We start from the raw sequence: 72,089 nt of genomic DNA, 5'->3' as shown, positions 1-72,089 counted from the left end.
TCTTTCTCTTCTAAAAGAATCTTGAGTAGTGAATATTCTCACAATTAAATTCACTTCTGTGAAAATGTAGCAGCAAAGAAACTACACCTAGATTTTCAGAGTGTTGCCTAGGGATTCTTATTTATTTATGATATGTTAGTCACCATACAATACATCATTAGTTTTTGATGTAGTGCTCCATGATTCATTGTTTGCATATAACACCCAGTGTTCCATGCAATACATGCTCTCCTTAAAATAATGCTAAGTGAAATAAGTCAAGCAGAGAAAGACAACTATCATATGATTTCACTCATTTATGGAACATAAGAAGTAAGAAGATAGGTAGGAGAAGAAAGGGATAAAGAAAGGGGGGTAATCAGAAGGGGGAATGAAGCATGAGAGACTATGGACTCTGGGAAACAAACTGAGGGCTTCAGAGGGGAGGGGGGTGGGGGAATGGGATAGGCTGGTGATGGGTAGTAAGGAGGGCATGTATTGCATGGTGCACTGGGTGTTACACGCAACTAATGAATCATGGAACTTTACATCAAAAATCAGGTCTGTACTGTATGGTGACTAACATAATATAATAAAAAATATTATTATTAAAAAATATATATGTATAAATATCAAAAAATACTTGCCCCCTTTAACACCCATCACTGGGCTAACCCATCCCCTGCCCCCCTTCCCTTTAAAACCCTCAGTTTGCCTAGGGAGTCTTTGGGGGTTCTTTTGTTTTTTGTTTTGTTTTGTTTTTGAAGTGACTGGTCCTGGAAAGGACAAGGATACTATTTATTTATTTATTTATTTATTTATTTATTTATTTATTTATTATAATAATATTTTATTATATTATGTTAGCCACCATACAGTACAGCATTAGTTTTTGATATAGTGTTCCATGATTCATTGTTTGCATATAACACCCAGTGTTCTATGCAATAGGTGCCCTCCTTAATACCCATCACTGGGCTAGCCTATCCCCCACCGCCCTCCCCTCTAAAACCCTCAGTTTTCCTAGGGATTCTTTGAAGCAATCTGATGATCTCCTCATCTCTTGGAAGGTTCCAAGAACTGCTGCATACTTAACAGTTTTGTGTTGACTCCTGGCACTGGCCAAAATGGAATAAATCCTCTACAGTCTATCCCCACAGATGACAGCTAGAAACTCTGAACGGACCACCGAAAGTAAAGACTCTCTATATGAGGACTCTGAGAAGTTGAAAATAGATTGTGAAATGAGGAGACAGATTAACACTTGCGTATTTACCCATATTGGGACTGATTTTTGTGGGATTCTTGTTCTTCTTCTCTTTCCTGGCATTGACTGGATGGAAGGAAGAACATTTCTCTGAACTGCACAGCAGGTATATACGGCAAAAGCCCCAACACAAACACCCACTTTCTAGCCAAAGGACCAGGAAAAGAGGCCTCTGTAAACATAAAGTGTGGGAGAAAATCCTTTTCGTTTTCCTTTTCTTCAACCAGAGGTGCCCTGAGGTCAGCCCCAGTCACAAAGCTGCAAAAGGGTGCCAACAGGGAAAGGGCAGACATGGCAGCAGGGGACATGGGCACCTTTGCCCCAAGAAAGAGTCCTTTCTTTTTGGCCAGCGGAACTAGGGAAAGGGGCCCCTGTTGTCCCCATGTGGGGGTGAAATCTCCTTTACTGTTCAATGTTGTTACTTTGACATGAAAACATGCATGGGGGCGGGTCAGGAGAGGGGATGACGAGCTGTGCCAGTGTGGGTGCTGCCATGGGAAGGAAAAGACAGGTGGGGACAGTGCAGCAATGGGAAGTCTACCCAGGCCACCATGGGGGCAATAATCATCGATGGGACTGCCATGATGATCAGGATTCAAGGCTGGATTAGTGCCCAATTACATCACCTCATTCATCCAGTTCAGTGTTCTGGGCAGTAGCGTTCAGCCTTGGCAGTAGGGTTAACTCTGGGTGAGTCTCTGGCTTTCAAGGCTTTCTTTTAAACTGTATAGGAAGGAACCAGAAACTTCTAATGGGGGCTGGATTTCCCTACAACCGGGGCAGTGCCCTCCTGTGTACTCTACCCGGTATTCCCTGTAGTGTGAGGATTGTCCACTCAGCATGGTGGGAACTATCGCTAGCCCTGTGTGCCCTGCAGGTATTACTCCATCTTCTCCTTGGGGAGGTTCTTTCCCTGACCTGCAAGCATTCACTGATCTGCACCCACCTGTAGACTCCAGCTGTGGGCCCTCTGTAGCTCTCTAGAGTATTGCCTCTGTGCAGCTCTCCCTTCAGCAGTACCCAGTCCTGGGAACTCCAGCCACCTTGACTTTCCCAACCTTCCAACCCTGTCTCCTCAGCTCAGGGAGACCAGTGGGCTGTCTGGGAAACTCCTCTTTGTGCTATGTCTGGAAATCTCCAGGGGGTGAAATGGGACCATCTTTGGAGTCCCCTACTTTGTTCTCTCTCTCTCTCTCTCTCTCTCTCTCTCAGTTTCCTCTGCTACTTATCATCAAATGTCTGAAAACCGTTGTTTTATACCACATTTATGGGCTTTTCTTATTTGAGATGGAAGAACAAATCCCATCCCTGCTACTCCATCTTTGCTTAAAACCCAAGTCAGAGGGGGAATTTATTAAACTAAAGATTCACTTTCTTCAATAGATACAGAACTATTAATTTTGTTTACTTTTATTTCCAGTGAGCTTCAGTAGTGTCCATCTTTCAATGAATTTACCATTTCATCTCGGCCGTCAGACTTGTTAACATTGGCCTTTGATGGATATTTACTTTACAGAATAATCTATGTAAGCCGGGTTTGGGTGGTGTTGGGTTGGAGGCTTCCACCTGAGTTTCTAGAGACAAGACTCTCGGCCTTTGTTGCACAACAAGGAGTGGGCCCCGCTAACGGGTGGTATGGGATGAGTGCCCCTCCATCACATCCCCATGGCAAGAAGTTAGGGGCTGAGGACCTCTGGCAGTGGATGCACGTCTCCTCTTTGTGTGTCCACTATTTTAGAAGTGGCCAACCAGGACTGCCAGGCATTGTCTAATGCCTTTGGATAAGAGCCTTCCTGATTCTTCAGAGCCCTACCCATCCTTGGTGATGCCTAAGTCCTCCCCTCTGCAGGAAGAACCTTGAATGCCCTTCCCCAATATCACCAGCCTCTCTCCACCATGCCCCAAATACCAGAAGCCAGATGCCCCTAGGCATTGTCACTTTGAAAATAAATACAGCCAAAGCCTTCAAAACTCTCAGTGTCAGCCACCTTACCTCTCTGCTATGACTGCTAAGCATTCCTTTCTTCACTGCGATGGGCAGAGGGACCCATTTCCATGGCCCCCAATCCAGCACAGTGCTGGGCTACTCTGGATGTCTAGGGTTTCAGGGAGGTGAAATTTCTGGTCCCAAGGGAGTCAGGCTGTACTAAGAGAAACTGAGACTAGAATGGGAGGAAGTGTTTTTAAAAAGGCAATCAAGTAAATACCTAGTAGTGCAATTGCTGGATCGTAGAGTAGTTCTGTTGTTAACATTTTGAGGAATCTCTGTACTGTTCTCCAGAGTGGCTGTACCAGTTTGCATTCCCACCAACAGTGTAAGTGTGTTCCCCTTTCTCTGCATCCTCGCCACCACCTGTTGTTTCTTGTGTTGTTAATTTTAACCATCCAGACAGGTGCGAGATGGTATTTCATCATGGTTTTGATTTGTATTTCCCTGAGAATGAGTGATGTTGAGCATCTTTTCACGTGTCCATTAGCCATCTAGATATCTTTTTGGAAAAGTGTCTATTCACATCTTCTTCCCATTTCTTAACTGGGTTATTTGGTTTTTGGATGTTGAGTTTGGTAGGTTCTTTGTTGATTTTTGATACTAACCCTTTATCAGATACGTCATTTGCAAATATCTTCTCCCATTCCATAGGTTTCCTTTTAGTTTTGTTGGTGGTTTCCTTCACTGTTCAGAAGCTTTTTATCTTGATGAAGTCCCAACAGTTCATTTTTGCTTCTGTTTCCCTTGCCTCTGGAGATGTGTCTAGTAAGAAGTTGCTCTGGCCAAGGTCAAAGAGGTTGCTACCTGTGTTCTCCTCTAGGATTTTTATGGTTTGCTGTCTCACATTAGGGTCTTTCATCCATTTTGAATTTATTATTTTTTGTGTGTATAGTGTAAGAAAGTGGTCCAGTTTCATTCTTCTGCATGTTGCTGTCCAGTTTTCCCAACACCATTTGTTGAAAAAACTGTCTTTTTTCCCATTGGATATTCTTTCCTGCTTTGTCAAAGATTAGTTGACCATAAAGTTGTGGGTCCATTTCTGGGTTCTCTATTCTGTTCCATTGATCTATGTGTCTGTTTTTGTGCCAGTACCATACTGTCTTGAGGACTACAGCTTTGTAATACAGCTTGAAATCCAGAATCATGATTCCTCCAGTTTTGTTTTTCTTTTTCAGAATTGCTTTGGCTATTGGGGGCCTTTTGTGGTTCTGTACAAATTTTAGGATTGTTTGTTCTAGCTCTGTGAAAAATACTGGTGGTATTTTGATGGGGATTGCATTAAATGTGTAGATTGCTTTGGGTAGTATAAACATTTTTTAAAGATTTTCATTATTTGAGAGAGAGATTGTGTGTGTGAGCTAGAGAGAAAAGGAGCAGGGGGAGAGAGGAAGAAGCAGACTCCCTGCTGAGCAGGGAGCCCAACATGGAGCTCCATCCTGGGACTCTGGGATCATGACCTGAGCCGAAGGCAGATGCTCAACCGACTGAGCCACCCAGGGACCCCGGGTAGTATAAACATTTTGACAATGTTTACTCTTCCAATCCATGAACATGGAATGCTTTTCCATTTCTTCATGTCCTCTTCAATTTCTTTCATAAATGTCTATAGTTTTCAGAGTATAGATCTTTTACTTCTTTAGATTCATTCCTAGGTATCATCATTTTTGGTGCAATTGCAAATGGGATCAATTCCTTGATTTCTTTTTCTGCTGCTTCATTATTGGTGTACAGAAATGCAACCAATTTCTGCACATTGATTTTATATCTGTGACTTCGCTGAATTCATGTTTGAGTTCTAGCAGTTTCTTTGGTGGAGTCTTTTGGGTTTCCTACATAGAGTATCATGTTGTCTGCAAATAGTGAAAGTTTGACTTTTTCCTTGCCACGTTGGGCGCATTTATTTCTTTTTGTTATCTGATTGTTGAGGCTAAGACCTCCAGTACCATGTTAAATGTAATGGTGAGAGTGGACATCCTTGTCTTATTCCTGACCATAATGGAGAGGCTCTCTGTTTTTCCCCATTGAGTATGTTAGCTGTGGGTTTCATATATGACCTTTATGATGTCATATCCCTACTTTGTTGAGGGTTTCTATCATGAAAGGATGCTGTATTTTGTCAGATGCTTTTTCTGCATCTATTGACAGGATCATATGGTTCTTATACTTTCTTTTATTAATATGGAATATCACATTGATTTGTGAATATTGAATCACCCCTGTATCCAAGGAATAAACCCCACTTGATCATATTGAGTAATTATTTTAATGTACTGTTGAATTCAATTTGCTAGTACTTTATGAGAATTTTTGCATCCATGTTCATCATGAATATTAGCCTGTAATTCTCCTTTTTAATTTATTTAAGATTTTATTTATTTATTTATTTATTTATTTATTTATTTATTTATTTGAGACAGAGAGAGAGAGGGTGAGAGAAAGAGAGCATGACCTGGGGGAGGAGCAGAGGGAGAGGGAGAAGCCAACTCCTCGCTGATGAAGGAAGCCCGACTTGGAGCTCAATCGCAGGACCTTGGGATCATGACCTGCAGATGCTTAACTGGCTGAGCCACCCAGGCGCCCCTGTAATTCTCCTTTCTAATGGGGTCATTGTCTGGTTTTGGAATCAAGGTAATGCTGGCCTCATAGGAGTTTGGACGTTTTCTTTCCATTTCTATTTTTTGGAACAATTTGAGAAGAATATGTATTAACTCTTTTTTAAATGTCTGGTAGTATTCCCCTGGAAAGCCATCTGGCTCTGGACTTTTGTTTGTTGGGAGATTTTTTTATTACTGATTCGATTTCTTTGCTGGTTATGGATCTGTTCAAATTTTCTATGTCTTCCTGATTCAGTTTTTGTAGTTGGTATATTTCTAGGAATTTGTCCATTTCTTCCAGATCACCCAGTTTGTTGGCATATAATTTTCCCTAATATTCTCTTATGATTATTTGTATTTCTGTGGTATTGATTGTGAACTCTCCTCTTTCATTCTCTATTTATTTGGGTCCTTTCTCTTTTCTTTTTGATAAGTCTTGATAAGGGCTTATCAATCTTATTGATTCTTTCAAAGGGCCAGCTCTTAGTTTCATTGATCTGTTCTGTTGTTTTGATGGCTTTCTATATCATTTACTTCTGCTCTAATCTTTATTATTTCCCTTCTCCTGCTGGCTTTAGGCTTTATTTGCTGTTCCTTTCTTAGTTCCTTTAAGTGTGAAGTTAGATTGCATATTTGAGACTTTTCTTGCTTCTTGAGGTAGCCCTGTATTGCAATATACTTCCCTCTTAGGACTGCCTTTGCTACATCCCAAAGGTTTTGGACTGCCATGTTTTCATTTTCATTTACTTCCATGTACTTTTTTAAATTCTTCTTTAACTTCCTGGTTAACCCATTCATTCTTTGATAGGATGTTCTTTAACCTCCATGAGTTTGTGGTCTTTATCAATTTTTTTCTTGTGGTTGACTTTCTTGTGGTTTTTTTTTTCTTGTGGTTTCATAGCATTTGGACTAAAATTATGCATGGTGTGATCTTGAGCTTTTCATACTTGTTGAAGGCTGATTTGTGAGCCAGTATGTCATCTATCCTGGAAAATATTCCATGTACACTTGAAAAGAATGTGTATTCTGCTGCTTTAGGGTGAAATGTTCTGAACATATCTGTTTAGTACATCTGGTCCACTGTGTCATTCAAAGCCATTGTTTCCTTGTTGATTTTCTGCTTAGATGATCTGCTGTAAGTGGGGTGTTAGTGTCCCCTACTATTATTGTATTATTGTCAATGAGTTTGTTTATATTTGTTATTAATTAATAACATATTCATATATTTGTGTGCTCCCAAGTTGGGGGCATACATACTTACAATTGTTAGATCTTGATGGATAGACCCCTTAATTATGCCACAGTGCCCCTGCATTTCTTGTTACAGTCTTTGTTTTAAAATCTGGTTTGTCTGATATAAGTATCCTACTCTGGATTTCTTTTGATATCTACTAGCATGATAGATGGTTCTCCATCCCCTCACTTTCAATCTACAGGTATCTTCAGGTCTAAAATGAGTCTCTTATGGCAACATATAGATGGGTCTTGTTTTTTATTCATTCCGATACCCTACATCTTTTGATTGGAGTATTTAGTCCATTTATATTCAGAGTGATTATTGAAAGATATGAATTTAGTGCCACTGTGTTATCAGTGAAGTTGGTGTTTCTGGTGATGTTCTCTGTTCCTTTCTAGTCTTTGCTGCTTTTGATCTTTTTTTTGGACTCAGAGAGTCCCCTTTAATATTTCTTGCAGGGCTGGTTTAATGGTCATGAGCACCTTTATTATTTTGTTTTTCTGTGAGTCTCTTTCTCTCTTTTTCTATTCTGAATGACAGCCTTGCTGGATAAAGTATGCTTTGCTGCATATTTTTCCCATTCAGCACATTGAATATATCCTGCCATTCTCTTCTGGCCTGCCAGATTTCTGTGGGCATATCTGTGGCAAATCTGATCTGTCTTTTCATGTAGGATAAGGACCTTTTTTTTCCCCCTTGCCACTTTCAGGATTCTTTCCTTGTCTGTGTATCTTGTGAATTTGACTATGATATGTCTTGGCAATGGCTGGCTTTTGTTGAATTTAATAGGAGTTCTCTGTGCTTTTTGGATTCCAATGTCTCTGTCCTTCCCCAGATTGGGGAAGTTTTCTCCCATAATTTGTTCAAATAAACCTTCTACCCCCTTTTCTCTCTCTTCATCTTCTGGGACTCCTATGATATGAATGTTATTATGTTTTAAGAAGTTGCTGAGTTCCCTAAGTCTACCTCTGTGATCCAATACCTTTCTTTCCCTCTTCTTTTCAGCTTCATTGTTTTCCATAATTTTATTTTCTATGTCACTGATTTACTCCTTTGCTTCATCTATCCTCATTGTTATGGCATCCAATTGGGTTTGCATCTCAGTTATAGCATTTTTAATTTCAGCCTGACTAGATTTTAGTTTCTTTATTTCTGCAGTAAGGGATTCTCTAGTGTCTTCTATGCTTTTCAAAGCCCAGATAGGATTCTTATAATTGTTGTTTTAAAATCTAATTCAGATATCTTACTTATATCTCTATTGAATAAGTCCTTGACCATTATTTCTACTTCTTCTTTTTTTGTGGGGCAAATTCCCATCTTGTTATATTGTCCAGAAAAAAAACAAACAAACCTAGATCCTAGGTGTGTTTTGGTCTGCTTGTTAAAAGAAGCTAGATCCAAAAAATAAAAGTTAATACATATATAAAAATAGTATTTTATATTGTATTATACAATATATATATATATAAAAATAAAAATTAAAAGATAAAAAGTAAGCTTGGTCCTATTTCCCCTAGAGCTGAAGCTTTGGAGCACTCTATGATCAGTACACTTGGCACATGTTGAGCGGTTTGTACTGGTCTCCTGGGGGAAAGGCCTTTTGTGCTGATTCTCAGGCCAACTTCCCCCGGTGCAAATGCACCTCCAGGATGCAGGGGGGGCAGAGGTTGGTGTAGCAGCTCTGGTCTCCGCCTGGTGGCGGTGTTCAGCTCACTGAGGTTGGTCAGTCCCGGTGGGCCGGCTGTAAAAATGGCTTGGTCCACTCTGCTCTCTTGTCTCTGGAGCCAGGAGATGGTGCCTGCCACTCTACAGAAAGCCCTCACAGTTGAGCAATCACCCCTCCTGTGTCCCCAGCTTCTGTCAGATCCCCGCCTTCACACTGTCTGTGTCTATGCTGTCTGCTTGCCAGGCAGTACAGCACTCCTGTGTTTTTGTTTTTGTTTTTTATTGTTATTATATTATGTTAGTCACCATACAGTACATCCCTAGTTTTTGATGTAACGTTCCATGATTCATTACTTGCGTATAACATGCAGTGCACCATGCAATACGTGCCCTCCTTACTACCCATCACCAGCCTATCCCATTCCCCCACCCCCCTCCCCTCTGAAGCCCTCAGTTTGTTTCCCAGAGTCCATAGTCTCTCATGGTTCATTCCCCCTTCTGTTTACTCCCTCCTTTCTTCTTCCCCTTCTTCTCCTACTGATCTTCCTACTTCTTATGTTCCATAAATGAGCACTTCTGTGTTTTATCTCAGGTATGGCTGTGTTTCAAAACTCTAAACTTCAGAGACCCTGGTGGCACAACCCCATGATGATCCTCTGGGGGAGGGTCTGCAGCACCGTGGCCAGTGATGGCTTGTCTCAGAAAACAGTCACGAGATGGCACAATGGTTCAGAGTTTATAGTAAATCATAGCACAAAGCCAGCGCTAATGTTTACTACCCTGTCTTTGTTCCTATGCTGGTCTGTGAGGCTGCTCAATGGTACCCACTGGGTCTTTTGCCCACTGAGAGGCTGTATGACCTCTACCAAATACACTCCAAGCAGGGGAACTGCTTCTCTCCCCATGCAACCCAGAGGATCCTCATACCACACTGCCTGCTCCCGGGACTCTGCCCTCCTTCCTTGCTGGAGCACCACTCAGCTTGCCACGCATGACCCTGGCAATGGCACTGACCTCGGAAACTTCAAACTCTGTGCCTCACTATTTATTTTAAAAAATTGTGATATTTAAACCCTCTCCTTTTCCCCAGTAAATGGTTTTGGGGAAAAGTATTACCTAGGCAATCCCCTGCACATGTTTTCACTCTTTTCGCCCTCTCTCTCTCTCCCCCTCCTCTCTCCGAGGTCAGGCCTCTCTCCCCCTGCAATGCCGGTGGCTCTTTTCTCCCCCAAATCAACTCTCCCCGGTTCCTATCTTCCACAGGGTGGTCATGGTTTCTGCTTGTAGAAATGCAGCTTTGCTCTCTCAGTCCTGTGATCAATTTATTGGGTGTTTAGAATGATTTGATAATTACCTAGCTGTATTCAAGGGAGGAGGCAAGCTTAGGGTCACCCTATTCCTCTACCATCTTAACTCCTATCCCAAACACTTCTATCTTAATGACAGAAGGTGCTAGTTGACAGACGCTTTCTACCACTGTAGTTTCACAAAGTATATGGCACTTCCCAAGTGCTTCCACACATTTATTTGCAAACACTTCTATCTTAATGAAAGAAGAAACTGGTTGAAAGATGCTTTCAACACAGTGTAATTTTACAGAGTTAAGTATATGGCAAATTAAATTCATTTCTTAACTCTTTCCTTATTATCCTTATCTGGAGAATATAAATTATTTGTCTTTCTATTCTGCTTATAATTATTGTGAGGACTGAAAGACTAATTAATTTAAACTCCCACCATTCACTGCCTACACATGGCATGCTTTCTACAAATGCTAGTTGTTTTTTATGACATATTCTCACTAGTATTTTCATGAATTATTGTTAAATATTAAGAATTAATGTCAATTCTTTTTAAGGGTATGTCATAAAGTAATTCATGCTCAAAAACACATTGTATGATACTGATCTTCTACAGTGGAAGGAAATGAAACACAAATTACTTAAACTTCACTTCAACTTTGCTGTTTTTATTTATATTTCTGCAGTGAAAGTTTGCTACTCTCCCTTATTGTTGTATTTGTTCATCTCAATTTTTATTCTAATATACAATTAAACTAAATAAAATATAAGGATGATTAAGTGTATGATGTCATTAAAACATTAGTACCACAGAATTATATGTTCATATTGCTTCTGTTAAGCAATCCATCATGCAACTCGTCTGCCATTAAACTCCTAGGTGTTGGCTCAGACATTCTCAGACTTTTGTAGGTATCCTCTCACTAAAGGAGACATTACCAGACTTCTACAAATCCCTGAGCCACATTTGAAACTCTGTTTGTATTTATTGTATGCCAGACCTTCCAGTAAGTGAAATAAATACAAGAATATTTAGCATTATGTATATGATTCTTGATAAAAAAAGAAATGTAGTATAAGTATACTTGCTGTTATAATATTTTAATGTACCATCTCTTTGAAACTTTTAAGATTGATTAACTTTAGAACCATTTTAAATGTAATTTGTCTCTTGAGTATTCATTATTTTCTATAGCAAAAACTTTCACTGTCCAGTCTGGTACATGAAAATTTAAGCTATCTCTGACCACAGGTACCTTCATTAAAATTACTGAAAATTCCCAGATGTAGAATTATTATCTATATTGATGTCATTCTGTTTAGATAAGTATCTCTTTTGTGTCTCTGTTATAATTTCCTGAGCCTATAAATTTTGAAAGGAGTCTAATGCACATCTTTTTAAAATAATACTCCATTTAATTTTGGTTGCATTTGGTATGCTTTTTAACAGTGGTAGAGCATGTCCTTATTTGTTATCTTGTAACATCTATGAACTTACGCAAACACTTATTGAATGTCGATTATATCTTAACCTCTATGCCACCTACTTGAAATATATCTGTACATAAGGCTGGCATATCCTTCTTCTCCTATAATAGGTAAACTAGAGGAGAAGGACAATATTAGCTTGTGGACTTTACAAAGACTATAAGGTCTTCTGAGTCCACATAATCAGGAGACCTCAATTAGCCCAGAGGCTTTAAAAACTGTTCCACAAAGAAGAGATTTTAAAACCGAGCCGTGGTAAAGAAACATGCCTAAGCAGATGCAGAGCAGAGAGAAGAGAATTCCAAGTCCGTCAGTGAGAAGAAACCTGTGCTCCTGCTTAAGTCCGGTTAGCTGAGAAACCCACTCAGATATTCTTTGCCTCCAGTTACCTTAAAAAGCAAGTGAAAACACAAGACATAGAATAAAGATCATTGTTTTCTAAGAGAGGTTGTTTTTATTTAAAGAAAATGGAAACAAATGTAGACACAACTACCAACCTTTTAAAAGTAATCACTGTGTTTGATAAAGGAGGAAGGGAAAGAAAATCAAGCAGGCATTTCCCCGAGATACCTTGGATAAGGCCTTCCTGACACTTGGGGTCAGATTCTAACATATCCCTCATTATGAGGGTGTAGAGCAGAGAAAAGGTTGGAGAGGGCAAGAGAAGGAACAGGAGAGGAAACTGCAAATGAGGGCGCTATTGGCCACATGCACAAAGGTCACTACACCACACTCATAATCCAGGAACACCTCCACATGGCCCAGAGGCCTTTCCACATACTGAGGCAACAGCGGGGAGGAGGTAAAGAGACTGCATTGATTGTCTTCTTTGATACAAAAAAGGAGAAAAATTCCTTCCAAGTCAAGCACCATATCATTCCTCATTGCCCAAGAATCATCACAAAATCCAAGGACTCAGTTCCAACAGTTCCCCACATCCACCTCCCAGTAAAGTTGACCACAAGCAAATGTCTGGGCTCGCCAGGTGAGAAAATATTTAGATCTTGTTGTATTAGAGACAACATCAGGATGATCAGGACTGAAGAGGAAATGTCTCAGATCTTCACACAGGGAGATATGACAGGTGGTTATTTCATTTTCAAAAGGGGGGGGCACTGCAGGAGGAAGGAAACAATCATGTTAACATACAGTGTTGAGTCCTGATAGACACTATATAATAGTGTCTGGGTTTCTAGCTTATCCCTGGAAATGAGGGCCAGGGCAATGAGATAGCTCTAGAAATCCACTGTAGGCCAAGGTCTACTGGACTGTCTTCCTAATGGGCAAATCTTTAACCATACAAAAATAGAAGAAATTTATGAATTTTCTTTTTTTTTTTAAAGATTTTATTTATTTATTTGACAGAGATAGAGACAGCCAGCAAGAGAGGGAACACAAGCAGGGGGAGTGGGAGAGGAAGAAGCAGGCTCATAGCGGAAGAGCCTGATGTGGGGCTCGATCCCATAATGCCGGGATCACGCCCTGAGCCGAAGGCAGATGCTTAACCGCTGTGCCACCCAGGCGCCCCATGAATTTTCTTAATATATATGAAGAAGAGGGATATCGCTAAACTCTGTTTTTTTTTTCCTCTGAAACATTTGAAATTGGAGGTCATTAGCAATTCACAGTAAGAGAAGTAGCCAGCTCATCTTCTCAGAAAATAATAATACCTCCTAATAATAATAACTCCTAAAGAGTGATCATTTTGCCTCATATTTAAGTATTTTTTACCAAAATATGCCAAGGTAAAATAAACTGAAAGAAAAATTCACATTTTTTTTTAGAAGTAGAAAGTTTGGAGCACCTGGATGGCTCAGTTGGTTAAGTGACCTACTCTTGATTTCAGCTCAGGTCACATGCTACGTGTGGGAGCCCCAAACCCTAGATTATCCTCCCCCATGCCTCTTCTCTCCCTCCTCCCACTTTATGCTTCGTGGAAATACCTATTTCTGCCACAGAACCCTCTCATGGTTTCAGGCCATATCCTTAATGTGTTCTTACATTTCTAAGAATTAAAATCAAGAATGGCATTTGTCTTCATGCAAGTCATGCACAGAATCCTGGCAACTGAACAGGCCTCCACAGACCCCTGTCCAACCCCACCTGACACAAAAACAACAAACCCTTTTCTATCTTTGGAGACGTAGAAAAATAGATGTTATGAAATACGTTTTATTATCATAACAAATTATGCTCCTATTTCAACATCAACAGTCTGAAACTATTAAACAATTCTCAAACCTTTAGTATAGAGGCAAACTTATCTTTTTAATGTGTCTTAAAATGCTATAAAGAGTAACACAGAGAAAGTTTTAGTATACACCACAAGATTCACAGTAGAAACTTCATTACTTATCCCTAAGGGTGGGTAAACCCCAATTCCAGCAGATTGTATCATGTATATGAAAACAGAAAGGGAAAATTAATTGTATAGATTCCCAAATTTTTCATTTCTACTGGGTCTCCATACAAATCCATACATCTTCAACAAGTTTCCTGGTCGTGGTTGGTCAGTAATTGAATATATATTAGAATTTGAGAAGGAGGTATTCTCTGGAAGTTTTTTTGCTTGCTTTTTCACAGACTTTTACAGATTTTAGCCTGGTCATCAGCATCACTGTGACAGGTGACACCCTTACCACAGTATCAGAAAGCATCATTGCACAGTCCTGAGGGAGGGCAAAGAGAATATGGACACGATCCAGGCAGCACCGTGACTCTCCATTTCTCAGTCTTTACCCAGAGCAGCTCCATGCCTGGTTTACGGCACATTTTCTTGAGGTCCTCATACATTCGTCTAAGGAGTTTTCCCGTGAGGGCCATGCTGTCCTCACTTTCTCTGAGTTGTTGAAAAATCTCTTTGCTCTCCTTTTCTATTCGCTCTAAATAACGTCTCTCTCTTCCTCGTAAAGCAAGTGATACACCTTCTGATAGCCCGGATCATCTCCCTCCACAGGTCACATAACCCTGAAGGGAGAGGATTAGTTAGATCCATACAGCCAGGCTGGTTTTATCCATGTCTTATCATCTATTTGTCTTCCAACATTTAGCAACTTGGTATATTCCTTGAAAACAAATTTAGGGACGTGTTTCTACCCCCACCCTTTTTTCTACTCATCTGGTAATTTTATTACACTAGAAGCCAAAACCTTGGCTCTAACTCCTTCCCCCAAATATTTACATTTGCATAAATAAAAGGTACTTGTGTTTCAATAATTGTCTTGCATGATATGCTAAGAACCTTCATTACTAAATCCATTTAGTCTCTTTTATGCCCAGATACTTTAGCTACAGACTGACTCTGCTTTGAGAAAATAATAACAAATAATAATTCCTAAAATTTTTCCTTCCACATCCACAAACTGCATGCAGACAAGAACCTTGTGTGTATGAGTACAGCTTAACTCTTCCTGCCCAAGGTTATATTCCCCCTTTCTTAGCTGACATTCAGAGACATTAGCTGTCCTCAGAGACATTGATCAGCAGACAGCCACCTTCTAGTATTAATTCCCCCTTCTGATCTCTTTTCACTTTATCTTACCCTACTTTCCCCCCAACTGGTAAACATCGTTTATTCACTCACATGGTTTTGAAATTATAACAAAACATACTCGATTGACCCAATGTCTTGATTTTTGTGCTGTCTTTTTTACCTCCAACAAAATATATTTCTGGATCACAGGTAAACATTCACTAGACTCATTTATGGAACTCTCAGTCTTTCATGAAATCAGTGAATTCTCCTTTTCATTCTCCTTTTAACCAAGAACCTTCTTTGCTGAATCCACATGGTTTTTTACATGCATGTCACTAAGTTCTTTATGTCATCCTCCCTTCCTTCTATAAAACCTGCATACCCTGGGCTTCAAACAAATCACTGTCTCTTGGTTTCTCTCTAACAATTTACTTTTTCCAGCTCCTCTTTCCCAGCTGGACTTACCAATATAGGCATTCCTCAAGTTATCTTTCTATGTGAAAACTTTATTCTTTTCTTTCTAAAAACTCCTGTGTGAGATCCCTCGGCTCCAATGCCTAGAATACCCTAACAATTGGAAATGACCCTCTTGAGGCACATCTTTCACATGGGCTCCAACCTCATACATCCAACTGCCTACTGCATAGTTTATTAGGATATTTCACAGGAACTGGAAGGGTCACATTTCTCAAACTAACATTATCTTAGACCAAACCATCCATGTCACCTCCATTTCTAACCTAGGTGATGTTCCAATGTGAATCAAAACCTGTCTCACCCCTTTAACATTCTACACTCAAACAAATCATATTTTCTGACATTTCTCTACCCTAAGGACTATCCCTTGAATCCTTCCACTTCCCATGATGTGTGGTCAGTTATTCCTGATCAGTTATTCCTCATCTCAATTCTCTCCTACTTGCTTCCTTGACTTTCATTTTGAAGTCTTCCAATCAGTATTCTCCCTCAACTGCAATCTGAATGAATTTGCCAAAAAAAGAATTGTGATAATATCTCTTCCTTGCTTAAACTACTTCAGAAGCTTTTAATTTTATTCAATATGGTTCAACTTCTTATCATATCTTAGATAAACCTTCAGTAAAATTGCAGCTACTTATCTGTGTGCTGTGGGCCCCACTTGGATCATTCTCCTCATTACACCAGTCTTACTACATTTCAGTACTTATTTATTTATTTATTTATTTATTTATTTATTTATTTATTTATTTTTACATTAATTAGATTTTCATTTTTTCTTAATGTGGAATATTTAAGTAGTTTCCAACTAATATTTGTTTATGCTGTGAGAATAATGATCTCTGCTTGAAGAGTCAAAACAAATTGACCTCAGATGAGATTGGTCAGTAAGAAAAAACGTTTTATATAGATAAAAATTTCTCACTCTTTTTTTTTTGTAATGCAAATATTTTTATTTATTTTTTATATTTTGAATTTTTTAAAATATTTTTATTATATTATGTTAGTCACCATACAGTACATCTCTGGTTTTTTATGTAAAGTTCGATGATTCATTAGTTGCATATAACACCCAGTGCACCATGCAATACGTGCCCTCCCCACCACCCGTCACCAGCCTATCCCATTCCCCCACCTCCCTCCCCTCTGAAGCCCTCAGTTTGTTTCTCAGGGTCCATAGTCTCTCATGCTTCATTCCCCATTCTGATTACCCCCCCTTTCTTTATCCCTTTCTTCCCCTACCGATCTTCCTAGTTCTTATGTTCCATAGATGAGAGAAACCGTATGATAATTGTCTTTCTCTGCTTGACTTATTTCCCTTAGCATTATCTCCTCCAGTGCCGTCCATGTTGCAGCAAATGTTGAGAAATCGTTCTTTTTTGATAGCTGAGTAATATTGCATTGTATATATGGACCACAACTTCTTAATCCAGTCGTCTAATGAAAGGCATCTCAGCTCCTTCCGAGCTTTTAGTTCATCTTTTATTTTAAATTTTTTATTATGTTGTGTTAGTCACCATACAGTACATCATTAGTTTTTGATGTAGTTTTCCATGATTCCTTGATTGAGTATAACACCCATTGCTCCATGCAATATGTGCCCTCCTTAATACCCATCACTGGCCTACCCCAATCCCTCACCGCCCTCCCCTCTGAAGCCCCCAGTTTGTTTCCCAGTGTCCATAGTTTCTCGTGGTTCATTCCCCCTTCTGTTTACCCACCCTTCATTCTTCCTTTCCTTCTCCTACCGATCTCCCTGCTATTCCTTATGTTCCACAAATGAGTGAAACCATATAATTGACTTTCTCTGCCTTACTTATTTCACTTAGCATAATCTTCTCCAGCCCCGTCCATGTTGCTGCAAATGTTGGGTAATAGTTCTTTCTGATGGTTGAGTAATATTCCATTGTATATACGGACCACATCTTCTTAATCCAGTCATCTGTTGAAAGGCCTCTCACCTCCTTCCACAATTTAGCTATTGTGCACAATGCTGCTGTGAACACTGGGGTGCATATGGCCCTTCTCTTCACTATGCCCGTATCTTTGGGGTAAATAACCAATAATGCATTTCCTGGGTCATAAGGTAGCTCTATTTTTAACTTTTTGAGGGACCTCCACACTGTTTTCCAAAGGGGCTGTACCAAATTGAATTCCCACCAACAGTGTAAGAGGGTTCCCCTTTCTCCATATCCTCTCCAACGTTTGTTGTTTCTTGCCTTGCCAATTTTTGCCGTTCTAACTGGCATAAGGTGGTATCTCAAGGCGGTTTTTTTTTTTCAAGGCGGTTTTGATTTGAATTTCCCTGATGCCTAATGATTTTGAACATTTTTTCGTGTGTCTGTTAGCCATTTGTATGACTTCATTGGAAAAGTATCTGTTCACATCTGCCCATTTTTTGATTTGATTAATTTTTTCTCGTGTATTGAGTTTGTGAAGTTCTTTATAGATCCTGGATACTAGTCTTTTATCTGTAGTGTCATTTGCAAATACCTTCTGCCATTCTGTGGGTTGCCTCTTAGATTTTTTTACTGGTTCCTTGGCTGTGCAGAAGCTTTTTATCTTGATGCAGTGCCACAAGTTCATTTTGTTTCTCCTGCCTTTGAGACATGTCATGAAAGAAGTTCCTGTGGCCAATGTCAAAGAGGTTACAGCCTATGTTCTCCTCTATGATTTTGATGCATTCCTGTCTCACATCGAGGTCTTTCATCCATTTGGAGTTTATCTTTGTGTATGGTGTGAGGGAATGGTCAGGTTTCATTCTTTTGCATATAGCTGTCCAATGTTCCCAGCACCATTTATTGAAGAGACTGTCTTTTTTTTTACACTGGATGTTTTTTCCTGCTTTGTCAAAGATTAGTTGCCCACAGAGCCGAGGGTCCATTTCTGGGGTCTCTGTTCTGTTCCATTGGTCTATGTGTCTGTTTTTGTGCCAGTACCATGCTGTCTTTGTGATCATAGCCTTGTAGTATAGTTTGCAATCAGACAACATGATGCCCCCAGCTTTGTTTTTCCTTTTCAACATTTCCTTGGTGATTCGGGGCCTTTTCTGGTTCCACACAAAGTTAAGGGCTGTTTGTTCCAGGTCTTTGAAAAATTTCACTGGTATTTTGATCAGGATGGCATTGAAAGTAGAGATTGCTCTGGGCAGCATAGACATTTTAACTATCTTTATCTTCCGATCCATGAGCATGGACTGTTTCTCCATCTTTTTGTGCCTTCTTCAATGTCTTTCAAGAGTCGTCTCTAGTTTCTAGAATATGGGTACTTTACCGCTCTGATTAAGTTAGTTCTGAGATATTGTATGATTTTTGGTGCTATTGTAAATGGAATCGATTCCCTAATTTCTCTTTCTTCAGTCTCATTGCTTGTGTATAGAAATGCAACTGATTTCTGAGCATTGATTTTGTATCCCGCCACATTCCTGAATTGTTCTATGAGTTCTAGTAATTTGGGGGGGGGGGTATTTTGGGTTTTCCATATAGAGTATCATGTCATCTGCGAAGAGAGAGTTTAACTTCTTCTTTGCTGATTTGGATACTTTCTATCCCTTTTTGTTGTCTGATTGCTGTTGCAAGGACTTCTAGTATTATGTCGAAGAATAATGGCGAGAGTGGGCATCCTTATCGTGTTCCTGATCTTAAGGGAAAGGCTTCCAGCTTTTCCCCATTGAGAATGATATTTGCTGTAGGCTTTTCATAGATGGTTTTTATGAAATGGAGGAATGTGCCCTCTATCCCTACACTGTGAAGTGTTTTAATCAGGAAAGGATGCTGTATTTTGTCTAATGCTTTCTCTGCCTCAATCGAGAGGGTCATGTGGTTCTTGACTCTTTTCTTGTTGATATGATGTATCACACTGATAGATTTGCAAATGTTGAACCACACTTGCACCCCAGGGATGAATCCCACTTGGTCGTGATGCATAATCATTTTAATGTACTGTTGGATCCTATTACCTAAGATCTCGTTGAGAATTTTGGCATCCTTATTCACCTGGAATATCAGTCTGTAATTTTCCTTTTTGTTGGGCTCTTTGCCTGGGTTGGGGATCAAGGTAATACTGGCCTCATAGAATGAGTTTGGTAGTTTTCCTTCATTTCTATTTTTTGAAACAGCTTCAGGAGAATAGGTATTTTTTCTTCTTTGAATGTTCTCTAGAATTCCTGGGGGAATCCGTCGGGCCCTGGACTCTTGTTTTTGGGGAGGTTTTTGATCACTGCTTCAATCTTTTCATGATTAATCGATCTGTTTAGATAACCAATTTCTTCAAGTTTCAGACTTTGTAGTTTATAGTTTTCCAGGAAGGCACCCATTTCTTCCAGGTTGTTTAATTTATTGGCATATAGTCGTTGATAATAGTTTTTAATAAAGCATTGTGGTCCAAGAATATGAAGGGAATAATCTCTGTCTTTGGGTATCGGTTGAGACCTGTCTTGTGACCCAGTATATGGTCTATTCTGGAGAAAGTTCCATGTGCATTGGAAAAGAATGAGTATACTGTTGTTCTGGGGTATAGTGTTCTGTATGTATCTATGAGGTCCATCTGGTCCAGGATGTCATTCAAAGCTCTTGTTTCTTTGTTGCTTTTCTGCTTAGGTGATCTGTCTATTGCTGAGAGCAGAGTTTTGAGGTCCCCTACTGTTGACTTATTATTATCTGTATGTCTCTTTATTTTGGTTAACACTTGGCTTATGTAGTTGGCTGCTCCCATATTGGGGGCACAGATATTTATAGTTTGATCCTCTTGTTGGTTAGACCCTTTGAGAATGATATGGTCTTCTGTATCTCTAACTACAGTCTTTAGCCTAAAATCTAATTTGTCTTATAGGAGAATTGCTACCCCAGTTTTCCTTTGAGGTCTGTTGGCATGAAAAATGGTTCTCCATCCCTTCACTTTCAGTCTGGATGTATCTTTAGGTTCAAAATGAGTCTCTTGTAGACAGCATATGGATGGGTCATGTCTTGTTAATCCCACCTGCAACCCTGTGGCATTTTATGGGAGCATTTAGGACATACACATTGAGAGTGATTATTGAGAGATATGATTTTAATGATGTCATGTTGTCTGTGAAGTCTTTGTATAGATTGTAAATTTCTGTTCTGTGTCACTCTTGGGGTCTTTTATAGAACCCCCTTAATATTTCTTGTAGGGTTGGCGTGGTGGTCACATATTCTTTCGGTTTCTGCCTGTCTTGGAAGGTCCTTGTCTCTAACATCCACTCTGAATGGCAGCCTTGCCGGATAAAGGATCCTTGGCTGCATGTTCTTCTCACTTAGTGCTCTGAATATGCCTTGCCAAGTTTTCCTGGCTTGCCAGGTCTGTGTAGACAGGTCTGACGTTATTCTGACGTTCCTCCCTCTGTATGTGAGGATTCTCCTCCCCCTGGTTGCTTTCAAGATTGTATCCTTGGATCTAATATTTGTGAATTTCACTATTATGTGAAGTGGTGTAGGTGTGTTCTCACTGATTTTGGGAGGGGTCCTCTCTGCCTCCTGGACACGAATGCTTGTTTCCCTCGCTAGATTAGGGAAGTTTTCGGCTATAATTTGTTCAAATATCTCATCTAGACCTCTCTCTTTCTCCACCCCCTTGGGGATGCTGATGATTCTGACATTGGAATGTTTCATTGAGGCCGTGATCTTCCATAATCTACATTTTTGAGATTGGATTTTTTGGAGCCAAGTTCCCATTTTTTCCTTCTTTCTATCATCCCATCTTCCAATTCACTAATTCTTCTGCCTCATTTACCCTGGCCATCAGAGCATCCAGTTTAGACTGCATTTGATTCATAGCATTTTTAATTTCTGCCAGATTCGCTCTCATTTTTGCCCTTAGAGATTCTATATTCTCGTTAATATTTTCATTAATATTTTTTTCAAGCCTACACATCATCTTGACCATTGTTACTCTGAACTCCATTTCTGACAATTTGGTTATATCCATATCCCTCAGTTCTGTGGCACAGGCCACAGTCTCTGTCTCCTTTCTTTTCTGGGGATTCCTCCTCCTGGTCATTCTGATGAGGAGAGGTTGCGGGGATGCACAGAGCCCTAATTATTGACCAGGACCCAGGCAGTGTGCACTTGTTTTATAGGGTCCTTAGGTATGTGGGCTTTTTGACTTTTCAGCCTGCCTTCTGGGGAGGAGGGGACTGCCACGCTGATACTCAGGCAACCCTGTTTGGGTAGAGTTGCCCGGTCCCCTGCGAGGGGGCGTGGGGATGGGCACAATGTGAACCGGTATTTCTGGGCTTTTGTCCTCTGGCTGCTTTCCCTGGCGGTTTTCTGTGACTCTTCTGAGAGTCAGAGCAGCAGTGGCTGTATCCTAGCCTCTGTCTCAGAACAGAGGCAGTCAGCTCTCCACTGAGCTCTCCTGGCCACTTTAACTCTGCTTCTGTACGTGCTGCTAAAAACCCTACATTGTCGCGGGTTGTGCGCCCCACAGCCACTCTCCGAGCCCTCGCTCCCAGGGCTGGCACGTCTCTGTCCTTTGTGCTTCCAACACCGGTTCCCACATGCGCTCCCCAGCTCCCTGTTTCAGTGTGGTTCGCACGCACTCGGGAGCTCCGGTTTTCAGTCTGGTCGCGCACACGCATTGCCGGGCTCCCGGTCTCAGTCTGCTTTCTCCCGGGTGCCAGTCCGCAAGTCCAGCCCGCTCCCCAATGCAGGAGGCTACTGCTTCCTGGCGCCAGAGTGCCACAGCTCCCTCCCCTTTCTTTTTATCTTCTGATATCTGTGCACAGATTCACAGCTCCCCACTTTGTACCTCAATACTCAGCCCCGGAGATGTTCGTTTATAGAGAACCTGATGTATCTTCCTACATCTCGAGCTGATTTAGTGGGTGTTCAGGATGATCTGGTAGATATCCATCTCCATTCAGGGTACCAGCTGAAAAAAGGTCCCTACTCCTCCGCCATCTTCTTTCCTCCTCCTTTAGTTCATCTTAAATGCAGTCCAGCCACTTAGCATGCTTACTTCAACTGTACTTCTCATAAACAGGTCATGCTTGATTTTTAGATCTGACTTCAAATGTCTCTACTCTCATTTATTTTCCTTTATTGTCTTCACAATGGAGAAACAAAGGCAGGCGTGGGGGAAAATAATAAGTTCAGTTTGAGATGTGTTTAATTACTCTTCCTAAAAAGGTATTTCCCCAAATAGCCACATGCCTTAATTTCTGACCTCATGCAGATGTCTGCCTAAAATGTAATCCTCAGAGTAAGGCTTTTCTGATCACCATATTGAAATTCAGTTTGTCAAAGCTACTTTCCTTATTTACTTTCCTACTGTATTTTTCTCAAAATCACTTAGCATGGTGATTCATACTCTAAGTTTTATATTTTGACTAGTTAAATACCTTGCCCAACTACCTCCTGAGCTCCTTGAGTGCAAGGAAATCTGTTGCTGTTGTCTATTTCTAGGTTGGCTTAGAACAGTTACTGAGACACTGTAGGTACTGGATATTTCAAGGAAAAAATATTGTAAGTTATGCCCTTAAGGATATCACCTTTAATGAAAATAGTTTTGTTATATCATCTTGTTATTCACACAGCCCAATTTTGATTCCTTTATTAGTGGTGACAAGGTTCTTTAATACTCTGTTTCTATGTTTCTATCAGGAAATCTTTACTTCTTCAAAAATGTAGCTAAACTTTTGTTTCACCTCTCATTAGTGGTGTTCAATCCATATTTTTTAATCCAGAAGTGATAGATCCACATTCCTCAGTCATTCATTTAGGTCACACTTTGAAATAACCAATGCTACATTACTAGCCACATCTCTCAACATTTCATCTCTTATAATACATGTGTTGACCAATATGAATTTTATAGGATTTCAACTAACTTTAGGATTGCTCTAGTTATTAGGTTTGAACTTGAGTGTATTTACCTGCTTGATATCCCCATGAGTTTGTTACTTCATATTGTCCAATCACCAAAATAATCAAAAAATATCCTCTACACATTCAATAATTTCTTTACTTCTAAGAAAACCTACGTTTACCTCATCTACTAATTATTGTCTCCCTTGATGATAGTTATTCTTCAATACCTGTTGGTTTGATATTATCTTACCAGAAATAACATCCATCAGCTGGTTGTTTTGATTTTAGGAAGAAATCATAACAAATTGGCATACTTCCTTATAGATGATTAGATTTGCTATTGGTTGCCCACTCATTGAAGACTATGAACATTTTATCTCAAGTATGATCACTGTATTCAAGGCTGGTGCTGAAGAAAACAGAATCCCTTGCTTACCTCCCATGTTCTGATTTTGCTGGTCTCTCTTTTTTTTATTTCTCTGGTTTTTCTTGCATCTTTTCCCACAGAGATCTTATTTGTTTCAGGAGCTTTTGCTACAAAAGAACCAAGAATGTGAGCATCAGAAAAGCTGTTATTGAAACGGTCATATCCTAACATGAAGAGGGGCAGGGAATGCAAGATAAATGATTACTAAAGAGGGCAAAGTGCCAGCGCATTTTATTGTTAAGCCCAATGTCAAATATGGAGGACTTTTATAACCACGGAGTAAACCTACAGTTGGAAACGTTGTCTCACTATGGAGGAAACTGGCCCTCAAACTTAATGTCACCAAACCATATTCATTAAATGGAAATTGTCTCAGCTTTTAATTGTCCTGTTGCTAGTTATTATCTCCTAGTATCCTATTATGTTAGCAAAGAGATAGTGTTTCTAAGTAGACTCTGTTAGATTAGGCTTCTTGCAATGGTGGTCATAGTGGACAGTAACCATTCCTAAAAATAACAGATTTGTTCACCTTGGTCTTACGCTGAATTGTCATAGTTCCAACTGTGATCAACATCATCACCATCGACTTGAGTTGTAAGATTTTAACTGTGAAAATGTAAGTGCTATAGGATTGAGACTATCTTTTTTGCAATAGCTGACCCAAGTGTCTGGCACATAATGTCAGTTAATATCTGTTCTATATGATGCATGGATGAATAAAAATTACTTTTGCTTCCTGATAATCTCTCAAATCTCTCAAATATCAGATCCTCCAGATTCAAACTTGTCTCTCAGCCATTGCTTACCCGGTATTCCTCAGCAGTCCAATCAATGGAACAATGTCTATGGGCCACATGCTCCTTAGATTTACAGCAGAGCAAACAGAGCAGATCCTTTCTAACCTCACAGAAGTTCTTTGTTTTCCTGTGCATCTCACACATCTTTTCTATAGAGCTCAGTAAGTGGTAAGGTCTTGCCTGCCTGGCAAGGAATACCCGTGTCTCCAAAACAATGTTGGTTGTAAAGTCACCTATAGTGACTGGGTCTATTAAATAATTCACACATATGGAGCAAATGATCTCATTATGGTCAATGTTGGAAGCCATGTCTCTAAGAAAAGAAGTGAAGAAAGAGGAAATGAGTTTGGCATGGGTCTTGAAAGAAGCACATATTCAAAAGCATTATAAATACTGAGAGGTATGAGCATCATTTCCTTCCTGTATGTATGGATATCCTAGCATATACAGCAGGACATGCTATGTTTTTTCATGCAACAGAAAGACAATGTTGAAGAAGAGAGTCCTCATGTTCTTCAGCCAGCATAGTGATTTGTTGAACATGGCCTTCCTGTCAGAGTTCCAGCTCCCTTGTACAATTCCAATTTTGTTCACTTATGTCCTTTCTTCTAAACAGACCTGGGAATGTAGTACAGATCCAATTGCCAGCCATGGAGTGTGCGTCATATTTCCCCAAATGCAATCATCCTTATCACTTTGCCAGTAATTGGTTAGAGGTCACTTGACCCTATTTAGCCAATGAGATTTGAAGGAAATACTATTAGGAGGATTTTGTGAAGTGGCTGCTGGCTCCTGAAAAAAAAAAAAAACACGTAAGGAAGAGTCAAGTTAACTGTTTCATGTTCCTCTGGACAGTGTTTGAATGTGAGGCATGGGACTGTCATTTTGTGACCACAATGTGCATTTACCTAGAGACTAAAACATACACCCTGAGCATGACAGAAAAACAGAACAGCTGGGTGTTTGACAATGTCATCAAGGCATTAAATTAAGCAGCTCTGGGACTGACCACCAACACATGTAAGAGAAATTGAGGAAATACAAAAATCCTCCTACAATCATCATCATGAATCACATTTTCTGGCAAGAATCACCAATGGATACGAAAATCATTGTCTAAAAACAGTATTACTCCAAAGATTGTTTGTTAATAAGTGCCTCACTTTATTACCAACTAATATATTAAATTATTTATTTCAATTTTAAAAACGCATACTTTTAGTTACCATAAATTGTGACTAAATATTTTTTAATTAGTTAGTTGCTGTTATGTTTCCCATCTTTGAGAACTTGAGTGGGAGAAGCTGCACATTGGGAAGGCTTAAAACTTATCTTGGGTCCAAAATAGCCACAAAGTAAAAACTGCTTTACCAAATGGTTATAAAATCAAGCTTTAGGATAACTCTTTGAAAAATGGGTAACAATAAAGTGATGATGCCTACAGATATATTTATGAATAACAGTTTGTGAGAGGATATTTATGGACTTCTGTGTGATGAACACACCATTTTCAGTGACATGGGACGTAAAGCCTTCTACTCAAACCTGTCCATCATGAGGAGATAGTTTGAGGGACAGGGAGAAAGTTTAGATCAGCCCTGTGTAGAATGGGCTAGAACCTATCAAGAATTCAGTAGGAATATAATCATTTCTAGATTGATAACATTAATGAAAATAATACCATGAAAATGATAATAGTAGAAGCTAATACTGTTTTCCAACTCCCCTTATCTGGATTATCTGTTTTAGTCTTCTCAACAATGGTAGTAACTTTTTTCTATCTTTACCAACATTTTATAACAAGGAAGCTTGACACAGTGTGACTAAAATAAGTTACTTATCTCAAAGTCACATATTGAATAAAATGATTGATCCCGTATTCAAATGCAGATCCTACTGACAGAAAATGAAAGGAAAGACAAAAAAAGAAAAAGAAAAACTAAATTTTAGTGTCCAAGATTAACATTAAATTAAACAACATTTAAGGATCTCTGAACTGTATTGAGAATAATCTATTATAAGATTTCATGGTAAAAAAGACCATATATTGGGTACTCGGTAGATCAGAGTTTGAAGGATGATATAAAACAAGTTTTTCTAAAAAAGGAAGTTGTTATAATGAGAAATGTATGATGTGCCAATGTGTAATTTGGAAAGAGAAGAGAGAACCATTTTTTTATAAGTTTGTGTATTTCTTAATGATTTTATTTATTTGAGAGAGAGAGAGAGCAGGAGCAGGGGCAGGGGCAGAGGGAGAGAGAATGGACAGAAGGAGAGGGGGAAGCAGACTCCCTGCTGAGCAAGGAGTCCACCTAGGGGGCTGGATCCTGGGACTCCAGGGTCATGACCTGAGCCTAAGGCAGATGCTTAACCAACTGAGCCACCCAGGCGCTCCAAAAAGAGAACCATATGATAGTTTACCTTTGGTTACACAACCATGCGACATGTATACATGCTCAATGCACACAACCAAATTTACTTATCTCAATGCCTAGCATATTTCTTTAAGAAGATTCCCTTCTCACACTCTACTTTTTTTAAAAACAAAAAGTTGACCTACTTTAAACTAAATACTGCATACTTTTTCAGATCTTATCTACTACCTTCATTTTGAAAATTTCAAAGCAATTCAATTTATCTCTTCTATCAATCCTGATGCATTCAAGTAATTAATGATAAAAAAGAGACTAGTAATATAATCATGATTCAATCAGACTCATTATCTAGAATTCCAGTTCTCTATTGAATGGAAGTCAAAATGTTTGTCAGCAGTAAATGATGATTTTGTTTTAAAATTCATGGGGAAGAAAGGGATAAAGAAAGGGGGGTAATCAGAAGGAGGAATGAAGCATGAGAGACTATGGACTCTGAGAACCAAACTGAGGGCTTCAGAGGGGAGGGGAGTGGGGGAACGGGATAGGCTGGTGATGGGTAGTAAGGAGGGCATGTATTGCATGGTGCACTGGGTGTTATACGCAACTAATGAATCATCGAACTTTACATCAAAAACCAGGGATGTACTGTATGGTGACTAAAATAATATAATAAAAAAAATTAAAAAAATAAAATATATACTTTTTCTTGACTTATGATGAGGCTACATCTGAATAAATCCATTGTAATTTGAAAATATTGTAAGTTGAAAGCACATTTAATACAACTAACCTACTGAACATCATAGCTTAGCCTCGCCTACCTTAAAAGTACTCAGAACGCTTACATCTACAATTGGGCCAAATCAACACGCAAAGTCCATTGTATAATAGAGTATTGAATAGTGGCACCTGGGTGGATCAGTTGGTTAAGTGTCTGCCTTTGGCTCAGGTCATGATCCCAGGGTCCTGGGATTGAGTCCCTCTTCGGGGGGGGGGGTACCTGCTCAGCAGGGAGTCTGCTTCCCCCTCTACCCCTTCCCCCTGCTCATGATCTCTCTGTCTCTCTCTCTCTCTCACACACACACACACTCTATCTCTCTCAAATAAATAAAATAAAAATAAAGTGTTGAATATCTCATGTAATGTATTGAATACTATAGTGAAGGTAAGAAACAGAAAGGTTGTGTGGGTGCAGGTGGTTGTAAGTGCATTAGTGGTCATGGTCACTGGCTAACTGGCTGACTGGGAGCTGTGGCTGCTTCTGCTGCTGCCCAGCATTGCCACAGAGTCTTAGAGCATATTGCTGGCCCATGAAAAAACCAAAACACAAAATTAAAAATGGTTTCTGCTGGGTATGAATCCCTTTCTCATCATTATAAAGTCAAAATATCATTGAGTCCCACTATTTTAAGTCCGGGACTGTCCATAAATTCATTTGGCTGTACTAACAGTAACGGGTCCTTATTTTCATGTTCCATGGATGCCGAGAGCCTTCCCCTATCTAAACTTTCTCCTATGGAAAAGTATCAGTTTCCCATAGGTCTTTCTAAACCTGACAATCTAACTCTGAAAACTGAAATCCAAGTCTGAAACTGAAAACTGAGGAGGCATTTTAAATACCCAACCTAACAATGAGTGTTTCTGGAATAATTGAGCATATTGAAGAGACTAGCATTCTATACAGACCTGTTATACAAACATGTACTGAAATATGTACATACAGATAGCATAACATGAGTACATTGGTAGGCATGGATAGATGAATTACTGTCATGGACAACTAATACAATTAGCATCTATTTATTGCATTACCTATAAAACTGCAAGCTATCCAATGGCATTTGTTTTCTGTAACTCACAATTACGTATGAACAAATCAATGTACACAAAAATAACAGAAGAAAAATAATCATATTAATTCATAAAATAAATACAAACAAAAGAGATTGCATCTATATAATGGAGTAAATTTAAAGTAATGAAATCGTTTCTACTATTAAATTCTTTGGGAGCAACTTAAACACATATGGATTAAATTTCCTATTTTTAAGAGAAAACAGCAGGAGTTGCTTTCATGAATATGGAATACTCACCTGTGGATACTATTAATGGAGTTTTGCATTCTTTATCAGTAAAGTGATGCTGTTAAAATCGATTCAAGGAGTAAATGGATGCTCACCTTTCAATAGCAGTAGATTTCTAAAGTCTCCCCAGCCCAGCTGACTCCAAACACAAGGAATATGGAGGGGAATGAAGTTGGCTCTTTGCCTGATGTTTTATAGTCCCTGAACACCATGCCCATTCTCCCAAAGTGATTAAGTTGTCAAACCTTGGGAAAGGTGTTGGGTACATGATTAGATTTTTGTGGAGTGGAAGACACACCCTGATGCAGATGACTGATTGGAAACCTTCTTAAACCTACTTAAGCAAACTGCCACATCTAAACTCTACTGGGAAGCCATGGCTTGAGCTAACCTATGTGATCCACGGACCTGTTGTTTCTAAATAAATGACCCTCCTAAATAAATAAATAAATAAATAAATAAACCCCCAAATATAAACTTTTTATCTGCTTTTAATTAACTACATTACAACCCAATATCATGTGATAATTAAATCCACAAAATATCACAAATCTTTCAATTATGTGCATGTATTGAATAATAAAAGGAGAGGGAGGGAGAGAATATATAGGGTAGTGAGAAAAGGAGCAAAGCCTTAGGGAAAGACCAGCAAGCTATTGTGTGTGCGGCTTTAGACCAAAAGAGGAAAGTAGTAGTATGTTTCCAACCCTAATTGCATCAACCCATTACTACATACTATATTTGGTTATCTATCTGGATGTGCATTCATTCATTCATTCCTTTCTTTTTTTTAAGATTTATTTACTTATTTTAGAGAGAGAGAAAGTGTGTGCACACCCATGAGTGAGGGGAAAGGCAGAGGGAGAGAGAGGACCTCAAGCGGACTCCTCACTGACCAAGGAGCCCGATGTGGGGCTCAAGCTCATGATCCTGAGATCATGACCTGAGCTGAAATCAGGAGTCAGCTGCATAACTGACTGAGCCACCCAGGTGCTCCTGCATGCATTTCTTTCTTGATATTTCTTCAGACTGAAAGTTATGCACATTTCATTTATCAGCCCGGTGTAATCAAGCCCCTGCCCAAAAATTCCTGCTACTCCTCTGGCAGAGCTATCCTTCTACTGTTTTATGGATCTTGGCCAAAAAGGTCCATCACTACACTGTCTCATCTAGTGTCCCCCAAGCGTGAGATCCTCCCATGCAGGGGATGCTGAACCCTGGTGCAATGTCAGCCTCCCTCTCCCTTGTCCAGTGCATGAGGAACTTCCAAATCAGACCTGTCAGGCAGGTACTGCCCAGTAACTTCGGATAAGAGTTCTCTGATTCTTTTGAGTGCTGTCCATTCCTAGGGATTCCTGGGTTCTGTCCAAGGTGGGAGCATCCCACACTGCACCCCAAGAGCCTGGGACAAGATCCCTGAGGGAGAATTCATTCTGGAAACAAAGGTGACCTAAGCCTTCAAAACCGTCAAAGCGCCAAACACCTTCTGTCTCCACAGTCACTATCAGCCATGTGGCGCAGTAGGGATCCCGGTTTTGTCCCAGAGTCCTGCACAGCACTTGGCTAAAGCGGGGCAGCCTCGGCTCCAGGAAGGTGTCATCCATGGTCCCACGTGTGTCTAGAAGATGCAGGATTTAGAGCCACTGAGGCCAGAACAGGAGGAAAAATGAACTTTAAAAATACACAATAACAAGGTGTGGCGGGAGCTGCAAGCATTTCTTCCAGTCTCCCCTCTGTAGCTTCCAGAATTGTTGGGAGAGTCACGGTAGAACTTCCAAGAGCCTCTGCGCCTGACCCGCTCAACTGCAGCGCCCCTGATGCCCTCTGTGGTGAGCGTGGCTCCCCGTGGTGCAAGTGCTGGCACAACAGACATCCCTGGTCTCCAGGCTCTGGCACTGCCACCCCCTGGCTTCTTGCTCACCCTTCAGCCTCCAGATGAACTTGGAAGATTGGACCCAGAGCACCCAAACCCGGCTAGAAAACCGCCCCTTACAGCCTCTCATACCATTCCCTCCTCCTCCCCCAAATTTCTCTGCTCAGCCAGGAGAGTTGCTCCACGTCATCACCAAAACTTAATATATTAATATTTAAATGCTCATCCAATGGCAGTGATTGTCATTTTAATTTTATGTCTCTAACTATGAATGAGGTTGAGAATATCTTCACAATTATTGCTTACTTCTCTTTCTCTGAAGTAATGGTTTCAGACGTTTTTCTTAGGGGGAAAGCCCTGTCTCTATTTCACTTCCAAATTGGAAGCATTCTTTACATGTTTTGGGTGCTCATCCTTTACTAGCATTATCCCTCATAGTATTTTTCTCTCAGTATTTCACTTCCATTAGAATGTCTTTTGAGAACAGAAATCCTTAAAATTTTTGCAGTTAAATTGATCAGCATTTACCCTATTTAAATTGTGCCTTTATTTTCTTCATTAGAAAATCCATCTCGAATGCAGAATCAAAAAGATTTTCTTATATTTGCTTCTTTTAAAATGATGAAGTTGCTTTTTCATCTTGAACGTACCTGGAATTAATTTTTGTGAACTCTCACAGCATATTCACTGGAAAGTTTCTCTTTTTTAATCCATTGACAATGCCTGCCCATTCAGTCAACAATCAGGTATCCATACATTAAGTGAGTCTTAGGCTTTCTGTTTTTTTTCTGTGGGTTTTTTGTCTTTCCCCCTACTGATGTCCCACCTCTTAATTGCTAAGGCCATGAGACTATAACATCTGCCACTGATATCTCAGAATGCCTAATGATGTTTTGACCCATAAAATGATGCTCCTCGAATATTGCTAACATTCATATCTAGGACAAAATTTATATGTATGCAAAATTTATATGGATAAATATCTAGCACATATTTGCATGTAACAAGTTAGAATCTTCTCATCATACTTCCAGAATTTGAACTACACCCCCTCAAAAAAACACCTAAAAATCTGATTGCAATGCCTTTTCTGAATAATCTTCAAGAAAGTAAATTAAGCTTGCTACTTTTTCACCTACCTATATATGGAGTGATTTCTTTCAGTATTGTCTGTTTCCTGTATTTTTCAAAATAAAGAAGGGAAGTTTTCCTTCCGTTTAAGTAGTCCACAATTCAAGAAATATGACTGTATATATTCCATGAAAATAATCTATTATCCATTTTATTTTTGAAATCCTGAACATTCCCTTTAAGATCTTAATCCCTTTTAGACTTTTTTCATTGAAAAATATTTAACCAATGCTACTGAATCAAATCGTGTCTAGTGATACCCTAATTCTCAGGTGTAAGAAATTTACTCAGGCTTCGTATCTGTAAACCGGCCTCATTTAGTGTTTCTCAAACCTGAGCATTCATCTGAATTACCTGGAATGACTGATAAACCATGGATTTCAGCCCCCCCCCATGAAAAATTTCTTTCTTAAGATTTTATTTGAGAGAGAGCGCACAAGCCAGGGGAGGGGCAGAAAAGCAGACTCCCCACTGAGCAGGGAGCCTGACACAGGACTCAGTCCCAGGACTCTCGGACCATGAACTGAGCTGAAGGCAGACGCTTAACCTACTGAGCCACCCAGGCACCCCACATGCAACATTTTTGATTCCGTAGGTCTTGGGTTTGAGCCAAGAATTGGCATTTCAAACAAAACTCAGGTGATTATGATGCTGGGGAAACTGAATGAAACTTTGAAAACCATGGGCCAAGGTCTTTTTCATCCTCTATCATCCTCAACATTTCCTATCCCCATTGGTTCATCTGTGGCATTTTCAGTGGTTGATAGCATTTCTTCTAATGGTTATCCTCAATTTTTAATCACAAATGTGTGGAATCACATGTATTTCAAAACTATCTCCCTTTCAGAAATGGAACATGGCAAACAGAGTATATATTACGTAAACTGTAGCAAAGATTATTGAGTAGCATACTGCAATCAAACCCTACTGCCAATAAGGCAACCATCTCACTCATTTATTAATTGCTTCACCCATGAAATATTTGTTAAAGGCACATTGTCTCCTAGACACTCTGTTACCTGTTGGCGATACATCAGTGAACAATTTCTTTATCTCTTGCAATTTACACTATCGTAAAAGAAATAGGCCAAATATTTGGCGTTCATATAAAGAAAGGCCTATCTTGGCCCTGAGAGTCAGTGGAGATTTCCCTGAAACACAGATATTTTTTTCTTCTGAGGGTGAATTGATGTGTAAGATACACTAGATTAAGAGGTGGGAGAAGAAAAGTTCAGATTGACATGGGCATTGTAGATAACCAAGTCTGTCTATTCTGAGCAAACTCTGTGTTCCTACACTAGACCATTAAGTGGGAATCACACACTCACAAATTTTTGTAACTCCAGCATACTCCCAAGCCAGGTGAGCAACCACAGCATGTATTCTAGAAGTGGGTTATGGAGATTATTTTAATTTAAAGAAGATGGAAAAAAAAGATGGAATCAAAAATGAAAGAATAGACCACTTGGCCCAGAGGTTTCCTTACTGACAAACACTGGGAAAGTGGATCGGGTACTGTAACAATTACCCTCCTTCACACATAGAAGAAGAAACCTATCCTCAGATTCCATCAGTGGGCCATTCTTCCTTATCCAAGGATCCTTACAGACTCCTAGAGCCCATTCCCAAGAGTCGCCCACATCCAGCTCCCAGTACTGTTTTCCAGATGTGAAGTCATCACCAGTAATGTGTCTTGATCTTCTCCACACAGCAAAATAGTTAATCCTTCAGAACCCAAAGATGCATCTAGACTGTCTTGTCTACATCTCAAACTTCTCACACTGTCCAACAATTTGATATCGAGATTGGTTATTTCTTTTTTGATGGAAATCTCCACTGTGGAAAGAAAAGACTATTCCAGTCAAAATCAGTTTTAAAATTCTCAAGCAGGATGCCGGGTCCAAGATGGCAGAGGATCAGGAGACCTAAAGTTTGTCTGGTCCCAGGAATTCAGCTAGAGCTACCAAACCATTCTGAATACCTATGAACGCAACTGGAGAACAAAGAAAAGAGTAGCAGAAACTCTACGAACAGAAAAGCGACCACTTTCTGCAAGGAGAAGAAAAGATGGCAGAGGAGTAGGGGATCACTTTGTCAGCTGGTCCCCTGAGTCAGGCTGGATATCTACCAGACCATCCTGAAAACCCACGAAATAAGGCTGAGATGAGAAAGATACATCTGGATCTCTACAAACAACTCCAGTGCTGAATATTGAGGTACGAAGCGGGGAGCTGTGAATCCCCACACAGATTTCGTAAGACAAACGGAAGGGGAAGGGAACCCATGAGCTCGGGCACTGGGAAGCAATAGCCACTTGCACTGCAGAGCGGGCTGGACTCGTGGACCAGCACCCGCAAGAGAGCAAACTGAAACCATGAGCCTGGGAATGCGCGTGTGACCAGACTGAAAACCGGAGCTCCGGAGCACTCACTGGAACCAGACTAAAACCAGGAGCTGTGGCCAGACTGAAAACCAGAGCTCCGGAGCACTCACTGGAATCGCACTGATACCAGGAGCTTGGGAGCGCCCGCGCGACCAAACTGAAAACCAGTGCTCCGGACCACATGCGAACCACACTAAAACAGGGAGCTCAGGGAGCTCAGTTACCACTTACCACATGGTAACCGGAGGGGGGGGGCTGGCTGTGTTAGAAGCACAAAGGACAGAGATGTGCCGGCCCCAGAAGTGAGGGCTGGCAGAGTGACTTTGGGGCGACAATCTGGGAGACTGCAGGGTTTTTAGCAGCACTGACAGAAATAGAGTTAACGTGGCCAAGAGAGCTCAGTGGAGAGTGGACTGCAATCTCTCTGTTCTGAGACAGAGGCTAGGATATGGCCACTGATGCTCTGACACTCAGAAGAGTCACAGAAAACCTCCGGGGAAAGATGCCAGGGAATAAAAGCCCGGAAATATCAGCTCACATTGTGCCCAACCCATCCCCCCTTGCAGGGGACACAGAGACTCTACCCAAACAGGGTTGCCTGAGTAACAGTGCAGCAGGCCCCTCCCCCAGAAGGCAGGCTGAAAAATCAAGAAGCCCACATCCCTAAGGTCCCTATAAAACTAGTGCACAATGCCTGGTCCTGGTCAATGATTTGGGCTCTGAACAATGCCCCAACCTCTCCTCATCAGAATAACAAGGAGGAGAAATCCCCCCCAGCAAAGAAAAGACAATGAGTCTGTGGCCTCTGCCACAGAACTGATGCATATGGATATGACCAAATTGTCAGAAATGGAGTTCAGAGTAACAATGGTCAAGATGATGTGTAGGCTTGAAAAAGGTATTAATGAAAATATTAATGAGAATATAGAATCTCTAAGAGCAGAAAGGAGAGCGAATCTGGCAGAAATTAAAAATTCTATGAGCCAAATGCAGTCAAAACTAGAAGCTCTGACGGCCAGGGTGAATGAGGCAGAAGACGTATCGGCTAATTGGAGGATGGGTTAGTAGAAGAGAAAGCTAAAATGGAATATTGGCTCAAAAAAATCCAAACTCAAGAATGTAGGTTACGGGACGTTACTGCCTCAATGAAACATTCCAATGTCAGAATCATCGGCATCCCCATGGGGTAGAGAAAAACAGATGTCTAGAAGACTTATTTGAAAAAACTGTAGCAGAAAACTTCCCTAATATGGCAAGGGAAACAAACATTCGTGTCCAAGAGGCAGAGAGGACCCCTCCCAAGCTCAACCATGACAAACCTACGCCATGTCATGTCATAGTGCAATTCGCAAATATTAGATCCAAGGATAGAGTTTTGAAAGCGGCCAGGGGAAAGAAATTTCTCACATACCAAGGCAAAGGTATCGCAATTAAGTCAGACCTGTCTACACAGACCTGGAATGAGAGAAAGGGTTGAGGGGCATTTTAATAGCTCTTTCAGAGGAAAACATGCAGCCAAGGATCCTTTATCCAGCAAGGCTGTCATTCAGAATTGATGGAAAAATAAAGACTTCCAGAATTGCCATTGACCAACTTCGTAACCATGAAACCAGACCTACAGGAGTTATTAAAGGGGGTTCTATAAAGGTAAAAAGGTCCCAAGAGTGATACAGAACAGAAAGTCACAATCGATAGAAACAAAGACTTTACTGGCAACATGGCATCATTAAAATCATATCTCTCAATAATCACTCTCAATGTAAATGGCCTAAATGCTCCCATAAAGTGCCACAGGGTTGCAGGTGGGATAAAAAGACATGACCCATCCATTTGCTGTCTACAATAGACTCATTTTGAACCTAAAGATACATTCAGACTGAAAGTAAAGGGATGGAATACCATCTTTCATGCCAATGGACCTCAAAAGAAAACTGGGGTAGCAATTCTCATATCAGACAGATTGGATTTTAAACTAAAGACTATAGTTAGAGACACAGAAGGGTACTATGTTATTCTTAAAAGATGTATCCAACAAGTGGATATGACAATCATAAATATCTATGCCCCCAACAGGGGACCAGCAAGATACACAAGGCAACTCTTAACCAGAATAAAGAGACATATAGATAAAAATACGTTAAGAGTAGGGGACCTCAACACTGCACTATCAACAATAGACAGAGCACCAGAGCAGAAAACCAGCAAAGAAACAAGGGCTTTGAATGCCATACTAAACCAGATGGACCTCATAGATATATATAGAACACTACAGCCCAGAACCAAAGAATACTCATTGTATTCTAATGCACATGGAACATTCTCCAGAATAGATCATGTTCTGGGTCACAAAACAGGTCTCAACCGATACCAAAAGACGGAAATTATTCCCTGCATATTCTGAGACCACAGTGCTTTGAAATTGGGACTCAACCACAAGGAAAAATTTAGAAGAAACTCAAACACTTGGGGACTAAGAACCATCCTGCTCAAGAATGATTTGATAAACCAAAAATCAAAAATCAATTTAAACAATTATGGAGACCAATGAGATTAAAAACATAACAGTCCAAAACCTATGGGATACTGCAAAGGCAGTCCTAAGGGGAAAATACATAGCCATCCAAGCCTCACTCAAAAGAATGGAAATATCAAAAATGCAGTTTATATTCTCACCTCAAAAGCTGGAACAGCAACAGAGGAACAAGCCTAATCCACACATGAGAAAGCAGATCAAGATTAGAGCAGAAAACAATGAAGTAGAAACCAGGAGCACAGTAGAGCCAATCAACAGAACTAGAAGCTAGTTCTTTGAAAAGTAAATAAAATTGAGAAACCGCTGTCAATACTTATCCAAAAGAATAGAGAAAGGACCCAAATTAATAAAATTGTTAATGAAAAGGGAGAGGTCACAACAAACGCCAATGAAAGTGGAAGGATTATTAGAAACGTTTATCAACAGCTTTATGCCAATAAATTAAGCAATCTGGACGAGATGGAGGCCTTCCTAGAATCCTATAAACTACCAAGACTGAAAGAGGAAGAAATTGATTTTTTTAAACAGGACAATTAATTAGGAAGAGATTGAGTCAGTGATTAAAAAAAAAAGAAGCCTTCCAAAAAACAAAACACCAAGTCTGGACGTTTTTCCCAGGGAATTCTACCAAACAATCAAAGAAGAAAGAATACTTACTCTTCTAAAGTTATTTCAAAAAAATAGAAACAGAAGGAAAGCTACCAAACTGATGCTATGAGGCCAATATTACTTTGATCCCCAAACCAGGCAAAGACCCCATCAAAAGGGAGAATTACAGACCGATTTCCAAAATGAATATGGATGCCAAAATCCTCAACAAGATCCTGGCTAATAGAATCCAACTTTACATTAAAAGGATTATCCATCATGTCCAAGTGGGATTCATCCCTGGGATGCAAGCTTGGTTCAACATTCGCAAATCTATCAGTGTCATAGATTTTATCCAGAAGGAACAAGCCAAAAATCATATGATTCTCTCAATAGATGCAGAAAAAGCATTTGACAAAATACAGCATCATTTCCTAATTAAAACCCTTCAGAGTGTAGGGATGGAGGGTACATTCCTCAATCTCATAAAAACCATCTATGAAAAGCCTACCGCAAATATCATTCTCAGTAGGGAAAAGCTGGAAGCCTTTCCCTTAAGATCAGGAACACGACAAAGATGCCCACTCTCACCACTATTATTCAACATAGTACTAGAAGTCCTTGCAATAGCAATCAGGCAACGAAAAGGGATAAAATATATCCAAATCACAAAGAAGAAGTCAAAATGTCTCTCTTCGGAGATGACATGATTCTTTATATGGAAAACCCAAAAGAAGCCACTCCCAAATTACTAGAAGTTATAGAGCAATTCAGTAATGTGGCGGGATACAAAATCAATGCTCGGAAATCAGTTGCATTTCTATACATCAACAATGAGACTGAAGTAAGAGAAATTAGGGAATCCATCCCACTTACAATAACACCAAAAATCATACGTTATCTTAGAATTAACTTAACCGGAGACGTAAAGGATCTATATTCTAGAAACTATAAATCACTCTTGAAAGACATTGAGTAAGATACAAAAAGATGGAAAAATATTCCATGTTCATGGATCGGAAGAATTGAGATAGTTAAAATGTCCATGCTACCCAGAGCAATCTGCACGTTCAATGCTATGCCGATCAAAATAACGATGACGTTTTCCGAGGAACTGGAACAAACAGCCCTTACATTTCTGTGGAAGCAGAAAAGGCCTCTAATCACCAAGGAATTGTTGAAAAGGAAAAACAAAGCTGGGGGCATCACGTTGCCAGATTTCAAGCTGTACTACAAAGCTGTTATCACAAAGACAGCGTGGTACTGGTAGAAAAACAGATACATAGAACAATAGAACAGAATAGAGAACCCAGAAATGGACCCTTGGCTCTTTGGGCAGCTAATCTTTGATAAAGCAGGAAAAAACATCCAGTGGATAAAAGACAGTCCCTTCAATAAATGGTGCTGGGAACATTGGACAGCTACATGCAAAAGAATGAAGCTTGACCACTCTCTCACACCATACACAAAGATAAACTCCAAATGGATGAAAGACCTCGATGTGAGACAGGAATCCATCAAAATCCTAGAAGAGAACATAGGCAGCAACCTCTACGACATCGGCCACAGCAACCTTTTTCATGACACATCTCCAAAAGCAAGAGAAACAAAAGATAAAATGAACTTGTGGGACTTCATCAAGATAAAAAGCTTCTACACAGCCAAGGAAACAGTCAAAGAAACTAAGAGGCAGCCCACGGAATGGGAGAAGATATTTGCAAATGACACTACAGATAAAAACTGGTATCCAAGATCTACAAAGAACTTCTCAAAGTCAATACGCGAGAAACAAATAAACAAATCATAAAATGGGCAGAAGATATGAACAGACACTTTTCCAATGAAGACATACAAATGGCTAACAGACACATGAAAAAATGTTCAAAATCATTAGCAATCAGGGAAATTTAAATCAAAACCACACTAAGATACTACCTTACGCCAGTTAGAATGGTAAAAATTCACAAGGCAAGAAACAGCAATTGTTGGAGAGGATGTGGAGAAAGGGGAACCCTCCTACATTTTTGGAGCGAATGCAATTTGGTACAGCCACTCTGGAAAACAGTGTGGAGGTCCCTTAAAATTTAAAAATTGTGCTACCCTATGATCCAGCCATTGCAGTACTGGGTATTTACCCCAAAGATACAGACGTAGTGAAGAGAAGGTCCATATGCACCCCAATGTTCATAGCAGCATTGTCCACAATAGCTAAATCGTGGAAGGAGCCAAGATGCCCTTCAATAGATGACTTGATTAAGAAGATGCGGTCCATATCTACAATGGAATATTAGCCTTCAGAAAGAATGATTACCCAGCGTTTGCTGAAACATGGATGGGACTGGAGGAGGTTATGCTAAGTGAAATAAGTCAGGCAGAGAATGTCAATTATCATATGGTTTCACTCATTTATGCAACATAAGATATAAGGTTGGTAGGAGAAGGAAGGGAAGAATGAAAGGGGATAAACAGAAGGGTGAATGAACCGTGAGAGACTATGGACTCTGGGAAAAAAATTGAGGGCTTCAGAGGGGAGGTGGGTGGGGTTTGTGAAAGGCTGGTGATGGGTATTAAGGAGGGCACATATTGCATGGTCCCCTGGGTGTTATACACAAATAATGAATCATGGAACATTGCATCAAAAACTGGGGATGTACTGTATGGTGACTAATATAACAAAATAAAAAGTATTAAAAAATAAAATAAAAAATAAGAAATAAAAATAAAATTCTCATCCAATTTCTTTTTTTTAATAATTTTTTATTACATTATGTTAGTCACCATACAGTACATCCTTAGTTTTTGACGTAGTCTTCCATGATTCATTTTTTTGTGTATAACACCCAGTGCTCCATGTAATATGAGCCCTCCTTAATACCCATCACTGGCCTATCCCAATCCCCCAGCCCCCTCCCCTTGAAGCCTCAGTTTGTTTCCCAGATTCCATAGTCTCTCATGGTTCATCCACCTTCCGTTATCCCCCCTTCATTCTTCCCTTCCTTCTCCTACCGATCTTCCTGCTTTTTCTTATGTTTCATAAATGAGTGAAGCCATATGATAATTGTCTTTCTCTGCTTGACATATTTCACTTAGCATAGTCCCAACCAGTTTCTGAGTTGACTTAATATCTGAAGTGATACAAACTATCAGTGACTTCAAAATTTTAGAAAGGAAACATTCAAGCTTTTTGTTCTTATGAAATATTTCTTCTCTTGAAAGAGGAGTTAAGATGGTTGAGGAGTAGGGGACCCCTTTTTCAGCCAGTCAACTGGCTCAAGTAGGATAGGTACCAGACCAACCTGAACATCCATGGAAGATACATCTGGATCTCTACAAATGAACATCTCCAGCGATGAGTATTGAGATACGAAGCAGGGAACCGTGAAACCGCGCACAGATATCGGAAGATAAACGGAAGGGGGGGGAGCCACCGCATTCTGGTGCCAGGGAGCGGTAGCAACCTGCACGGGGGAGCCGGCAGACTCACGGATGGACCCGTGAGACAGCAGACTGAGACCGTGAGCCGGGGAACACGCGCCACCAGAATGAAACGGAGCTCCAGTGTGCTCTCTGGAACCAGACTGAGAACGGGAGCTCCAGAGCTCCCAGGGGCAGCTGGCAGCTGGCAGCTGGCAGCTGGTGGCTGGCGGTGTTAGAAACACAAAGAACAGAGACGCGCTGGCCCTGGAAGTGAAGGCTGGGATGGCGGCTGTGGGGTGCAATCCCAGGACACTGCAGGGTTGAGCAGTACCAACTGAAACAGAATTAAAGTGGCTAGAACATCAGTGGAGAATGGTCCGTGATCCCTGTTCTGAGACAGAGGCTGAGATTCGGCCACTGCTGATCTGACTCTCAGAAGAGGAACAGCAAGCCACCAGAGAAAGCTGCCAGAGAAGAAAAGCCTGGAAATACTGGCTTACAGTGTGCCTACCCCCAAGCCCCCTCGCAGGGGACATGGAGACTCTACCCAAACAGGGTTGCCTGAGTATCGGCATGGCAGGCCCCTCCCCGAGAAGGCAGGTTGAAAAATCAAGAAGCCCACATCCCAAGGTCCCTATAAAACGAGGGCGCACGGCCAGGATCCCGGTCAATAATTTGGGCTCTGGACAACCCCGCAACCTCTCCTCATCAGAATGACGAGAAGGAGAAATCCCTCCCCCAGCAAAGAAAAGACAATGAGTCTGTGGCCTCTGCCACAGAACTAATGGATATGGATATAACCAAATTATCAGAAATGGAGTTCAGAGTATCAATGGTCAAGATGATGTGTAAACTTGAAAAAAGTATTGATGAAAATGTTAATGAGAATATAGAATCTCTAAGGGTGGGAATGAGAGCGAATCTGGCAGAAATTAAAAATTCTATGAGCCAAATGCTGTCAAAACTAGAGGCTCTGACGGCCAGGGTGAATGAGGTAGAAAAACGTATCAGCGAATTGGAGGATGGCTTAGCACAAGACAAAACTAAAATAGGAGCTGGATATAAAAAAATCCACACTCAAGAATGTAGGTTACAGGAGATTACTGACTCAATGAAACGTTCCAATGTCAGAATCATAGGCATCCCCAAGGGGGTGGAGTAAAACAGAGGTCTGGAAGAGATATTTGAACAAATTGTAGCTGAAAACTTCCCTACTCTAGCAAGGGAAACAATTATTCGTGTCCAAGAGGCAGAGAGGACCCCTCCCAAGCTCAACCACGACAAACCTACGCCACGTCAGGTCATAGTGTAATTCACAAACATTAGAACCAAGGATACAGTATTGAAAGTGGCCAGGGAAAAGAAATTTCTCATGTACCAAGGCAAAGGTATCAGAATTATGTCAGACCTGTCTACACAGACCTGGAATGAGAGAAAGGGTGGGGGGGATTTTTAAAGTTCTTTCAGAGAAAAACATGCAGCCAAGGATCCTTTATCCAGCAAGGCTGTCATTCAGAATTGATGGAGAGATAAAGACCTTCCAGAATCGCCAGTCAGTGACCAATTTCATAACCACGAAACCAGCCCTACATGAGATATTAATGGGGGTTTTATAAAGGTAAAATGCCCCAAGAGTGATACAGAACGGGAAGTCACAATCGATAGAAACAAAGACTATACTGGCAACATGCCATCATTAAAATCATATCTCTCAATATTCCGTCTCAATGTAAATAGCCTAAATGCTCCCATTAAATACCACAGGGTTGCAGATTGGATAAAAAGACATGACCCATCCATTTGCTGTCTACAAGAGACTCATTTTGAACCTAAATACATTCAGACTGAAAGTAAGGTGATGGAATACCATTGTTCATGCCAATGGACCTCAAAAGAAAGCTGGGGTAGCAATTCTCACATCAGACAGATTGGATTTTAAACTAAAGACTATAGTTAGAGACACAGAAGGGCACTATATTATTCTTAAAAGATGTATCCAGCAAATGGATATGACAATTATATATATGCACCGAACAGGGGAGCAGCATGTTACACAAGGCAATTCTTAAGCAGAATAAAGAGTTATATAGATAAAAATACATTAATAGTAGGAGACCTCAACACTCCTATATCAGCAATAGACAGAACACCCATGCAAAAAATCGACAAAGAAACAAGGGCTTTGAATGCCATACTTGACAAGTTGGACCACATATATATAGAACACTACACCCCAGAACCAATGAATACTCATTGTATTCCAATGCCCATGGAACATTCTCAAGAATAGACCATTTTCTCAGACACAAAACAGTTCTCAACCGATACCAAAGGACTGAAATTATTCCCTGCATATTCTCAGACCACAACGCTTTGAAATTGGAACTCAACCACAAGGAAAAATTTGGAAGAAACTCAAACACTTGGAGACTAAGAACCTTCCTGCTCAGGAATGATTCGATAAACCAGGAAATCAAAAATCTATTTAAAAATTCTATGGAGACCAATGAGAATGAAAACATAATGGTCCAAAACCTATGGGATACTGCAAAGGCAGCCCTAGGGGGAAATACATAGCTATCCAAGCTTCACTCAAAAGAATAGAAAAATCTAAAATGCAGTTTTTATATTCTCACCTCTAGGAGCTGGAACAACAGAGGGACAACCTAATCCACGCACGAAGAAGCAGTTGACCAAGATTAGAGCAGAAATCAATGAATTAGAAACCAGGAGGACAGTAGAGCAGATCAACAGAACTAGAAGGTGGTTCTTTGAGAGAATCAATAAAATTGATAGACCACTGGCAAGACTTATCTAAAAGAATAGAGAAAGGACCCAAATTAATAAAATTATGAATGAAATGGGAGCGGTCACGGGGCGCCTGGGTAGCGCAGTCGTTAAGCGTCTGCCTTCGGCTCAGGGCGTGTTCCCGGCGTTCCGGGATCGAGTCCCACATCAGGCTCCTTGGCTAGGAGCCTGCTTCTTCCTCTCCCACTCTCCCTGCTTCTGTTCCCTCTCTCACTGGCTGTCTGTCACATAAATAAATAAAAAAAAAAATCTTAAAAAAAAAAGAACTCTATTTAAAAAAAAAAGGGAGCGGTCACAACAAACACCAATGAAATTGGAAGGATTATTAGAAGCTTTTATTAACACCTTTTTGCCAATAAATTAAGCAATCTGGAAGAGATGGAGGCCTTCCTGGAAACCTATAAACTACCAAGACTGAAACAGGAAAAAATTGATTTTTTAAACAGGCCAATTAATTGGGAAGAGATTGAGTCAGCGATAAACAACCTTCCAAATAACAAAACTCCAGGCCCGGACGGTTTTCCTGGGGAATTCTACCAAACAGTCAAGGAAAAAATAATACCTATTCTCCTAAAGCAATTTCAAAAAATAGAAACAAAAGGAAAGCTACCAAACTCATTCTATGAGGCCAATATTACCTTGATCCCCAAACCAGGCAAACACCCCATCAAAAAGGAAAATTACACACCGATTTCCCTAATGAATATGGATGCCATAATCTCAACAGGATCCTGGCTAATAGAATCCAACGGTACATTAAAAGGATTATCCATCATGAAAAAGTGGAATTCATCCCTGGGATGCAAGGGTGGTTCAACATTCGCAAATGGATCGGGGTCTAAGATTTTACACAGAAGGAAAAATTAAAAAATCATATGATTCTCTCAATAAATACAGAAAAAGCATTTGACAAAATAAAGCATTCTTTCCTGAATAAAACCCTTCAGAGTGTAGGGATAGAGGGTATATTTCTCAATCTCATAAAAACCATCTATGAAAAGCCTACAGCAAATATCATTCTCAATGGGGAAAAGCTGGAAGCCTTTCCCTTAAGATCAGGAACACGACAAGGATGCCCACTCTCACCACTATTATTCCATAGTACTAGAAGTCCTTGCACAGCAATCAGACAACAAAAAGGGATAAAAGGTATCCAAGTCAGCAAAGAAGAAGAAGTCAAAATGTCGCTCTTCACAGATGACATTATCATGTCATCTATATGGAAAACCCAAAAGAATACACTCCCAAACTACTAGAAGCTATAGAGCAATTCAGTAATGTGGCGGGACACAAAATCAATGCTCAGAAATCAGTTGCATTTCTATACACGAATAATGAGACTGAAGAAAGAGAAATTAGGGAATCTATCCCATTTACAATAGCACCAAAAACCATACTTTACCTTGGAATTAACTTAACCAGAGATGTAAAGGACCTATATTCTACAAACTATAAATCACTATTGAGAGACATTGAGGAAGACAGAAAAAGATGGAAAAATATTCCATGCTCATGGATCAGAAGAATTAACAGAGTGAAAATATCCATGCTACCCAGAGCAATCTATACTTTCAATGCAGTCCCGATCAAAATACCGATAACATTTTTCAAAGAACAGGAACAAATAGTCCTTAAATTTGTATGGAAACAGAAAAGGCCCCGAATCACCAAGGAATTGTTGAAAAGGAAAAACAAAGCTGGGGGCGTCACAATAATGGATTTCGAGCTGTACTACAAAGCTGTGATCACAAAGACAGCATGGTACTGGCCCAAAAAAGGACACATAGACCAATGGAACAGAATAGAGAACCCAGAAATGGAACCTCAGCTCTTTGGGCAAACAATCTTTGATAAAGCAGGAAAAACCATCCGGTGGAAAAAAGACAGTCTCTTCAATAAATGGTGCTGGGAAAATTGGACAGCTGCATGTAAAAGAATGAAATTTGAGCACTCTCTCACACCATACACAAAGATAAATTCCAAATGGATGAAAGACCTCCATGTGAGACAGGAATCCATCAAAATCCTAGAGGAGAACATAGGCAGCAACCTCTACGACATTGGCCACAGCAACCTTTCTCATGACACATCTCCAAAGGCAAGAAAAACAAAAGAAGAAATGAACTTGTGGGACTTTATCAGGATAAAAAGCTTCTGCACAGCCAAAGAAACAGTCAAAGAAACTAAGAGGCAACCCACGGAATGGGAGAAGATATTTGCAAATGACACTACAGATAAAAGACTGGTATCCAAGATCTACAAAGAACTTCTCAAAGTCAATACGGGAGAAACAAATAAATAAATCATAAAATGGGCAGAAGATATGAACAGACACTTTTCCAATGAAGACATACAAATGGCTAACAGACACATGAAAAAATGTTCAAAATCATTAGCCATCAAGGAAATTCAAATCAAAACCACACTAAGATACTACCTTACGCCAGTTAGAATGGTAAAAATTGACAAGGGATGAAACAACAATTGCTGGAGAGGCTGTGGAGAAAGGGGATCCCTCCTATATTGTTGGTCGGAATGCAAGTTTGTACAGCCACTCTGGAAAACAGTGTGGAGGTCCCTTAAAACATTAAAAATGGAGCTACCCTATTACCCAGCCATTGCACTGCCGGGTATTTACCCCAAAGATACAGACGTACTGAAGAGAAAGGCCATATGCACCCCAATGTTCATAGCAGCATTGTCCACAATAGCTAAATCGTGGAAGGAGCCGAGATGCCCTTCAACAGATGACTGGATTAAGAAGTCGTGGTCCATATACAATGAAATATTACTCAGCCATCAGAAAGAACGAGTTCTCAATATTTGCTGCAACATGGATGGCACTGGAGGAGATAATGCCAAGTAAAATAAGTCCAGCAGAGAAAGACAATCATCATATGATTTCTCTCATCTATGGAACATAAAAACTCGGAAGATCAGTAGGTGAAGAAAGGGATAAAGAAAGGGGGTTAATCAGGATGGGGAATGAAGCAGGAGAGACTATGGACTCTGGGAAACAAACTGAGGGCTTCAGAGGGGAGGGGGTGGGGGAATGGGATAGACTGGTGTTGGGTAGTAAGGAGGGCACGTATTGCATGGTGCACTGGGTGTTATACGCAACTAATGAATCATGGAACTTTACATCAGAAACCAGGGATGTACTGTATGGTGACTAACATAATATAATACAAAAAAAAATTTTTTAAAGAATTGTTAAAAAAAGAAATATTTCTTCTCTTCACACAAAATATTACTTTCTAAGTGATTTTGCTTTCAAGAGTGCCCAGGCCTAGGTGACTCCACTTCATAGCTTGAAGAAAAATTCTAAGAACGATTCTTTGAAGAGCCAGAGGAAAATACTAAGCAATTCCTGTGCTTGCCAACGGTAGAATAATGTGTCTGTTACTAAAATTCTCCCTGCCCAAATTTAAACAAAGATAATTCCCCCCCTTGCATGTTCTACAAATCAATCTAAATGATTGAGAACAGAAGATTGTTTGTCTTGCTTCATGGTGAAGTCATATGTTATTTTGACATATAAAAGTGCATTGTGTTTTGGAATTGACTAAACTGGGTCTGTTACTGAGATAGGTCTCAATTTTTGATCACTTGTAATCCTAACTTTAACACTCCTGAGTTTTACTTGCAAATTTTCATTTTTATATTGTGAACATGCTAATAAGTTCATTGACTCAAATGAAGTCAGTATCAGCTTTGTTTAAAATCAGTTGATAGTAAAAAGAATAAAATGGATAAAGGATAACTAAGATATAGGACCAAAAAAATAAGCTATTGTAGATAGAGGCATGAACAAATATTTTTATACACAATAGATTTCTGTGCACATTTTGCTAATAACATCTGTGGACTGTTTATGTCACTTTGTAAAGAGTAGCTCTTTGAGATAAGGCAAGAATATTTTAAGGAACATATTCATTTCCCAAAAAGGAGAGGTGAGGGTTTGCCACGTGGTTCAGCAATTCATTCCAAAACCCTGTTCAAGAAAACACTTCTGCCATGTGCAAACTAGCCTTATATAGATAAAAAGAGAGCATCTCCTCTACTCTGAAAGTTATTCTAGTAACAAGATACCTTAATCAGAGAGGCACAGGCCATAAGAATTCCATAGTCTTGAGCATATTGATAAAAATGATTCATTTTAATGTTATTAAAGTTTTTGAAGATAAATTTAAAAGCAATTCCCATAACTAAACATATACTAGGCAGTTAAAACCTAGCCGCTATTGTGGCTGCTGATACATATGACCAAATAGTAACCTTATCACCGCATTAATTACCTTGCTAGTTAAATCCATGCTCACTAGTGATATGATATCCAGTTGCTAAATATATTTCTTTACTTGCAATAAATAAATAAAAAATTGCTATAAGAAAACTTCATTGGTTACCTACCCAACCAGGCATCAGCGTTTCCAACTCTCTTCCTCCTGTATAAAAGAAACTCAGTTTTGTTGAGGTGTTCATTTCCTCCAAAAAGCTTGGACTTCAGGAGTGTGATCCAATCTGTAGCTGCGGGAGTGAGTCATGATTGGTCTGAAAAATCAATCAGTATTGTGACTAGCCAGCGATTGGTTTGACAAAGCGCAGTTCACTAAGCTCTTCTACCTTCATTATTTCATTTAAGTGTCAAGACCATCCCATCATGATTTCGTGTACAAAATCACTCTGCTACTTAATGTTGGAGCCAGAACTCCCATCTTTGACCCAATTAAAATCAGCAAGCGATTACTCTCCAAGAGTACAAGAGGCAAAAAGAACCTCTTGCTTTCTAAGCAACTATCTTAATTCCATCAACAAGCATTTTCCGGTGAACTTACAGTTTCCAGGAACAGTCTGTCAGCTAATGGTTAGTAAAACAACATTTTTAAAGGAGAGAATAAAAAGTTTTTAAAAATTGATAACATTAAGAAAATATATAATGCCACTGATGTGTATGTCTTCTCTCCCTCATCCACGATCCTGGAAAATGCCTTTATTGCAACACGTTCATTAAAATGCACAAAAACGTGCACACATATGACACAGTCATGAAACTATAAATTTTCTCCTTTGATGTTCTTTATTTCAAACAGAATCCATCACTGAAATCAATTTCTGAATATATGAGAATTAATGGACATAAACTTTGTAAAATTGGACAAGATTATAACCAGAATCTTCTTACATGAATATACTAAGCTTTTTAATTTGTCGTCCTATCTTTATTATAGACACACCTGCATTTAAAAACAACCATTAAGGAGAAGAGAATAGCACGTTCTCAGGTCCTTTGGAACTATTATCAAGCCTTCGTTTCCATGGTGAAATGATTTAACTATCACGGAATAACAATCAGCACCAGAAAACACCCTGTGTTTTTGAAATTTTGTTGTGTAAAACACATTCTTTTGGTCCTCATTTCTAGACTCATTAGTCTGGAAATGCACTGTCCCTCTAATTTCTGACATTTCTCCACAGTTACCAGTGTTGCTTTCTGCAAGCCCATTCACTGTTGCTATCTCTAACTCTCTGTCAGGAAACTGACGTTTCTGAAATCATTTCCCAACACTCAAATACAAGTTCTTTTCCAAATTATTCAATGCATTATCTACATATAAATTGCCAAATATTTCCTCTGACATACTCACATAGTGCCACTTGTAGAATAGAATGTAATATATTCATACAAAAAATAAGATTCTCATAAGTCATTTTTATAATCTACACAAAGTAAAAATTATGACACCTGGAAACTACTTTCTGAGTCTTTATAATCTCTAGAAATAGCTAAAGAATGAATAAAACATCAGACCAAAAATAAATCATTAAATTATCCCAAAAATATAATAGTAAGATCAGATGACACAATAGCTTAAACTATGAAAAGGTAATAGAGTCAATTTTAAGTTTGGCAAATGAGATGATTTCATGGAAACCTCAGTTTGCTGATAAAGTTATGATACTGCGTTTGTTTCAATTTAGGAAAGTAGCAGGAACTCCTCTTAGGTAAACTGTGTGTTCATTGAAGAAATAGAGCTATGGTCTCATCAATGCTTGCTGTAGAAATAATAAGAAAGAAGTAATAAGTACAATTTTGGCTGTGTCTATGTATATGTGTAAGTTGAATAATCCAAAATTAATTCATATTTACGTACTTTATTGGAAATCTAATGACTGAAAAATCTCATTAATTTATGGTTCATTGATAATGGCCCATTGTTGGATATATTCAGAGAATAAATTAGTCATTGGAAATTACTTAGAAATAAACATCTTAAATAGAGGTGGAAAGTAGATTTTTTTCTATTTTTTTAAAAATTTTATTTATTTATTTATTTATTTATTTATTTATTTATTTGATAGAGAGAGAGAAAGTGAGCAAGCCAGGTAGAAAGCATAAGGTGGGCGGAGGGGCAGGAATAAGCAGGCTCCCTACTGAGCAGGGAGCCCTAGGCAGGGCTAGATCCCAGGACCCTGGGATTTTGACCCGAGGGGAAGGCAGACACTAAATCAACTGAGCCACCCCAGAAAGCAGATTTCTTTTTTAAGTTTTTAAAGATTTTATTAATTTATTTGACAGAGAGAGTGAAAGAGCACAGCAGGCAGAGGGAGAAGGAGAAACAGACCCTCTACTGAGCAGACAGCCCAGACTCAGGGCTTGATCCCAGGACCCTGGGATCATGGCCTGAACCGAAGGCAGATGCTTAACTGACTGAGCCACCCAGGAGTCCCAGAAAACAGATTTTTAAAAACAATGTCAAGAAGCCTCATATTGTCAAACTAAGTCATCATTTCAGTTGTGATCTCCTGAGAGCCGATTTGGCTTTGATCACATTGCTTTCATCAAATCATTTTTATATATCACATCCCCCTAAATGCAGAACTGAATATGATCATTCACATTTTTATTTCAAACATCTCCTTAACCTCTGAAGACTAAGGGAAAAGGAACAAGACTGAAAAGATTTTAATGGCCATCCTAAAGAGGAGAGAGTATCAGATCCTAGGCCACAGGGCAGGACTGAAATTAACACCAAAGGGAAGGACCTATATTCAAATATCATTTTGAAATATAGTCAGATGTTGGAGTGGGAATGGGAGTAGAGTGTGGGAACCGAGAAACTCACACAAAAATTTTCCCTGCATGTTGTGTAAAAATAACACCAGGATGAATGAAAAACAGAGGGGTGATTGCATTATATTGCTTCTGGAGATTGAGAATGGGATTATTCTATTCAAGGACAGAAAGGTACATCTTCCTCTGGTACTGCCTCTTGCAGAAACCTAATCAGGGTGGGGCTTCGGGATCCCAATATAAAGGCTTTGCAAAGGCAAAGTTTGCTTTGTATGGAGGCCTTTGTTTTGTTTTTTGTTTGTTTGTTTTGTTTTTTGGTTTTTTAAAAGATTTTTAATTTTTATTTATTTGACAGAGAGAGAGACAGCCAAGGAGAGGGAACACAGGCAGGGGGAGTGGGAGAGGGAGAAGCAGGCTCCCAGTGGAGGAGCCTGACGTGGGGCTCGATCCCAGGACTCCAGGATCATGCCCTGAGCTGAAGGCAGACGCCCTGAGCTGAAGGCAGATGCTTAATGACTGAGCCACCTAGATGCCCCTATATGGAGGCCTTTGAATTGGCTGGACTGTGGGAAGTCAGAAGGTCCAGCTGCCTTCTTGTACAGAGAATCCAGAGAATGCAGAACCCCTGACCCAATTGGGCAGATCTTCCTATAAGCATCAGTGAGACCAATTACACATTCATCAGGTGAGCACACACTTGTTGGTAAAAGAGTTCTTCTTTTTTAAAAAAATAAATAACTGTAGGCAGACTTAAGACTTTCCTAAGCAGCTATATTATACCAGTTAATAATAATTATGTAAGTCCTTCCCGTTTACTCTTGAGCTGTTAAATTTTGATCTGTTACTGTTTTGAACTTTAAATGTATGTGTTTATGTCCCTTGTGTATGCAAATTGGTATAGCTAGAGGGAATATTCTAGATTTTGTGTAGTTTTATATTTGGCCTGGCCATAAATCTTAATTGGAAAACCTTATTGTATGTAGTAGGGTAAAAGGGACTGAGGCTTAAAGATGAGGAACAGTAACCCAAATGAAATCATAAATGTTCTGATATTCCCACTTGATCTTTGGCACTTGAAGGGACAAAGAGTGTGGCTCATTAGAAAGCATTCATTCCATTGCACAGGGTCCAGGAGAATTCAAGCAAATCAGGGATTTACCACAGGTTCAGGTCTCATTCATAAAAGACCACAGTGCAATGTGTGTCTGGAGAAGCTCTCCAGCTTGTCTCACTCTTGTTTCCAGCTCTCACCTTGGGTCATGGACCGCCAAACTGCACTTGGAAGGTAGCCACATTCAAGGCACTAGGGAGCAGTGGTCCTTTCACTTTCACTCATTTCGTTTTTGTTTTAATTTTTTACCTTCCTGTCTAGGATTTGTTTCTTATCTTGAGGTTCCTGAGACACTGGCCACTTGTTGGTCTCACTCAGCACCATTTTAGACTGGCTCTGGTGAGAAGTCAAGCTGGAGTTAAGAAGATGACTTTGAGGGGCGCCTGGGTGGCTTAGTTGTTAAGCATCTGCCTTCGGCTCAGGGCATGATCCAGGTGTTCTGGGATCGAACCCCACATCCGGGCTCCTCTGTTGGGAGCCTGCTTCTTCCTCTCTCACTCCCCATGCTTGTGTTCACTCGCTGGCTGTGTCTCTCTGTCAAATAAATAAATAAATAAAATCTTTAAAAAAAAAAAGAAGATGACTTTGCAAAGTACAAATGTAAACATATAAAACATAAACATAGGGGCACCGGGGTGGCTCAGTTGGTTAATCATTCGACTCTTGGTTTCTGCAAAGGTCATATCTCAGGATGGTGAGCCCTACAGCAGGCTCCCCACACAGTGGGGAGCCTGTTTGAAGGATTCTCTCCCTCTGCCCCTTCCCCACTCAATTTCTCTCTCCCTTTCCCTCTCTCTCTCAAATAAATCTTTTTAAAAAAGTAAACATAAATTTCAACTCAGAAGTAGGCACTTTTTTATTTACGTTGTTAATGGTGGTCAAATTATACAGGGGACATATCCTAAGTGGGTTGTGATTTCCTCATTCATTTCTTCTCTTTCTCCTCAAAAACATAAACACTGTAGGACTTCCAAGAATAACTCACATACTGAGTCTGGAGAGTGAAGAATTTGGAGCTCCTGCTGAGGTGTCGCAACTGCTAGGACCATATAAGTGGTCCAGGGTCTAGATATGTCATTGCCTAGGGGCCAAGATGACTTGTCCAAAGAAGATATTTTGAAGTTACTGGAACTCATGGAGACTAACCTTCCATGCAATTAGAGCCACACATTCAGAACAACCCAGTCAGATGGACTGGGGAAAAGTAGCTTTTGAGGATTGTTCTGGAGAAATGCACAAGCTCGAACGGTTGGAGACTTCTTACCACATGAGAAAATTTCGCACTTTGACAGAATTAGTTCTGGAAGCTAAGGAACATGTTGAAAAGCCCTACAGAAGCAAAAGACACAAGAAACACCCAGACTTGCCCAAGAAGCTCCTGACTGCTTTCCTTTGCTTCTTCAAAGAGAACTGGTCCCTGTACTCCCAAAAATATCTCAAGCTGAGCAACCTTTAGCTGACCAACCTCTTGTCTGAGGAATACAAGGAGCTGCCAGAGCAGATAAAGCTCAAATATTTTCATGATTTTCAGAATGAGAAACAGGAGTTTGAGGAGAAACTGGCTCAGTTCAAGACAGAGAACTCTGATCTATTCCAGAGCTCCAAGAAATTAGATGTAACCAATAGGACCCCAAAGAGGCCAAGAGAAGTTTCAGAATCATGGGCAGGAAGTGAAGTCTCCCCTGAAACCCATTTTTCCAAGAGGATGAAATTCCACAAAGAACTCAAGAAGCCCCCCATGAAGAGATATGAGAAATTCCACCAAGATTTTTGGTCAAATTGGGACCTGAAAGATGTGCCCCTGAGGGAGTGCATGGTGGAGATTGGCAGAGGCTGGCAGTGAGTCGCCCAGAACCAGAAGGAGCTTTATAAGTAGCAGGCTGAGGAGCTGCAGAAACAGTACAGGATGGATCTGGATCACTGGCTCAAGAGCCTGTCTTCTGAAGAATATGCTGCGTACGGAGAGGTCACACATACCAAGCATAAAAACAGGAGCATGAGGGGAAGCCCAGACCCTAAGATCAGACAGACAGAGCTGCAGTGCCTGTCACCAAGGAGTCTGCAGGAAGGGCTTGGACAGGAGTCCAGGCGGCAGACTCCAGAGACCGAATCGTCAGAGACTACTAGGGGGAAATTCACATGCCTCATGGGGATCAGGAGAAAATGAGGAAGGGGAGGAAGGGGAGAAAGGCAGTGACTCCTCAGACTCCAGCAGTGGGGATAAAGATGGAGATTGTGAGTCTGGGGACAGTGGATGCAGCTCTTCTTCCTCAGGCGACTCCTCTGACTCAGACTGCAACTGAGTTTTGTGGGACAGAGAACTTTTCAGCAGACATCCAGGGCATCCTTGTGAAGTGGAAGAGCTCTTCTCCCTATCCCTGTTCATTTCCCTCCTTTTTATGTACATTTAATTCTTAGATCTCTGTGAGTCTTACTCATATCAAGAGATTAAAAATAGTGAAGTCGAGACAGAAATATTGCTTAAAATAATTGTTTTTATTAAGGGAAGCATGTCACTGGCTGTGATGGATATGGACACTCTATTTCCAGATAATGGCAAGGAGTCTAAAACCCTTAATATGGTCAATGTTAGTGACATATTTTATTTTAGCCACTAATATAACTTCATGATTTTGCTGCTATAATTTCGGTTTTAAAACCTAGTTGAAGGGGCGCCTGGGTAGCACAGCTGTTAAGTGTCTGGCTTCTGCTCAGGGCATGATCCTGGTGTTCTGGGTTTGAGTCCCACATCAGGCTCCTACACTGGGAGCTTGCTTCTTCCTCTCCCACTCCCCTGCTGTGTTCCCTCTCTCACTGGCTGTCTCTCTGTCACATAAATAAATAAAATCCTTTTTTTAAAAAAAAAAGCTAGTTGAAGAAGTTTAAAAAGGTATTCTCTAAGAGTAGTCATGAGTTGATCATTATAATGGTTTGATGATCAGTTTTCATTTTTCTATTCTTTCTACTTTTGTGAATGGTTAATTTTTTTCTATGAATAAAATATTGAAAACACAAAAGAATGGTATTCATTTTTTAATTTTTGAAAAATACATAGTTTTATTTGAGTGAGTGCCTCCATAGCATCAAGGGATTATGACTTGGGACACTGCTGCTCTAGGTGGTGTCTGCATTTATTCCTGGCAGAAGCCTCAACTCCTTCCTGCTGCTCCCAGTACAAGTGATTCTCAGCTTTAACTTCCAGGATAGATAGATGAAAGGACAGATAGATTGATAGATGAATTAGAGAGATAGAAAATAGATGATCCTTGATACATAGATAAATAATAGATGATAGATAAATAGATGATAGATAGATGAAAGATAGGTGATAGATTGATGATAGATGACAGATAGATATAGATAGATGATAGATAGATAGATAGATAGATAGATAGATAGATAGATAGATAGATAGATAGATATGATAGAGATGCTAGGTGGCACAGTCGGTTAAGCATCATACTGTTGGTCTAGGCTTGGATTATGATCTCACAGGTAGTGAGATAGAGCCCAGAATAGCCTTCATGCTCAGTGGGGAGTCTGCTTGGGGAATTCTCTCCCTCTGCCCCTCTTCCCACTCCTCTCCCTCTTTCTCTCTCTCAAATAAATAAATTTAAAAAAGATACATAGATACACAGAAAGACAGATGAATACGCTCTACTCTTCTATTGGCCTTTCCATGAATTCTTGTCCCAATACCACATTGGTTTCTTTATCTATTTTATCAGCATTTTTGGAAATCTATCTAAGGCTAGTGTTTTCTAATTATACTCTTTTTTCTCTGAATATTACTACCTATTTCCATATTGTAGTCTTATGAATATTAGTATCATAGAAGTAGTTATATCATTTTTATCTGAAAATAATTAAGGTTTGAATGTTTAGATGATTAGATATCTTTATTATTATTAAGTGCTTTTCTAGGTAAATAATGTTTCAAAAATAATGGCAATATTTATAACTTTTATACCTTTGATTCCTTTCTCTTTCTAAATATGTTGGTTTGGAATATCCGGAACAATGTTAATTCATAGTAATATGCTTGTCTTACTTCTGTCTTTGAAGTTAGTAGGATTTGCAATGGCTTTAATTATGCTGATCAATATGCATTTGAAATAAATTTTACACTATTCAAAAAATAGCTACTTACTTATCATATTGTTATTTTTAACCCATCCTGCCTATTTTTTATTTAAAAAATCACTTCTCAGGGCACCTGGGTGGCTTAGGCAGTTGTCTATCTCAGCTCAGATTATGATCCCAGGATCCTGGGATCAAACCCCACCTCAGGCTTCCTGCTCAGTGGTAATTCTGCTTCTCCCTCTGCCCCTCCCTCCATCTAGTGCTCACCTTGCTGTCTCTCTCTCTCTCTCTCAAATAAATAAATAAAATCTTTTTAAAAAATCACTTCTCTCATGTATGAATGTTATGTTTCCTTAGCTATATTAATACTGGGAATTGGATTGTTGAATTACCTGATATCAAGCTCACATCATATTCCAGAAATAAACCCACTTACTAAGCTGTATTGAAAAGATGAGTAGAGTTTGGGCAAACTTTCCAGCCTTTTATATGCTGGAAATGTAACAGATACACAAAACTTCTGGCTATTAACTTCACTAACTCTTTTTCATGATCTAGAATTGAATGCATTGTTGTTCCAGATAGTAAGACCTGAGTGAGGGCAGCAGGGTGAGGGAAACAGGACTCTTGCTAATTATTACATTAAAGCTGAAGGACTTCCCTGGGCTCTTCCTTAGAAAACTAAAAGATAACGTAGTTAAGAAGAAGGAACAGGAAGGAAAATCTCTCTCAGATCTTCCAGACACATAGACTGGACTAGATTAGCACTTAGGCTCTTGCATTCTACAGAAACTGAACAAAAATTGACTGGGAAATGTCAAGGAGTCCTCCATGTGCTGTCATGCGTGTGGTATCGGAAACACCAGAGGAAGGATAGGTATCTCTTCATGTCAAGGATGCTTGAACTGAGTCTCAGGAAGGTAGCAAGTCAGAGGGAGGAAAGGAGAATATAGAATTGGTTCCTACATTATCCGTTCATTGGGCATTCCTTTTCTTCAAGTACCATAAAGTCCTGTTTTCCTCCCAGTCCCCTTCACTGCTTTCTCTGCCTTGGGGATCTGCATATTCTCCTTGTAACCTATATACCTTTCCAGCTTAAACCCTTCCTTTTATCTGCCATTCTTACACTAAGTCCACATATGTCTGCAAAACTCCTATCACAAAGTAGTGATCTCATTGACATCTCCACTACAATTTTCCTCTGGAACACCATTCTTGAAGTGTCAAAACCAGAATTCACCCCAAATCCCAAACATGCTTCTTTCTTGAGCAATGATCCCACCAATTACCCAATGGCACAAACCTTCCCATTCTACACTCATTGGTGTTTCTCTGCCTCATCTGCACCAGCACAAAGAAAGGGATCTACCCTCTCAACACCCAATTGTAAATGAGAGCTCCAGAAGGCCTGTCAAGCTCTAGTGGAATTTTCCTAAATTATCTTGGCTAATTCAATTTTCTTCAGGCTTTAGCAGTTGTTACACACAGAATAAGGTATGAAGGACTCAGCTGTGGGAATGGGAATCACAGGACAGATCCAGCATCCGACCAGCAATGCGAAGTGCAAGGTTTGGGAATTGGGCAATGACTCAAGTAAGGCAGCCACTGGAGTAGTGTTGGGGGGGGGGAAGGCCAAAAGATTTGATCTTGACTACTCATTACTGGTGAAAAAAACCCATGGAAGTAAAGGGGTGTCTGGGATAGATTTTACTCTGTAGGGGGAGAAGGATGCTGTGCAGAGGATGGAGCCCTCCCCTATAACTCTAGTGCTAATGTGGTGGGGAACTTGGGTCCTTGGGACAATTCCACTGTGAGTGGAGAAATCCTGACATCCAAAGATCTTCAGGGACACGTGGGGTTCAAACTTCTTCAGAGCAGAGGCTATTTCCCTTGTTCTTCCAGAGTTCTAGGATTAAAGACAATTCTACATTTCCTCTGCACACTACCCTTTGTATATGAAAGAGGCAGCAGGTGAGAGAAAATGATTGATCTGAAAAGGATTGTGCAATTTTTGAAAAAGTGATTTGAACCACCAGCAAGACCTACAGAGGAAGCTAGGCCCTGCTCTGGAAGGAAGGGTCCCACTGTCTCCGAGGCTATGGCATCCCAATTCATCCCTAAGCTCCAGGAGAGCAGTGGAGGTCATGGCCATGCCTGTCTCCAGGGTGAGAGAAAAGCCTAGAAGGTCAGGGTCCCACTCTCAGATTCTCTGAGTTTCAAGCTTGGCTTGAAGTCCACCAGGCAACTGCTGTGCACACCCTCTCTGGACTGGAAAGTGGGGTTGGTGGCTACTGCGTTCACCATCAGAGAGTAACCAGCCCCAATGATCCTTCCCCCAAAGACTCTTTGCACCAAACTGTCCCACACTCTCTTGGCCTAGTGACTTGTCCTGCTTGGGCCATGAACCTGCAGAGATGGAGGAAGGGTGTATTGGCTGGGCGGTTTTCCCGGAAAATAAAAAACGAAAAAGGGAAGCGAGGGCCTCAGGGAAAGACCCAGGTTTGTGAGACGACAGAAGGGAGAAAATAAAGGCCCACAAAAGGAGCCCAAGAGCGAACAGGGCTTGGCTGGACTGACGCAAAGAGGGGTCACCAGCGCTTCCAACCTTGGTGACCCTCCGGGCTCTGTGCACGTGCCTTAGAGGGAAATGCGGTTCGCTCAGCCTGCCACCCAGGTAGGAGCCTTTCTCTGGATGCTGAAATCAGTGATGACATGGAAAAGGTGGGGCGTTGATGGTGATTGCTTTCAGGGTTTAAAGCAAAACCTGGGTTGTAGCTAAAGACCTCAGCCAAACCCGGAAGATCGCAGGAGGAATGCAGAGTGGGGGTGTCCCCGAAACAAAACCAAAACCTACTTCCTCCAATCCATGAGCATGGAATATTTTCCCATCTTTTTGTGTCTTCTTCAATGTCTTTCAAGAGTGATTTGTAGTTTCTGGAATATAGATGATTTACGTCTCTGGTTAAGTTAATTCTGAGATAATGTATGATTTTTGGTGCTATTGTAAATGGAATGGATTCCCTAATTTCTCTTTCTTCAGTCTCATTTTCGTGTATAGAAATGCAAACGATTTCTGAGCATTGATTTTGTATCCCACCACATTACTGAATTGCTCTATAACTCCTAGTAGTTTGGGGGTGGATTATTTTGGGGTTTCCATATAGATTATCATGTCATCTCTGAAGAGAGACACTGTGACTTCTTCTTTGCCAATTTGGGTACCATTTATCCCTTCTTGTTGTCTGATTGCTGTTGCAAGGACTTCTAGTGCTACGTTGAATAATAATGGCAAGAGTGGGCATCCTTGTCATGTTCCTGATCTTAAGGGAAAGGCTTACAGCTTTTCCCCTTTGAGAATGATATTTGTTGTAGGCTTTCCATAGATGGTTTTTATGAGATAGAGGAATGTACACTCTATCCCTACACTCTGCAGTGTTTTAATCAGGGAAAGGATGCTGTATTTTGTCGAATGCTTTTTCTGCATCTATTGAGAGGATAAAATGGTTCTTGACTTTTTTCTTGTTGATATAATCTATCACACTGATAGATTTGTGAATGTTGAACCACCCTTGTATCCTAGGGATGAAGAAACAACAAATGTTTGAGAGGATGTGGAGAAAGGGGATCCCTCCTACATTGTTGGTGGGAATGCAAGTTGGTACAGCCACTCTGGAAAACAGTGTGGAGTTCCCTTAAAAAGTTAAAAATTGAGCTACACTATGATCCAGCAATTGCACTACTAGGTATTTACCCCAAAGATACAGACGTAGTGAAGAGAAGGGCCACATGCACCCCAATGTTCATAGCAGCACTGTCCACAATAGCTAAATCATGGAAGGAGCTGAGATGCCTTTCAACAGATGACTGGATTAAAAAGATGTTGTCCATATATACAATGGAATATTACTCAGCCATCAAAAAGAATGATTTCTCAACATTTGCTGCAACATGGATGGCACTGGAGGAGATAATGCTAAGGGAAATAAGTCAAGCAGAGAAAGACAATTATCATATGGTTTCACTCATTTATGGAACATAAGAAGTAGGAAGATTGGTAGGAGAAGAAAGGGAAGAAGAAGGGGGGATGAACCATGAGAGACTATGGACACTTTAAACAGACAGGGAATGAACCATTAGAGACTATGGACTCTAGGAATCAAACAGGGCTTCAGAGGGGAGGAGGGTGGGGGAATGGGATACGCTGGTCATGGGTAGTAAGGAGGGCATGTATTGCATGGTGCATTGGGTGTTCTACACAAGTAATGAATCATGGATCTGTAAAAAAAATAAAATAAAAATATACATATATAAAAAATCTAAGTCATCAAAGTTTTTAACTACATGTCTATGTCAGGAATTCTTATTCATGAGAAAATAATTAATTGGAATATATTGTGGCCTGATTTCTCTCCTATATAGAGCAAGACATATAACTCTAGAACAACTTCCCATAAATTACCTCATGGGAAAGGACATGACAAAGAAAGAGTGGCAAGTTCTGCCCAAATGACAGAGCCTAGAAATGGGCTACAGGACAGTCTCTTTTTAGTCCTTCTTTTCTTAGAATTTGAACATATGTCTACATTAGATTTTTTTAATAAAGAAAGAAATATCCTCTCTAGAATATGCAAAGTGAAATAAATTAGTTATTTCTGGCTGTCTTACTATAAACAATTCAGGTCTCCCTATTCATGAGTTCATGGTACTCTGTGCTTTTTGTAAACTGTTTAGATTTATTATTTGTATTACTGTCTTTTTATCTGTTTTATTTAATCAAACACATAGTTTTCTTGGTATTTATTGTGTTGCCTTTTACAATACCGAGCTTTTCTGCTTTTGCCAAACAGAAATAAGAATTTTCTTTAAAAAAACACATGACTCTGGAGGTGCCTGCCTGGCCCTGTCAAGGTCACAGTTTAGGGACCAACATTTTGAGTCCAAGGGAATTAGGCAAGATCCCTGGGTCTGGCGTTCTGGCAGCCAGAGTTCCAGGGCTGGAAGGCAGCCCATATTCTGGGTTTAGGTTTCCACAGTGGAATAGCCTTCCTCCAAGGAGATAGGATTTCCCAGAGAAATGCTTGTGTGTTCATGGGGATATGGTGGAGTGGGACCGGGAGTTTGCACAGGGCTATCACCAGTAGGGTGGGCTTAAGACATTGACCCCTTCAGTGTGCGACCCCCGGGGAGGGAAGCTTGGGCCTGGCAGGGCCCCGGATCGCAGGCTTTCAGAAACCTCAGATTGGTGTCACTGGGAATTGGAAGGGCATTGATGGGGGATGGAGGCCCAGTAATTTTCTTCGATGTTAAATGAACTGCTCTCAAGACCATCAGATCTTTTGTCCCGAAGTGCCTGATAGTGCCAAGGAGTGACCTTCTCTTAGGACATTGGAAGAGGATTGAAGTGGTTGGAGTGTCAGAACAGAGGCCAGTCTGACCCCACCCTTGGCAGCAAGAGGTGAGACTGAATCCTGGGATCCAGGGACCAGGAAACCTGAGGGACCATTAAACTGAGAGGGATTAGGAGAACCTTTATGGCAATGAAACAGAAGATTGCGGAGGAATAGGGGTCCCCTGTTTCAGCTGGTCCCTGAGTCAAGCTGGATAGGTACCAGACCATCCTGAACACCCACAAAATCAGCCTGAGACACAGGAAAATACATCTGGATCTCTACAAATGAACATCTCCAGGACAGAGTACTGAGGTATGAAGTGGGGAGCCGTGAATCCGATCACTGATATTGGAAATTAAATGGAAGGGGGAGTGAGACTCCACACCGGGGAGCCAGGAAGCAGTAGCCAAGTTCACGGGGGAGTGGGCTGACTCACGGACCAACACCAGCGAGAGAGCAGACTGAGACCATGAGCCTGGGAACGCACGTAACCAGTCTGAAAATCTGAGCTCCGGAGTGTGCGCAAATCACAATGAAATGGAGCTCTGGAGCATGCAGGGGTGGCTGACGGCACATTCCTTGCACTTTAATTCACAGTCTGAAACATGATTCCATCATCATGAAAGAACACATGCCTCGAAGGATCAATTCGGCATGGTGCTTTCTCGAAGTTTAATCTCAGCCACTTTCCTTCTGCGTTCAACACAATGTGGCAAATATTGCTATCTACCTGACTGAAGCTGTGGGTGGTAAGTTGCTATCGATCCAGTGTTCTCAACACCTAAGTTTATGGCACTTTCCTTAAGGTTCACACACAGGGAAGAAATCCCTGGTTGATTCATTCGTCAGGAGGTGGGTTCGGTGTTGTAGTCTATCTACACAGATTTGGGTCTCAGAATTAACTGGACGGCCCTTTCTTTACGTGCTCGTGCACACTCTTGCCAAGGCTTCCATCTTCACCACAGGAGTGGTGAGTTGAGACGTGGTGGCTGCAGAGTGCCCTTCTACAGAGTTAAGCAAACTGCTTTCTGTTGATGTTTTCCTCCACACTTTTACCCATGCTTCCGTTCTCATGACTGAAGATTGTGGGATGCAAGATGCTTTGTGTACGGCGTTCTTTCATAGATTTCAGTCTATGGCACTTTCCTTATATTTCCTTACACCCCTGTGCAAAAGGTTTCATAGTCACGTCCGAAGACGTGAGAGGGAAGATGGCTTCGATACAGTGTTATTTCTCAAGTATTGGTTAACGGCCCATTCATTGCACTTTAATTCACAGTCTGAAACATGATTCCATCATCACGACAGACGATCTGAGTTGGAATACCATTTGCTTACACTCTTCTTACTGAGAGTTTCTTCTATGGCAGTTTTTTTCGCTTTTTTATCGCTTTTTTATCGCTTTTTATCGTTGACACGTACAGGGAAACGCGTGTTTATTCATGGTTCACGATATTAAATCGATGTTGCCTTCCTACAACACAGACTTGGTTCTCACAGCTGCTAAGCTAGAACCTCTCCTGATGCCTTCACTAACACTTCTGCAAGTTCGTCTGTGTTCATTTTAGAAGATGTGAGTTGGGATGATCTTTTCCAAAGGGTGTTCTTAAGTGATCCTATGCACCTTCCTTGTGTTTTCATGCACACTTTTGAAAAATACCGCCATCTTCATGAAGGTAGATGGGATTTGGAAGGTTTTCTCTAATGTGCTCTTTCTTAGTGTTCAGCGAAGGACACTTCTCTTACTGTTCATCACACATAACTGAGAAAGCTTCTCTCTCCGTGCATCAGGCTGCTTGAAGTGGCATTCTCTATCCAGATGCTCGGTGCTCAGGGTTTAGGAAACCGCACTGAGTCACATGTTCCCTCACCCTTGAGCCAATGCTTCCAGGTTCATGAGAGAAAATGTGGTTTTCCGATGGTTTCCACGGAATTCGTTCCAAAGGTTAAGTGTACAATCATTTCTTTATGCTGAGAAATACACTTATCTGAATGCTTCCCACTACACGTTAGAAGACATCCCTCGAAGGATGGATTCGGTAAGATCCTCGCTCGAAGCAAAGTCTCAGCCACTTTTCTTCTGCTTTCAACCCAACGTGGCAAATGTTTATGTCTACGAGAGAGAAGCCGTGGGTTGTAAGATGCTATCGACCCAGTGTTCTCAACACCTAAGTTTATGGCACTTTCCTTAAGGTTCCACACACAGGGAAGAAATCCCTGGTTGATTCATTCGTCAGGAGGTGGGTTCGGTGTTGTAGTCTATCTACACAGATTTGGGTCTCAGAATTAACTGGACGGCCCTTTCTTTACGTGCTCGTGCACACTCTTGCCAAGGCTTCCATCTTCACCACAGGAGTGGTGAGTTGAGACGTGGTGGCTGCAGAGTGCCCTTCTACAGAGTTAAGCAAACTGCTTTCTGTTGATGTTTTCCTCCACACTTTTACCCATTCTTCTGTTCTCATGACTGAAGATTGTGGGATGCAAGATGCTTTGTGTACGGCGTTCTTTCATAGATTTCAGTCTGTGGAACTTTCCTTATATTTCCTTACACCCCTGTGCAAACGGTTACGTATTCACGTCTGAAGACGTGAGAGGGAAGATGGCATCGACACAGTATTCTTTCTCAAAGATTGCTTAACTACCCTTTCCTTACAAAGCTCCATCTTCACGACAGGAGTGATGAGTTGAGACATGGTGGCTGCACAGTGTTCTTCTGCCACGTTAAGCAGAGTGCTTTATGTTGATGTTTTTGTACAATTTTGCACATGCTTCCGTTCTCATGACTGAAGATTGTGGGATGCAAGATGCTTTCTGTACGGCGTTCTTTCATAGATTTCAGTCTGTGGCACTTTCCTTATATTTCCTTACACCCCTGTGCAAAAGTTTTCATCTTCACATCCGAAGATGTGAGATGGAAGATGGCTTCGATACAGTGATCTTTCTCAAAGATCGGTTAACCGCCCTTTCCTTACCCTTAAATTCACACTCTGAAACAAGTTTCCATCATCGTGACAGACGGGAGGTAGAAGACACTTTGCATTCCCTCTCCTTACTGAGGGTTACGTCTATGGCATTTTCCTGAAGTTTCAACACACGTTTTGGGAAATGCGTGCGTATTCATGGGTAACAACGTTAGATCGTTGTTGCCTTCCTACAACACAGACTTGGTTCTCAATGCTACTTAGCTAGAACCTCTCCTGATGCGTTCACTCACACTTCTGCAAGTATTTCCATCTTCATTACAGAAGATGTGAGTTGGAAGATATTCTACAAAGGGTGTTCTTATGTGAGCATACAGCACGTGCCTTGTGTTCTAATACAAACTTTTGGAAAATACATCCATCTTCATGAAGGTAGATGGAAGTTGGAAGGTTGTCTCTAGATGGCGCTCTCTCTTAGGGTTCTCGGCAGGGCACTTCTCTTACCGTTCAATACGGATAGTTGACAAAACTTCTCTCTCCATGCATCAGGATGCTTGAAGTGGCATTCTCTATCCAGAGGCTCGGTGCTCAGGGTTTAGGAAACCGCACTGAGTCACATGTTCCCTCACCCTTGAGCCAATGCTTCCAGGTTCATGAGAGAAAATGTGGTTTTCCGATGGTTTCCACGGAATTCGTTCCAAAGGTTAAGTGTACAATCATTTCTTTATGCTGAGAAATACACTTATCTGAATGCTTCCCACTACACGTTAGAAGACATCCCTCGAAGGATGGATTCGGTAAGATCCTCTCTCGAAGCAAAGTCTCAGCCACTTTCCTTCTGCTTTCAACCCAACGTGGCAAATATTTATGTCTACGTGGCAGAAGCGCTGGGTTGTAAGATGCTATCGATCCAGTGTTCTCAACACCTAAGTTTATGGCACTTTCCTTAAGGTTCCACACACAGGGAAGAAATCCCTGGTTGATTCATTCGTCAGGAGGTGGGTTCGGTGTTGTAGTCTATCTACACAGATTTGGGTCTCAGAATTCACTGGACGGCCCTTTCTTTACGTGCTCGTGCACACTCTTGCCAAGGCTTCCATCTTCACCACAGGAGTGGTGAGTTGAGACGTGGTGGCTGCAGAGTGCCCTTCTACAGAGTTAAGCAAACTGCTTTCTGTTGATGTTTTCCTCCACACTTTTACCCATGCTTCCGTTCTCATGACTGAAGATTGTGGGATGCAAGATGCTTTGTGTACGGCGTTCTTTCATAGATTTCAGTCTGGGGCACTTTCCTTCTATTTCCTTACACCCCTGTGCAAAAGGTTTCATAGTCACGTCCGAAGACGTGAGAGGGAAGATGGCTTCGATATAGTTTTATTTATCAAGGATTGGTTAACAGCACATTCCTTTGCACTTTAATTCACACTCTGAAACATGCTTCCATCATCACGACAGACGATCTGAGTTGGAATACCATTTGCTTACACTCTTCTTACTGAGAGTTTCTTCTATGGCAGTTTTTTTCGCTTTTTTATCGCTTTTTTATCGCTTTTTATCGTTGACACGTACAGGGAAACGCGTGTTTATTCATGGTTCACGATATTAAATCGATGTTGCCTTCCTACAACACAGACTTGGTTCTCACAGCTGCTAAGCTAGAACCTCTCCTGATGCCTTCACTAACACTTCTGCAAGTTCGTCTGTGTTCATTTTAGAAGATGTGAGTTGGGATGATCTTTTCCAAAGGGTGTTCTTAAGTGATCCTATGCACCTTCCTTGTGTTTTCATGCACACTTTTGAAAAATACCTCCATCTTCATGAAGGTAGATGGGATTTGGAAGGTTTTCTCTAATGTGCTCTTTCTTAGTGTTCAGCGAAGGACACTTCTCTTACTGTTCATCACACATAACTGAGAAAGCTTCTCTCTCCGTGCATCAGGCTGCTTGAAGTGGCATTCTCTATCCAGATGCTCGGTGCTCAGGGTTTAGGAAACCGCACTGAGTCACATGTTCCCTCACCCTTGAGCCAATGCTTCCAGGTTCATGAGAGAAAATGTGGTTTTCCGATGGTTTCCACGGAATTCGTTCCAAAGGTTAAGTGTACAATCATTTCTTTATGCTGAGAAATACACTTATCTGAATGCTTCCCACTACACGTTAGAAGACATCCCTCGAAGGATGGATTCGGTAAGATCCTCTCTCGAAGCAAAGTCTCAGCCACTTTCCTTCTGCTTTCAACCCAACGTGGCAAATATTTATGTCTACATGGCAGAAGCTCTGGGTTGTAAGATGCTATCGATCCAGTGTTCTCAACACCTAAGTTTATGGCACTTTCCTTAAGGTTCCACACACAGGGAAGAAATCCCTGGTTGATTCATTCGTCAGGAGGTGGGTTCGGTGTTGTAGTCTATCTACACAGATTTGGGTCTCAGAATTAACTGGACGGCCCTTTCTTTACGTGCTCGTGCACACTCTTGCCAAGGCTTCCATCTTCACCACAGGAGTGGTGAGTTGAGACGTGGTGGCTGCAGAGTGCCCTTCTACAGAGTTAAGCAAACTGCTTTCTGTTGATGTTTTCCTCCACACTTTTACCCATGCTTCCGTTCTCATGACTGAAGATTGTGGGATGCAAGATGCTTTGTGTACGGCGTTCTTTCATAGATTTCAGTCTGTGGCACTTTCCTTATATTTCCTTACACCCCTGTGCAAACGGTTACGTATTCACGTCTGAAGACGTGAGAGGGAAGATGGCTTCGACACAGTATTCTTTCTCAAAGATTGCTTAACTACCCTTTCCTTACAAAGCTCCATCTTCACGACAGGGGTGATGAGTTGAGACATGGTGGCTGCACAGTGTTCTTCTACCACGTTAAGCAGAGTGCTTTATGTTGATGTTTTTGTACACTTTTGCACATGCTTCCGTTCTCATGACTGAAGATTGCGGGATGCAAGATGCTTTCTGTACGGCGTTCTTTCATAGATTTCAGTCTGTGGCACTTTCCTTATATTTCCTTACACCCCTGTGCAAAAGTTTTCATCTTCACATCCGAAGATGTGAGATGGAAGATGGCTTCGATACAGTGATCTTTCTCAAAGATCGGTTAACGGCCCTTTCCTTACCCTTAAATTCACAATCTGAAACAAGCTTCCATCATCGTGACAGACGGGAGGTAGAAGACACTTTGCATTCCCTCTCCTTACTGAGGGTTACGTCTATGGCATTTTCCTGAAGTTTCAACACACGTTTTGGGAAATGCGTGCGTATTCATGGGTAACGACGTTAGATCGTTGTTGCCTTCCTACAACACAGACGTGGTTCTCAATGCTACTTAGCTAGAACCTCTCCTGATGCGTTCACTCACACTTCTGCAAGTACTTCCATCTTCATTACAGAAGATGTGAGTTGGAAGATCTTCTACAAAGGGTGTTCTTATGTGAGCATACAGCACGTGCCTTGTGTTTTAATACAAACTTTTGGAAAATACATCCATCTTCATGAAGGTAGATGGAAGTTGGAAGGTTGTCTCTAGATGGCGCTCTCTCTTAGTGTTCTCGGCAGGGCACTTCTCTTACCGTTCAATACGGATAGTTGACAAAACTTCTCTCTCCATGCATCAGGATGCTTGAAGTGGCATTCTCTAACCAGAGGCTCGGTGCTCAGGGTTTAGGAAACCGCACTGAGTCACATGTTCCCTCACCCTTGAGCCAATGCTTCCAGGTTCATGAGAGAAAATGTGGTTTTCCGATGGTTTCCACGGAATTCGTTCCAAAGGTTAAGTGTACAATCATTTCTTTATGCTGAGAAATACACTTATCTGAATGCTTCCCACTACACGTTAGAAGACATCCCTCGAAGGATGGATTCGGTAAGATCCTCTCTCGAAGCAAAGTCTCAGCCACTTTCCTTCTGCTTTCAACCCAACGTGGCAAATATTTATGTCTACGTGGCAGAAGCTCTGGGTTGTAAGATGCTATCGATCCAGTGTTCTCAACACCTAAGTTTATGGCACTTTCCTTAAGGTTCCACACACAGGGAAGAAATCCCTGGTTGATTCATTCGTCAGGAGGTGGGTTCGGTGTTGTAGTCTATCTACACAGATTTGGGTCTCAGAATTCACTGGACGGCCCTTTCTTTACGTGCTCGTGCACACTCTTGCCAAGGCTTCCATCTTCACCACAGGAGTGGTGAGTTGAGACGTGGTGGCTGCAGAGTGCCCTTCTACAGAGTTAAGCAAACTGCTTTCTGTTGATGTTTTCCTCCACACTTTTACCCATGCTTCCGTTCTCATGACTGAAGATTGTGGGATGCAAGATGCTTTGTGTACGGCGTTCTTTCATAGATTTCAGTCTGGGGCACTTTCCTTCTATTTCCTTACACCCCTGTGCAAAAGGTTTCATAGTCACGTCCGAAGACGTGAGAGGGAAGATGGCTTCGATATAGTTTTATTTATCAAGGATTGGTTAACAGCACATTCCTTTGCACTTTAATTCACACTCTGAAACATGCTTCCATCATCACGACAGACAATCTGAGTTGGAATACCATTTGCTTACACTCTTCTTACTGAGAGTTTCTTCTATGGCGGTTTTTTTCGCTTTTTTATCGCTTTTTTATCGCTTTTTATCGTTGACACGTACAGGGAAACGCGTGTTTATTCATGGTTCACGATATTAAATCGATGTTGCCTTCCTACAACACAGACTTGGTTCTCACAGCTGCTAAGCTAGAACCTCTCCTGATGCCTTCACTAACACTTCTGCAAGTTCGTCTGTGTTCATTTTAGAAGATGTGAGTTGGGATGATCTTTTCCAAAGGGTGTTCTTAAGTGATCCTATGCACCTTCCTTGTGTTTTCATGCACACTTTTGAAAAATACCTCCATCTTCATGAAGATAGATGGGATTTGGAAGGTTTTCTCTAATATGCTCTTTCTTAGTGTTCAGCGAAGGACACGTCTCTTACTGTTCATCACACATAACTGAGAAAGCTTCTCTCTCCGTGCATCAGGCTGCTTGAAGTGGCATTCTCTAGCCAGATGCTCGGTGCTCAGGGTTTAGGAAACCGCACTGAGTCACATGTTCCCTCACCCTTGAGCCAATGCTTCCAGGTTCATGAGAGAAAATGTGGTTTTCCGATGGTTTCCACGGAATTCGTTCCAAAGGTTAAGTGTACAATCATTTCTTTATGCTGAGAAATACACTTATCTGAATGCTTCCCACTACACGTTAGAAGACATCCCTCGAAGGATGGATTCGGTAAGATCCTCTCTCGAAGCAAAGTCTCAGCCACTTTCCTTCTGCTTTCAACCCAACGTGGCAAATATTTATGTCTACGTGGCAGAAGCGCTGGGTTGTAAGATGCTATCGATCCAGTGTTCTCAACACCTAAGTTTATGGCACTTTCCTTAAGGTTCCACACACAGGGAAGAAATCCCTGGTTGATTCATTCGTCAGGAGGTGGGTTCGGTGTTGTAGTCTATCTACACAGATTTGGGTCTCAGAATTAACTGGACGGCCCTTTCTTTACGTGCTCGTGCACACTCTTGCCAAGGCTTCCATCTTCACCACAGGAGTGGTGAGTTGAGACGTGGTGGCTGCAGAGTGCCCTTCTACAGAGTTAAGCAAACTGCTTTCTGTTGATGTTTTCCTCCACACTTTTACCCATGCTTCCGTTCTCATGACTGAAGATTGTGGGATGCAAGATGCTTTGTGTACGGCGTTCTTTCATAGATTTCAGTCTGGGGCACTTTCCTTATATTTCCTTACACCCCTGTGCAAAAGGTTTCATAGTCACGTCCGAAGACGTGAGAGGGAAGATGGCTTCGATATAGTTTTATTTATCAAGGATTGGTTAACAGCACATTCCTTTGCACTTTAATTCACACTCTGAAACATGCTTCCATCATCACGACAGACGATCTGAGTTGGAATACCATTTGCTTACACTCTTCTTACTGAGAGTTTCTTCTATGGCAGTTTTTTATCGCTTTTTTATCGCTTTTTTATCGCTTTTTATCGTTGACACGTACAGGGAAACGCGTGTTTATTCATGGTTCACGATATTAAATCGATGTTGCCTTCCTACAACACAGACTTGGTTCTCACAGCTGCTAAGCTAGAACCTCTCCTGATGCCTTCACTAACACTTCTGCAAGTTCGTCTGTGTTCATTTTAGAAGATGTGAGTTGGGATGATCTTTTCCAAAGGGTGTTCTTAAGTGATCCTATGCACCTTCCTTGTGTTTTCATGCACACTTTTGAAAAATACCGCCATCTTCATGAAGGTAGATGGGATTTGGAAGGTTTTCTCTAATGTGCTCTTTCTTAGTGTTCAGCGAAGGACACTTTTCTTACTGTTCATCACACATAACTGAGAAAGCTTCTCTCTCCGTGCATCAGGCTGCTTGAAGTGGCATTCTCTAGCCAGATGCTCGGTGCTCAGGGTTTAGGAAACCGCACTGAGTCACATGTTCCCTCACCCTTGAGCCAATGCTTCCAGGTTCATGAGAGAAAATGTGGTTTTCCGATGGTTTCCACGGAATTCGTTCCAAAGGTTAAGTGTACAATCATTTCTTTATGCTGAGAAATACACTTATCTGAATGCTTCCCACTACACGTTAGAAGACATCCCTCGAAGGATGGATTCGGTAAGATCCTCTCTCGAAGCAAAGTCTCAGCCACTTTCCTTCTGCTTTCAACCCAACGTGGCAAATATTTATGTCTACGTGGCAGAAGCGCTGGGTTGTAAGATGCTATCGATCCAGTGTTCTCAACACCTAAGTTTATGGCACTTTCCTTAAGGTTCCACACACAGGGAAGAAATCCCTGGTTGATTCATTCGTCAGGAGGTGGGTTCGGTGTTGTAGTCTATCTACACAGATTTGGGTCTCAGAATTCACTGGACGGCCCTTTCTTTACGTGCTCGTGCACACTCTTGCCAAGGCTTCCATCTTCACCACAGGAGTGGTGAGTTGAGACGTGGTGGCTGCAGAGTGCCCTTCTACAGAGTTAAGCAAACTGCTTTCTGTTGATGTTTTCCTCCACACTTTTACCCATGCTTCCGTTCTCATGACTGAAGATTGTGGGATGCAAGATGCTTTGTGTACGGCGTTCTTTCATAGATTTCAGTCTGTGGCACTTTCCTTATATTTCCTTACACCCCTGTGCAAAAGGTTTCATAGTCACGTCCGAAGACGTGAGAGGGAAGATGGCTTCGACACAGTATTCTTTCTCAAAGATTGCTTAACTACCCTTTCCTTACAAAGCTCCATCTTCACGACAGGGGTGATGAGTTGAGACATGGTGGCTGCACAGTGTTCTTCTACCACGTTAAGCAGAGTGCTTTATGTTGATGTTTTTGTACACTTTTGCACATGCTTCCGTTCTCATGACTGAAGATTGCGGGATGCAAGATGCTTTCTGTACGGCGTTCTTTCATAGATTTCAGTCTGTGGCACTTTCCTTATATTTCCTTACACCCCTGTGCAAAAGTTTTCATCTTCACATCCGAAGATGTGAGATGGAAGATGGCTTAGATACAGTGATCTTTCTCAAAGATCGGTTAACGGCCCTTTCCTTACCCTTAAATTCACACTCTGAAACAAGCTTCCATCATCGTGACAGACGGGAGGTAGAAGACACTTTGCATTCCCTCTCCTTACTGAGGGTTACGTCTATGGCATTTTCCTGAAGTTTCAACACACGTTTTGGGAAATGCGTGCGTATTCATGGGTAACGACGTTAGATCGTTGTTGCCTTCCTACAACACAGACTTGGTTCTCAATGCTACTTAGC

General features: G+C 40.8%; 1 long non-coding RNA gene and 1 pseudogene across 2 annotated transcripts; one reads left to right on the top strand and one right to left on the bottom strand.

Annotated features, from left to right (window-relative positions):
- Positions 1-13,679: 13,679 nt before the first annotated feature.
- On the bottom strand, positions 13,680-52,398 carry LOC148108299 (uncharacterized). 2 transcript variants are annotated; one of them, XR_015728134.1, is made up of 5 exons: positions 52,045-52,398; positions 48,132-48,272; positions 25,145-25,318; positions 23,739-23,836; positions 13,680-14,488 (listed from the first exon to the last, which is right to left on the bottom strand). It is a non-coding gene; the product is annotated as an uncharacterized LOC148108299 (long non-coding RNA). The 2 variants fall into 2 exon arrangements; XR_015728133.1 differs by lacking the exon at positions 52,045-52,398 and having other exon boundaries at positions 48,132-48,614.
- Positions 52,399-52,975: 577 nt separating this feature from the next.
- LOC148108298 (upstream-binding factor 1-like protein 1) lies at positions 52,976-54,207 on the top strand (annotated as a pseudogene).
- The last annotated feature ends 17,882 nt before the right edge of the window (positions 54,208-72,089 follow it).

Source organism: Ursus americanus, chromosome 21 (genome assembly GCF_024610735.1).
Source record: "Ursus americanus isolate L20-20 chromosome 21, mUrsAme1.1.p, whole genome shotgun sequence".
Lineage (NCBI taxonomy): Eukaryota > Metazoa > Chordata > Mammalia > Carnivora > Ursidae > Ursus > Ursus americanus.
The sequence above is the reverse complement of the archived record's forward strand: the minus strand, read 5'-3'. Positions and strand labels throughout refer to the sequence as shown.